Here is a 65017-nt window from a genome sequence, read left to right as displayed (position 1 = left end):
CTCCTTGTAACTGCAGGTCTCAAACCTTCACTGGCAAATGACTGATGTGTTCTTAATATCACACCATTCTTCGGTATATATATGTACTATGGCAAACAATATAATTATCGTTATTCAATATCATGTAAAAACCTATCATCCCAGTACAAAAAATTCTGATATTTTTACTATATACTCGTTTCCAGTTACTCTATTGGGAAATTAAATTAACTCATATGAATTTCTTGACTGCTATGGAGATAGCAACCACTTTCCTCCATCTAGGACTTACAAATCCAGTCAGTTTTTTCAACGAGTGCACACATATCCAGGTCATATTTTACGAGAACTGCCAAAGGCTGCTCTAATTTGGCATCCTAATTAAATGTCACAGTTTCCATAAAGTTGAGCTTACTCTGGATTTAAGCTTTCTTATTCACACCCTTCTCCCACCTAAGGAGTGCAGGGGACTAGGGGGCATTTCTACCATCTGTCCCTCAGGCTTTCTTTAAACCTTTTTGAGATATGTCTTTACGAGTAAAGAACGTAGTGCATATGTATAAATATTTCTATATATATGATATATATAAATGTAAATATTTATATATATAATATATAAACATAAATGTATTTATATATTTATAATATATAAGGTAGGTAGTAGGTTGACCAGGGCATCAGCCACCCGTTGAGATACTACCACTAGAGAGTTATGGGGTCTTTTGACTGGCCAGACAGTACTACATTGGATACTTCCCTCTGGTTACGATTCATTTTCCCATTTGCCTACACACTCACACACCAAATAGTCTGGCCTATTCTCTACATATTTTCCTGTCCTCATACACCTGACAACACTGAGATTACCAAACAGTTCTTCTTACTGCACTGTAATTTTTCAGTGACCACTTTCCTCTTTGTAAGGGTAGAAGAGACTCTTTAGCTATGGTAAGCAGCTTTTCTAGGAGAAGGACACTCCAAAATCAAACCATAGTTCTCTAATCTTGGGTAGTGCCATAGCCTCTGTACCATGGTCTTCCATTGTCTTGGGTTGGAGTTCTCTTGCTTGAGGGTACACTCGGGCATACTGTTCTATCTTACATCTTATTTCTCTTCCTCTTGTTTTGTTGAAGGTTTTATAGTTTATAAAGTGATATTTATTTTAAAATTATTTCTCTTAAAATATTTTATTTTTCCTTGTTCCCTTTCCTCACTGAGCTATTTTCTCTGTTGGAGCCCCTGAGCTTATAGCATCTTGCTTTTCCAACTAGGGTTATAGCTTAGCAAGTAATAATGATAATAATATATATATATACTATATATATATATATATATATATATATATATATATATATATATATATATATATATATATATATATACATACATACATAATGTGTTTTGTTACTTTACTGGTAACAATGCTGAAATTGTCTTGATTAGATTTGGTACATAAGAGAAAAACTAATTAGATTTGGTACATAAGAGAAAAACTAATTAGATTTGGTACATAAGAGAAAAACTAAAGGTAAACCAGCTTTCTTTTTATTTGAAAAACAGAACGAATAACTAAAAAGAAACAAACAGTTCAACTAATAGATTAAAGTAATTATAAAAAAAAAAATTCTGGAGCAAATTAAGACTTATTTTGAGATAGAGATTAAGCCTTTACAGTTACACAGACGGTGAATCTACTCTTAAAACAAATTCCAACTTTAAGATTAACTAAAACTATAACAGTTTAAACGATTAGTAAATTTTCATGAAAATGCATAATGGGAAACAAAAAAAGATGAACGTTAAGAGACTATTTATAGCATCCCTCCCCTTGATAGGGGACAGAACATTGTAGATCCAATTAACAAAATATGTTACACTAGAAATTCTATAAAAAAAAAATATACAAAAATTCGACATCTTCAAAACAAGTCAGCAAAAAAAAAAAAAAAAAAAAAGTTAAAATGATAACTGCACTCCTTTTCAAGTTGGGACATGGTAAATACAGTTATTTATTTCCTTATTTCCTTTCCTCACTGGGCTATTTTTCCCTATTGGAGCCCCTGGGCTTATAGCATCTTGCTTTTCCAATTAGGGTTGTAGCTTGGATAGTAATAATAATAATAATAATAATAATGTACTGCAATATTGGAGAGTTAAAATTTACAAAGTTAAACTTTTATGGTAGGAAGTTTTATCACCTGTAATCTCAGTAGCCATGTTTAACTTTCTGAATTTTCAACAATCTTCCCTATAGAATTTCTTTAGGATATTCACTGCACCATAGGAACTGAGGAGGCTTCAGTTTATTTTAAGAAAAAGAAACTTTATAAATCAAGTCACTAGTCCAAGCCAAACTGCTCCTTCAGCCACATCATTAGCATCTACTTTGTTAACAAACAGCTTGTCAAATTCAGGTTCCTTCAACACTCATGTAAGCTTTGATAGCTTCGAAGCCACGTTGACTGTCTGTTCACTTAGGACAGACCATAGGTGTGATGAGATTAATTAAAAGTTCAGAGGTACATCAACTACATAAATGTTCATACAGAACCTCTGATAAAATCCAGCCTCACCAATAAAACTTTTCCGTCTTGTTTATAGGAGTACGCAGTTTTGATGATTGTAAAGTTAGTATCCTTTGATACAATCATTAAGCTCCCAGCATCCAAGATCCAAGCTACAAGCCTTTTCCAGAGGTAGTTTTTTTATGCCAGATCGACCGTCTGTCTTTTTCTAAGGCTGAAGGAAAAGGTCCTTCAAGATCTTAAAAGTCTACCACAAAGTTTAGTCTTAACGTATTGATCCTTGCTCTAAAAATATCAATGTAGCAATTGTGTTAGCGTAAGCCTATATTCCTTCTTTAATTTCTTTCTTCCACTATCTATATATTGCTAAGCTCACTCTACTTTTTATTTCTTTCTACTTTTCAGTATCCCACTTTCTGGTTTCTGATTTCATTTCTGTCTTGGTCATTCTTCTTATCTTCCTTATGTCTAGACTTTATATATACATATATATATATATATATATATATATATATATATATATATATATATATGTATATATATATATATATATATATATATATATATATATATATATATATATATATCCAGTGTTGAATATTCATTATTGATCAATTACATTCAATTTGAATACCACAAACAGCAGCCTTTTAAATCATGTAGAACTCCATAGATAAGGTTAACCTATTTGGTATACTATGAACAAAATACATTCAAGTTTTCTAGTTTTAAATCCAAAGAGAGTATCAGTAATTGACAAAATTTGTTATAATTATATCATTTTAGGGATAATTTAGGAAATATAGATTTCATAATGTTTTTTTAAAGTTTGAATAATCTTCAGAAAGGCAAAAGTTGCTATAATTATTTCTGAAATATATTTTTACCAATGTATGTCTAAAGAATATACAGTCGTGCATTAGGGCTGTCAATGAAAGTAAATATATTCTTTATTACATACATCTTAGATCAGTTTTACTATATTGGACCCATTTTATGTAATATATAATCATTAAATATAATAGATAAGTCAGTTTTTTTTATATAAAAGATAAATGTAAGGTTAGATAAAACAATTGGGTAATCAATTTTGTAGTCTGCTAACAATATTCGTAACTTATATGGTTTTTTAGGTTAAATATATATATTTACAGTAGTGAATATTCATTAATAATTAATTAAATTCAACTTGATTACTATGAAATGCCTTTTTATAACTTAAAATGTTACAAACAAAGAAATTTGTGGTTATAATCATAAGCAAAGAGTCTTTGAAGCATCAGGAGGCCATTTTATAAGACTTTCGTGCTACGTACTCAACTGAATATAGAAACTATAAATTATAATTTCAGACGAGCTATATAGTTTATCGTATTCGGAAAACAAATCTTTATTAATTTTAAAGTTATTTTATATAATTTATAGGAGTTTATTACGTATCTAAAATAATTTTTAAACATTAATATATCCTTTCACGTATTATTGGAACATCTTCAGAGGGCCGGCAAAGTTTGTTGTTATAGAGTTAAAGGTGAATTCTGTGTTCTATTTTCGGTGTTTTTCTCCTAAATTAACCTGATGTAAGTTATTTCACATGTTGGTGCGTTGTCTACATTCATTTTATGTTAATTAAATTGTACATTTAATAGGGAAATGTGTAATATACTGCATGGAAATAGCGTAATTCTCCAATCCAAATGGCTGCCATACACAGTTCCTATTTCGAATAAACTAGATTGTGTGGACGTGGATTGGGGAGCTTAAGTAGACGTCTTGGTAATTGTTATTTATAGATTCAATTTGGCATCAAAAAACATTTTAGGCCATATTTGATCGAAATTTATAACGTTATCCAATGATTAATGCTCTGATAGTACCCCCATACTACGATCTTTCTTGGCCTCCCACCCTGTGTTATCCAACGCATATATTTTTGTACAATTTATTACTGTAACATAACGTTTCGATATTGAAAACTGCATTATTTTATTGTATTACAGGGCAATGTAACCTTGGAAAGATATTAGTGCAGAATTGGTTTAGCAGGAAATTTTTCAACCCGGGCTGTTATTCCCCAAGGCGGCATTTCAGCCCTAAGATATTTCCCCAACCCCACCCTAGGCCACTTCCCCACCCTCTGTTACAGAGAAACTATTTTGATGAATTAAATAATCAATGGTAAGTTTGACGAAATATTAGGAATAAATATATATATATATATATCACTTTGTACCCTGAAGAAGTGTACGTAATACACGAAAGCGCTTGGTACCTGGTCTTTTCCTTTCCTGTTTCCTGTGGATTTTACCCTTTAATATATGTCATGTGCAGTTTTGTGACTGATAAGTAATATATATATATATATATATATATATATATATATATATATATATACAAATACATATACATATACATATATACAATGTAACGCAGCGTTACGATGCCATTGCTAACGTTAGCAATGCTGCGATAATATGAACGTGTATTTTAAAGCATTTTACTATATACTCTTTACACAAAATATAAAAAGGTACAAAAAGGTACAGAACCTAACAAACCCACCTAACCTTACCTAGAAGTTCCCACGTCACAACCCTTAGCCGGGGCAAGCCACTAGACCCCTTCCCAGGTCACAAACTTGGGTTAATGTCTAGGAGAGGGCGCATGAAGATATCAGTGATATTCAATTTATTTTTACTAGAATGTGTAGAAATGTATGTAAATAGTGGTATATGAGTGAGATAATTTAGTGAATTTCAATGATAGTCGAAATATCGACGATCAAACTCACGCTACTCTTGTCTTCCTCCCAGATTTTTTCCAAGTCTGTTGTTATTGTTGACTGTGTCTTGTTTTTAGCTCAAATGAGCCCTGTAACTACTATAACCCGCAGAAAAACTAGTTCACTATGACGTCTTCACGTTTGGCCAATCACAGCGCGACATTTGACCAATCACAGTACGACAATACATTTTCTTACCCAGCCATTTCATTTCGTTCTTAGACATGGAGGCCGTAGCAAGCACGTCATCTGATATTGCACAAGAAGTTGAAATTCCAGTTTCTTGTGCTGACTGTTTCTTAAGTTACGGTGAATTTGTTTTAGCCTATTTGGGGAATATCGAAAAACTAGTGGATTTGTTCCAGAGAGACAATTTAATTTTACAAAATAAAAATTGCCCACATTGTCACAAAGTGTGTAGGGTTGATTACAAGAAACATAGTTTTAGGTGTGATAAATCTTACATTACGAAAGGACGTAGACGTAAGCGTTGTTCTTATAAAGTGTCTTTGTTTGTGGGTACCTGGTTTTCCAAAGGAAAACTGGACATTGAAACTAATTTAAAATTTATAGTTTTGTGGGTTCAAAACTGGTTTTGCTACGAAGTGGCCATTTCTGAATTAGAATTAAATAAAGGTACTGTATGCGATTGGTCGTCATTTTGCAGGGAAGTTGTAATTAATTGGGTATTTCAGCGCAGCAAGAAAATTGGCGGCAACAATTGTACAGTGGAAATTGACGAGTCAAAATTCGGCAAACGGAAATATAACGTTGGCCGAGTAATAGACGGCCAGTGGGTATTTGGTGGTATTTGCCGCGAATCACGAGTTTTTTCTGGTCCCCGTGGAAACCCGGGATCGTGACACCCAGCTCTCGCTGATTAAGGAGAGGATCGAGCCAGGCACAACCATAATTTCTGACTGTTGGTGAGCATATAACTGTCTGGCAGAGGAAGGTTTGGTAAAATTACAGTTTCAACCATCATGGGGAAACTGGAATAAAAATATATTTGTTGCATCAGAAATAGTGTAGTTTCAACGGATTTAAATGTTTATTTTGACCGCAAACCATCCGATTTAGAGATTTACTATGTAATTGGAGTTAAAACAAGTTTTTCCGTGTTTTTATTGTTTTTGTTTCATATGTTGTAATGCAGAAAGACCCTACTTCATCCCAACAATTATGGGGGACACCAGGTGGGAACCGGGGTTTTGGGTGTGGGGGGGGGTCAAATGATATTTGCAATAAATGAATACTTATCCTTCCACCACCCCTCCCCCTATACCCCTACCTAGACCTACGGGGGGACCTCCGCCCCCCCCCCCCCCCTGCGACCCCCCCTTAAGGCCACAGTGATTTTCAGGGCACTACTGAACCTAATAAACCCACCTAACCTAGCCTAGGGGCCCTGTACCCCTACCTAGGCCTACCGGTGGGGCTCCGCCCCCCCTGCGACCCTCCCTTAAGGCCACAGTGATTTTCGGGACACTACCGAACCTAATACAACCACCTAACCTAGGGACCTGTACCCCTACCTAGGCCTAGCCCCTGCGACCCCCCCCCCCCCTTACGGCCACTACCTAACACATCCATCAAACCAAATCCAAAGTAATGGTACTGCTGTATACATTGTTATACTATCACCATTATAATATACTCTATAAATTAATGAAGCTTACCTTAAACTGTAGTTTCATAAAGATGTGCTGCTGCTTTGAGGAAAACGTGAAGCCGTTGCGAAGGTTCCTTGATATGCAGGACAATTTTTATTTTGTAAAATTAAATTGTCTCTGGCACAAATCCACTAGTTTTTCAACATATTCATTGTAAGTTACGAAACAGTCAGGACAAGAAAATGGAATTTCAACTTCTTGTGCAACATGAGATGACGCCCTTTCTATGGTCTCCATGTCTAAAAACGAAATGAAATGCATGGGAAAGATGTATTGTGGCGCTGTTGTATTGTCGCGCTGTGATTGGCCAAACATGTATGACGTCATAGTGGATAGGCGCTGTGATTGGCCAAACATGTAAGACTTTATAGTGGACTAGTTTGTCTGCGGATTATAGTGGTTACAGGGCTCATTTAAGCAAATACAAGACACAGTCAACAATAACAACAGGCTTAGAAAAAATCTGGGAGTAAGACATGAGTAGCGTGAGTTTGATCGTCAATATATAAAGAACTAGGCATTTGCGACAGATAATATTTTACAGAAATACTACAAAAGACTTGCTTTACTCGGGAAATATATTATAATAGATTTCCCATAATGGATGAAACTGTAAATTTTCCAATTGCGCTAATCAGTATAAAATGGGTTTGTATTATTTTCGGAGCCTTTGTAGTTTGTTGGGACAAGAACATCACCTAACCTTACCTTACTTAACCTAAGGTTCTCCACCTAACCTGACCTAGGAGCCGTAACCTTAGACTGCTCTACTCTTATCTTACCCTGTCCCAACGAACTACATTCACCCCAACTGATCATTAAGGTTTTTGTAAAGATTCACCAGCCAAAAAAATCGATAGTCTCGGGTATCAGACTTAACCTGGCTTAATTTATCGGTAAAGATTTACTGTATTACAGATTCTCATTTCGATCAGAAAATATGTCTTCCTGTAGTATATAACGGGATTTGACCGAATTTCAATCACAAACCAACAACAACCAATTCTACTAACTTTAAGTATCCGAACTGGTTGCTGTTAATACGGATGAAATGAAGGTGGAAACCGGTTTAATCACATTATTTTCTACAGGAAAACATTTTCTGTTGAAATGTTTAAATGTCTTTTATATGTATTTTGTTAAAATTTTTAAATATGACTTGTTCAAAATCCGGTATTATTGTAGTGTATTACAGGGCAATGTAACCTAGTAAAAAAAACTACTTTTTCTTATAGAGAAAATTACGCAGAAAATTACGCTCTCTTGGAAAATGACACGTTCCCGTCGCAAATTAATAGTTTCAGAAATATATATATCTCCTACGGTAATGGAGGACCCCCAGTGGGAGCTCTGGGTTTTGGGTGGGAAAAACATACTGGGGAAACGATGTATAATAGTAAAACAAATACTTTCTTCTCTATACATTACCTTCTTGGATTTATAATAATTGGAGGAAAAGACAAAACAGTATAACTGGATAAACTTTGGAGGCGCCGTTGCAAAGGTTATGCCTCATGAAAAAATACAGTAACCAGTACTGTCAATGTCTGATGTAGATTAAATGTTAGCATTCCATGCTAACATTAGCACGCTCACGCACTTACGTTCGTATATACCAGTTTTCGATCTTTTGCGCAAAAACCCCGCCTCCCTGCGCAGAAACTTTTCCCCCACCAATAGGATTTCTTCTTCCTTAACCGTGAAATGTAACTTCGTCTCTCTACCAGCTCTTCAAGTCTATTACGTGATGACTTATGTAATACCCCCCCTTATACATATTACTTTTGACCCTAGAATTACTCTCTATGATCCTATACCTTATAAAATCAATCATTTTAATTCCCATTCAATATTATTTATCATACATCGCATTTTATCTTCCTATATTGGTTTTATTCCTTTTGTTATTTCTGTCACACCCCGATTTCACATAAATACTCGCTCTATACAAGTTTCTCTATCCAATTCATTCATGTTTACCCTCTAGACTCCGTTGTTTTCCCGTTAACCAATCACGAACCTGTACGTATTCAAAGTTTTCACAAAGGGGGTTGTCAGTTGATATTTCCCTACCCCCTTCCTCTAGCTCTTTAAGTGGTCTATTCATACCCCTTCCGCCGAATCCTATTCCCTGGAAACCTTTGTCCTAGTAAGGTGTCCTTCATTTCAAGTGAGATTTATTTTTTCGTATTTTGCGATGGAGGAAGTTATAGAAACTTGTAATGGCTGCAGTATTCCATACCTAAAGGCATTTGCTAAATTCCATGGTGATTTCTATGATTCTTCATCCAATGTTGATAATTTCCTTAAAGCATACGATGCAATTCCTCAACGTTTACAGTGCCGTTCCCTCCTATCTTACAAGAAAGACATTCACGTGTTTTATTGCCGTTCCCTCCTATCTTACAAGAAAGACATTCACGTGTTTTATTGTAATACCGAAACCAAGATACCTAAAACCAAAAATAAAGGTCGCTGTGGTTATACTGTTACTTCTTATTAAGGTACATTTTTGGGAAAAAGTTGCCTACCCCCATGGTAGATAATATTTAAAGTTAAGCCGTCAGTCTCACCCTCCCGTGTCCCGCAAGTTTCGACGTCCCCTTCATAACCGTAAGTCATTCAACTAAAGTCATTATGTGTGTTTTGTGACCTGTTAACTTCTAGGTTAGGTTAGATGGGTTTGTTAGGTTCTGTACCCTTTTTGTACCTTTTTATATATTTTGTAAAGTATTTGGAACAATTCATTAAAGTACACATGACAATATTACCGTAGCATTGCTACCGTTAGCAATGCCTTTGTAACGTTGTTAACACTGTGTATCATTGGTAACGTTGCTTATTTTAACATTCCTAGTACATACGTGAGGTTTGTGACCTGGGAACCCCTAGGTTAGGTTAGGTGGGTTTGTTAGGTTCTGTACCCTTTTTGAACTTTTTATGTATTGTGTAAAACTTATATGGAAAAATTATTTAAAATACGTATGGAAACATTTAGCATTACTATCTCTAGTAATGTCACCGCACCATTGGTAACGCTGTTTATCATTCGTATCGTGACTAATTTTACCGTTCTCAGTAAATACCTGAGGTTTGTGACCCGTCAACTACTAGGTTAGGTTGGTTTGTTAGGTTCTGTACCCTTTTTGTACTTTTTATATATTGTGTAACCGGTAATATTATCGTAACAATCCCAGACATCATTGGTAACACTGTGTATCATTGGTAACGTTGCTAATGTTATCGTTCGCAGTACATTTGTGAGTGAAGTGACACCGTTGAACAAGTGCTTATATTTGAATATTTTAACATATATATATATGACAACAGTGATTATATTTAGCCATTTTAACAGAAAATATATGTTTTCCTGTAGAAAATAACGTGATTTAACCGGTTTTCACTTTCATTTCATCCTTAACAGCAACCAATTCGCAACATACAGTTAGTCGAATTGGTTGATCTGTTTGCGGTTGACCTAAAGGTCAAATTTGGTTAAATCACGTTATTTACTATAGGAATACATATTTTCTGTTTGAAATCCCACCCTGTAATACAATACAACTTTACCAAAATTTGTTGAACATAGAAATTGTTATAGTATAGTTCAGTGCTAACGAGTAGAAAATGGGTTTATACCGTTTTCTTTGCCAAGGCATTTTTTTTTTGGTTTACTTCAAATGAATGATCGTTTGTTATTGCAAGGAGATTCACCAGCCTAAAAGATCGATAGTCTCGGGTATCAAACATAACCTATCCTAACCTAACCTTTACCATATCTTCAATAGCTGGTTTGGGGGTAGTTTGACGACATGTTTCATCATATAATAGTTTTTAAGATGCAATGCACAGATGTCCATTTTCTGTAAACAAGTGGAATTAATTATAGAAGTGTCATGAAATGTTGAAAAGATAGAATTATGAACTGTAATCGGGTAGTGTAGAGGTGGTTGAGTAATCGGAGGTTTGTCTGCTAAAATACTTGGCTGTTCGGCTTACACGCAGAGCATGATGCTCATCTCTTGTCAGTACAGAGGCGAGCCAGGTGTTGAGTTACTCATGAATGGCAGAGGCAGGGGATGGTGGCATTGCCCTAGCAAGCCGGGCAATGCCCTAGAGACTGACTATAAATACATATGATCAGTACATAGGATCAGGGAGGGCCAGGTAAGGGATGCTGATACCTCAGTAGGTGGACCTATAGGCACCCCCAAATCCCCCCAACCTTAGTTCGCAAGGATGGTGAGGTTGCAGCTACTAAAGGAACTAACGAGTTTGAGCGGGACTCGAACCCCAGTCAGCAACGTTACCAAATAAGGCTAACACAATCCTAAAAAAAGCAAGGTTCTTATATAGTTTAATTGCTAGCGAAAATGAAATTCGCTTTAAGAAATGGACGAGTGCTGGCTAGCTTGTTGTCTTTCTCTGTATATTTAATGTGGGCTGGGTCATAATAACCCTTTTACCCCCAGGCTATTTGGAACTTTCCAACCTTTAACCCCCAGGGGTTATTTTTTTTTAAGCACATTTTGCAGTATATTTTTTTTTGAATTGCTCTAACAGCCTTAATTTTCATCATAGAGAGGTCAGGTTGGTCTCTCTCTCTTGGAAAATGCCTGAAGTATCTCAAAAAAATTATCAAAAATATGAAAAAAAAAATTTTATACCATTTATTTGCTAGGACGTACCGGTACGTCCATGGGGGTAAAGGGATGGCTTTTGTGAAACGTACCAGTACGTCCTTTGGGGGTAAAAGGGATACCTTACGTATCGGTCGATTTAAATGTGAAGTATGTTTTTTACTCTTTAAGTCCATTGTTTTCATTTAAGAGACTGTGGCGGGATATCAAGAGTTACGTTCTCCATGGCGGAATTCAAAAAGAAAATTTTATTCAATATTTATCTCGTGTCTTTATCTGCCAGGTAAAAATTATTATACGTATTTTAATGTTCAGTTTCTTTTTTTCAATATTTAGTAAACTAAAGTGTGCTTATTTTTCCAGCAGCATCAGAGGTCTAATTCCCTGCTTCAAGCCGCCAAACTGTACCCCCACCCATCTACGTTTACGACAGGATCAGTGACAGTTCTTCCTTTGTCAACGGAAGACCCACAGCCTTTGACCTCCCAAACTTAAGGTAAGGATTTATTTGTGAATTGTCATTCCGCTTTAGTTTGTGACCTGGTAAGGGGGTCCGGGGGCTTGACCCCAGCTAGGGGTTGCCAACTGGGAACTACTAAGTTAGGTTAGGTGGGTTTGTTAGGTTCTGTACCCTTTTACAAATCTCAAATGTGTTAAAATAATCATAGTTGGCCTATGTTCAGCCACTTACTTGATCCATGTATTTTTCCAACTGGTTATCTTGTTCTTATTTTGCATTTCTGACTTATTGTTGCTGTAAATCTCTCGTTTGTGACACTCCCCCACCCTTAAAACCCTGGTATCGTACTGGGGCCGCCCATAATTGTCTTTGTGACCTGCCAGAAGATGTGTGGTTTTAGCACACAAACTCCACTATCTGTGCTTGCAAGAAGAGTCTCCTACTCTAGTGGAGGGTTAGAGTAGGAACAAAAGGAGAAAAATATCTCTGGCAGGGATATTTCGATATGACCTTAGTGGGAAGGAAGAGGTTTGCCTTCGTGGAATGCTAGTGTTTTACAAACGCCAACATCATTCCTCAACCACATTTATTCCCCCCATTTTATAGGACCATGTGGTTTGACTCAAGGTGTAACAACTAGCTCTTATGGATGGATTTCAAAATGCATACTACAAACAAGGTCGTCGTTGAAGTTATCGAAGTTGATGTCATCTTCATATTGAAGTCTTAGTATTGCATTCGTCAAAGTCATCGTCATTGAGTTCGTCGAAGTCTTCGTCGTTATTATCAGAGTCGTCTTCATATGTAATTTTTGCATGAAGAATTTATATCTTTTTCAGGAAATCTTATTTTTTATTTTACATTTTTTTTTCAGAACTTAATCCGTAAAAATTGAATCTTAATTGTGTTTTAGCTACCACCACATGTTTTTCTAATTTATTAAACTTTATATAAGAAATATGTGTTACTTCTCATTTCAGACTATGATCTACTGTACATGGTGATCCCAGCATCATTGCATGTTTTATGAAGGTTTTCGCCATCACTCAACTTATTCCATTCGGAACATCGGGAAACGCCTGTAAGCTACTCCCCGTTCCCACTCTTTTTAACCTTGGGATTTAGGTCGAGAATCCTCGGCCTGAAGGACAAGACTCCTGAGGAACCTGAGAAACGAACATAATGGAACCCTGACCTAAGGTTATCATGCAAGGGATTAACCGGTTGCAGACGCACCGTGAGGTATTAGGAGTACCTGCGATAAACTCTCCCAGAAGACATTGCAGAATCTTGCAATTAGTGTTCCAGAGCTCTTGGAAGGTTTTAAGAAAAGGGCTATCTATAAAATAAAGAATAGGGAGTTTTAACCCAAATATTGTGTTGAAGGCTGATTTATATATTAGCCTGTTCTATAATGCTGGTATTTTTTAGTATGATTTCGGAGGACTTTATTCGGAAGAAAATGTTCTTCATAATTGTGTTATACTGTAGTTAATTTACTATTTTTTCTTTCAGAGTATTATCTACAAAATGATAGAAATGAAAGCTTTATTTTGTAAATTATCATTTGTTCCGATATGGTATACTTTAATGCACTGTATACTTAGGAGGTCCTGGAATCTCCTAGTCTTGACTAGAAAAATTCAAACTATCATGTGATCTGCTAGATGTCGTCTTGATTCAAGCACAACAATTGCCGCTATGATGTGACCTGCCAGAAGATGTGTGGTTTTAGCACACAAACTCCACTATCTGTGCTTGCAAGAAGATGAGTCTCCTACTCTAGTGGAGTAGGAACAAAAGGAGAAAAATATCTCCGGGTGGGATGTTTCAATATCACCTAGTGGGAAGGAAGAGGTTTGCCTTCGTGGAATGCTAGTGTTTTACAAACACCAACTTCATTCCTCAACCACATTTATTCCTCCCGTTTTATAGGACCATGTGGTTTGACTCAAGGTGTAACAACTAGCTCTTATGGATGGATTTCAAAATGCATACTACAAACAAGGTCGTTGTTGAAGTTGTCGTCGTTGAAGTTATCGAAGTTGATGTTATCTTCATATTGAAGTCTTAGTATTGCATTCGTCAAAGTCATCGTCATTGAGTTCGTCTAAGTCTTCGTCGTTATCATCAGAGTCGTCTTCATATGTAATTTTTGCATGTAGAATTTTATATCTTTTTCAGGAAATCTTATAATTTTTTTTTTTACATTTTTTTCAGAACTTAATCCGGAAAAAATTCATCTATCTAATTGTTTTAGCTACCACCACTTGTTTTTTTAATTTATTAAACTTTATATAAGAAATATGTGTTACTTCTCATTTCAGAGTACGATCTACTGTACATGGTGATCCCAGCATCATCACATGTTGGAAAGGATATTTTCTAATAGGTTTTCACCATCACTCAACTTATTCCATTCGGAACATCGGGAAACGCCTGTAAGCTACTCCCCGTTCCCACTCTTTTTAACCCTGGGATTTAGGTCGAGAATCCTCGCCAGGAAGGACAAGACTCCTGAGGAACGTGAGAAACGAACGTAATGTGAACCCTGTCACGGTGTGACCTAAGGTCATCATGCAAGTGATTAACCAGTTGCAGACCTACCGTGAGGTATTAGGAGTACCTGCGATAAACTCTCCCAGAAGACATTGCAGAATCTTGCAATTAGTGTTCCAAAGCTCTTAAAAGGTTTTAAGATAAGGGCTATCTATAAAATAAAGAATAGGGAGTTTTAACCCAAATATTTTGCACTGCATTCTTAGGAGGTCCTGGAATCTCCCAGTCATGACTAGAAAAATGTAAACTTATCATGTGATCTGCTAGAAGATGTCTGATTTAGGCGCACAATTGCCGCTATGATGTGATCTGCCAGATGATGTGTGGTTTTAGCACACAAACTCCACTATCTGTGCTTGCAAGAAGATGAGTCTCCTACTCTAGTGGAGGGTTAGAGTAGGAACAAAGGAGAAAAATATCTCCGGGTGGGATATTTCAATATCACCTAGTGGGAAGGAAGAGGTTTGCCTTCGTGGAATGCTAGTGTTTTACAAACACCAACTTCATTCCTCAACCACATTTATTCCTCCCACTTTATAGAACCATGTGGTTTGACTAAAGGTGCATCAAGTTTCTCTTCTGGGTGGAGGAATTTCAAAATGCATACTACAAACAAGATAGTCATTGATGTTGTTATATTCGAAGTCTTAGTTGTCGTTGAAGTCTTCGTTGTTATCATCAGAGTCGTCTTCATATTTGATTTTTGCATTTAGAATTTATATCTTTTTCAGGAAATCTTATTTTTTTTTTACATTTTTTTTTTTTTTCAGAACTTAACCCTTAAAAATTGAATCTTAATTGTGTTTTAGCTACCATCACTTGTATTTTTAATTTATTAAACTTTATATAAGAAATATGTGTTACTTCTCATTTCAGAATAGGATCTACTGTACATGGTGATCCCAGCATCATTGCATGTTGGAAAGGATATTTTATGAAGGTTTTCGCCATCACTCAACTTATTCCATTCGGAACATCTGGAAACGCCTGTAAGCTACTCCCCGTTCCCACTCTTTTTAACCTTGGGATTTAGGTCGTGAATCCTCGCCAGGAAGGACAAGACTCCTGAGGAACGTGAGAAACGAACGTAATGGAACCCTGACCTAAGGTTATCATGCAAGGGATTAACCGGTTGCAGAAGTACCGTGAGGTATTAGGAGTACCTGCGATAAACTCTCCCAGAAGACATTGCAGAATCTTGCAATTAGTGTTCCAGAGCTCTTGGAAGGTTTTAAGAAAAGGGCTATCTATAAAATAAAGAATAGGGAGTTTTAACCCAAATATTGTGTTGAAAGCTGATTTATATATTAGCCTGTTCTATAATGCTGGTATTTTTTAGTATGATTTCGGAGGACTTTATTCGGAAGAAAATGTTCTTCATAATTGTGTTATACTGTAGTTAATTTACTATTTTTTCTTTCAGAGTATTATCTACAAAATGATAGAAATGAAAGCATAATTTTGTAAATGATCATTTGTTCCGATATGGTATACTTTAATGCACTGTATACTTAGGAGGTCCTGGAATCTCCTAGTCTTGACTAGAAAAATGTAAACTTATCATGTGATCTGCTAGATGATGTCTGATTTAAGCAAACAATTGCCGCTATGATGTGACCTGCCAGAAGATGTGTGGTTTTAGCACACAAACTCCACTATCTGTGCTTGCAAGAAGAGTCTCCTACTCTAGTGGAGGGTTAGAGTAGGAACAAAAGGAGAAAAATATCTCCGGGTGGGATATTTCAATATCACCTAGTGGGAAGGAAGAGGTTTGCCTTCGTGGAATGCTAGTGTTTTACAAACACCAACTTCATTCCTCAACCACATTTAATCCTCCCACTTTATAGAACCATGTGGTTTGACTCAAGGTGTAACAACTAGTTCTTATGGATGGATTTCAAAATGCATACTACAAACAAGGTCGTTGTTGAAGTTGTCGTCGTTGAAGTTATCGAAGTTGATGTTATCTTCATATTGAAGTCTTAGTATTGCATTCGTCAAAGTCATCGTCATTGAGTTCGTCTAAGTCTTCGTCGTTATTATCAGAGTCGTCTTCATATGTAATTTTTGCATGAAGAATTTATATCTTTTTCAGGAAATCTTATAAATTTTTTTTTTACCTTTTTTTTCAGAACTTAATCCGGAAACGTTAATCTTCCTAATTGTTTTAGCTACCACCACATGTTTTTCTAATTTATTAAACTTTATATAAGAAATATGTGTTACTTCTCATTTCAGAATAGGATCTACTGTACATGGTGATCCCAGCATCATCGCATGTTGGAAAGGATATTTTATGAAGGTATTCCCCATCACTCAACTTATTCCATTCGGAACATCGGGAAACGCCTGTAAGCTACTCCCTGTTCCCACTCTTTTTAACCTTGGGATTTAGGTCGGGAATCCTCGGCCTGAAGGACAAGACTCCTGAGGAACGTGAGAAACGAACGTAATGGAACCCTGACCTAAGATTATCATACAAGGGATTAACCGGTTGCAGACCTACCGTGAGGTATTAGGAGTACCTGCGATAAACTCTCCCAGAAGACATTGCAGAATCTTGCAATTTAGTGTTCCAAAGGTCTTAAAAGGTTTTAAGATAGGGCTATCTGTAATATAAAGAATAGGGAGTTTTAACCCAAATATTTTGCACTGCATACTTAGGAGGTCCTGGAATCTCCCAGTCATGACTAGAAAAATGTAAACTTATCATGTGATCTGCTAGATGATGTCTGATTCAAGCACAATTGCCGCTATGATGTGATCTGCCAGAAGATGTGTGGTTTTAGCACACAAACTCCACTATCTGTGCTTGCAAGAAGATGAGTCTCCTACTCTAGTGGAGGGTTAGAGTAGGAACAAAAGGAGAAAAATATCTCCGGGTGGGATATTTCAATATCACCTAGTGGGAAGGAAGAGGTTTGCCTTCGTGGAATGCTAGTGTTTCACAAACACCAACTTCATTCCTCAACCACATTTATTCCTCCCATTTTATAAGACCATGTGGTTTGACTCAAGGTGTAACATCTAGCTCTTATGGATGGATTTCAAAATGCATACTACGAACAAGGTCGTCGTTGAAGTTATCAGAGTTAATGTTATCTTCATATTGAAGCATTCGTCAAAGTCTTCGTCATTGAGTTCGTCTGAGTCTTCGTCGTCATCAGAGTCGTCTTCATATGTAATTTTTGCATTTAGAATTTATATCTTTTTCAGGAAATCTTATATTTTTTTTTTTACATTTTTTTTCAGAACTTAATCCGGAAAAATTGAATCTTCCTAATTTTTTTAGCTACCACCACTTGTTTTTTTAATTTATTAAACTCTATACTTTATATAAGAAATATGTGTTACTTCTCATTTCAGACTACGATCTACTGTACATGATCACCCCAGCATCATCGCATGTTGGAAAGGATATTTTCTAAAAGTTTTTCGCCATCACTCGACTTATTCCATTCGGAACATCGGGAAACGCCTGTAAGCTACTCCCCGTTCCCACTCTTTTTAACCCTGGGATTTAGGTCGTGAATCCTCGCCAGGAAGGACAAGACTCCTGAGGAACGTGAGAAACGAACGTTAAGGGTGTGACCTAAGGTTATCATGCAAGGGATTAACCGGTTGCAGACGTACCGTGAGGTATTAGGAGTACCAGCGATAAACTCTCCCAGAAGACATTGCAGAATCTTGCAATTAGTGTTCCAAAGCTCTTAAAAGGTTTTAATATAAGGGCTATCTATAAAATAAAGAATAGGGAGTTTTAACCCAAATATTGTGTTGAAGGCTGATTTATATATTAGCCTGTTCTATAATGCTGGTATTTTTTAGTATGATTTCGGAGGACTTTATTCGGAAGAAAATGTTCTTCATAATTGTGTTATACTGTAGTTAATTTACTATTTTTTCTTTCAGAGTATTATCTACAAAATGATAGAAATGAAAGCATTATTTTGTAAATGATCATTTGTTCCGATATGGTATACTTGAATGCACTGCATACTTAGGAGGTCCTGGAATCTCAGTCATGACTAGAAAAGTGTAAACTATAATGTGATCTGCTAGAAGATGTCTGATTCAAGCGCATAAATGCCGCTATGATGTGACCTGCCAGAAGATGTGTGGTTTTAGCACACAAACTCCACTATCTGTGCTTGCAAGAAGATGAGTCTCCTACTCTAGTGGAGGGTTAGAGTAGGAACAAAAGGAGAAAAATATCTCCGGGTGGGATGTTTCAATATCACCTAGTGGGAAGGAAGAGGTTTGCCTTCGTGGAATGCTAGTGTTTTACAAACACCAACTTCATTCCTCAACCACATTTATTCCTCCCATTTTATAGGACCATGTGGTTTGACTCAAGGTGTAACAACTAGCTCTTATGGATGGATTTCAAAATGCATACTACAAACAAGGTCGTCGTTGAAGTTATCGAAGTTGATGTTATCTTCATATTGAAGTCTTAGTATTGCATTCGTCAAAGTCATCGTCATTGAGTTCGTCTAAGTCTTCGTCGTTATTATCAGAGTCGTCTTCATATGTAATTTTTGCATGAAGAATTTATATCTTTTTCAGGAAATCTTATAATTTTTTTTTTACATTTTTTTTTCAGAACTTAATCCGGAAAAATTGAATCTTCCTAATTTTTTTAGCTACCACCACTTGTTTTTTTTAATTTATTAAACTTTATATAAGAAATATGTGATACTTCTCATTTCAGAGTACGATCTACTGTACATGGTGATCCCAGCATCATCGCATGTTGGAAAGGATATTTTATGAAGGTTTTCGCCATCACTCAACTTACTCCATTCAGAACATCGGGAAACGCCTGTAAGCTACTCCCTGTTCCCACTCTTTTTAACCTTGGGATTTAGGTCGGGAATCCTCGCCAGGAAGGACAAGACTCCTGAGGAACGTGAGAAACGAACGTAATGGAACCCTGACCTAAGGTTATCATGCAAGGGATTAACCGGTTGCAGATCTACCGTGAGGTATTAGGAGTACCTGCGATAAACTCTCCCAGAAGACATTGCAGAATCTTGCAATTAGTGTTCCAGAGCTCTTGGAAGGTTTTAAGAAAAGGGCTATCTATAAAATAAAGAATAGGGAGTTTTAACCCAAATATTGTGTTGAAGGCTGATTTATATATTAGCCTGTTCTATAATGCTGGTATTTTTTAGTATGATTTCGGAGGACTTTATTCGGAAGAAAATGTTCTTCATAATTGTGTTATACTGTAGTTAATTTACTATTTTTTCTTTCAGAGTATTATCTACAAAATGATAGAAATGAAAGCATTATTTTGTAAATGATCATTTGTTCCGATATGGTATACTTTAATGCACTGCATACTTAGGAGGTCCTGGAATCTCCTAGTCTTGACTAGAAAAATTCAAACTATCATGTGATCTGCTAGAAGATGTCTTGATTCAAGCACAACAATTGCCGCTATGATGTGACCTGCCAGAAGATGTGTGGTTTTAGCACACAAACTCCACTATCTGTGCTTGCAAGAAGATGAGTCTCCTACTCTAGTGGAGGGTTAGAGTAGGAACAAAAGGAGAAAAATATCTCCGGGTGGGATGTTTCAATATCACCTAGTGGGAAGGAAGAGGTTTGCCTTCGTGGAATGCTAGTGTTTCACAAACACTAACTTCATTCCTCAACCACATTTATTCCTCCCACTTTATAGGACCATGTGGTTCGACTCAAGGTGTAACAACTAGCTCTTATGGATGGATTTCCAAATGCATACTACAAACAAGGTCGTCGTTGAAGTTATCAGAGTTGATGTTATCTTCATATAGAAGTCATAGTTGTCAAAGTCATCGTCATTGAGTTCGTCTAAGTCTTTGTCGTCATCAGAGTCATCTTTATATGTAATTTTTGCTTGTAGAATTTTTTATCTTTTTCAGGAAACCTTATAATTATTTTTTTTTACATTTTCTTTTCAGAACTTAATCCAGAAAAATTTAATTTCCTAATTGTATTCTAGCTACCACCATTTTGTTTTTTAATTTATTAAAGTTATTTTAAAGAAATATTTATTATTTTTCATTTCAGAGTACGATCTACGGTACATGGTGATCCCTACGTCATTGCTTGTTAACCTAAACTGACTGGAACAAATTTCTTTTCTCTTTTTCTGTTTCAGGTGAGTCTGCCTGTGAGGTCCAACCACGCCACTTTGTCCAGGGCGTGACGGGCGCCGTTGCGGCACGTTCATGTCCTCGGAGGAGACCGATCCTCACACACACTGCATACACTGTCCTTTGTACCGAAGTCGCTCGTGTTCGAAGGAATCCCCTTGTAGTGTGTCGGGAGTGGTTGCCCTCCCAGTGGGTGAGGTTTGGTATGCGTAAGTAGTAGTTTAAAAGGGATTCTTCCCCTTCGGGGTCAGCCTGGAAGGGGAAGAAGTTGAGTATGAGTGGCGCCCTGGTAACGCTGGGATAACCTCGTTTGGTGTCTCCTCATATTGTCGACCCTAGAGAGGCAGTGAGGGAGCCCTCCACGGGGGAGTCCCTCTCATATGACGCTGTTCGTTTGCTGTGGCCCTCCTTAGGGTTGACGGGTTCCCCATCAAAGGAGAAGCTACAGGAGGTCTTGCGTCTTGGTCCTCTTCCGCTCTCTCTTAATAGGCACGCTAACGTACCTATTAGTCCGGACCTTTCTTCATGTCTGAAGGAACGTGTTCCTTTACCCCAGAGGTTCTCATCTATGTCAACTGGAGTTTCTGTAGTTCCCCCCAGCCACCCTCGAGTGGGTAAGCAGGTTTGCCACCTCGCAGTTGAAATCTAATGGCTACCTTCCAGCTATGCTGAAAGATAATCCATATAAATAACTCCAGGTCTGTATTAGTTAGGGAAAAATACAAATTATCTATGAATTTGTCATTTTCAGTGACTTGTTTTTAGCTGTAGATGTTTTTCTAGGAAGTTTTTTTTAATATGAACATAAGTTGTCCCGACACAAGATACAAACTTTCCGCTCTTCAACCTAGCATTGTTATATCGGTGGAGCTGAAAACTAGGCGAAACTGAAGTTGACTAGGGTTTTAGTAAACCGGTAGTTAGCAGGGGTGTGTTCACCCACTCCTCCCACCAGCACTGGTGACTCGGTCACTTTTTATTTTGGCTCAGTAGAGTGTAGATGTGTCTCACTCTCCCGTTAACCTAAGCTAGCTGGAACTAATTTCTTTTCTCTCTTTCTTTTTCAGGTGTTCCTGCCCGTGAGGTCCAACTATGCCACTTTGTGCAGGCCGTGAAGGGCGCCGTTACGGCACTTTCATATCCTCGAAGTAGTTAGATCGGGTACAAATAATGACACAATTACAGCAATTGATGGTGTAAAACGTAATTGTAAGAAAGGAAGTTAAACCGAGTGGTTCTTGGAGGTGTAAACATTGTCATAATTCAGTCGTGTTCTGAAATTTCTGCCTTCAGTCGACACAAACCCATTTTCTCATAACCTAACCTAGTCTGTCATTTTGTGTTTTCATGTTGGTTATTAATGGATTTACTAAATGCCAATTGCTGAACATGTGAATTTTCATCAGGTTTGGACAAAGCAAAGTGTGGCTAAAGGTACTCAGACTGTATAGTACTGTAACCTTTACTGCAGTGCATAGGTAACAAACAGTACTGAAGTACTGCAAGTTTTGACAGCATTGTTTAGTACTGAAGTACAGTACTGCAAGTGTTGACAGCATTGTTTTGAAGTGACTATTTGAGGCATCATCCATTTGCTACTTCTGTGCACAATACGTACATGGCTGGATAAGAACTTGGAGATAATTCAACAAGCCCAATGAAATTTCATTGGTGGTTTAGTGAGAAGTATTTTATGATACTGCACTGGGCATCTTCCAGCAGCCAGTATATAGTCACAGATAATAGAATGAGAGATGATTTGCTTAACCCTTTTACCCCCAAAGGATGTACTGGTATGTTTCACAAAAGCCATACCTTTACCCCCATGGACGTACCGGTACGTCCTTGCAAAAAAATGCTATAAAAATATTTTTTTCCTATTTTTGAAAATTTTTTGAGAAAATTCTGGCATTTTCCAAGAGAATGAAACCAACCTGACCTCTCTATGACAAAAATTAAGGCTGTTAGAGCCATTTAAAAAAATATATACTGCAAAATGTGCTGGGAAAAAAATAACCCCTTGGGGGTTAAGGGTTGGAAATTTCCAAATAGCCTGGGGGTAAAAGGGTGAACTGTAGTTTTATTAATAAATTTCAGCATCAACTATCGAGTCCCTTCATTTTACTTCCTTTTGAAAGCTGCTGTGCCCTAATTTAGTTTGTCTTTTTTTTGCCGTCGGACTCTAGGCTCTTCTACTTCAGCTTTCTTTCTCCCACCCTGCTGTCTTGCCTCTCTGTACTTCATATGGGCTAGATTCTATATATCCAATTGCAATCCTGTCGAGGTGTTTTGTTGAAAGTCGTCAAGTATTGAATGGGGTAGTTTGTAGCGCTACGGCCAAGCGTCCTAATTTGCTTATCGCTCCGACTGTTATCTTGTATAGAATAAAAACGTTTGGAAATGGTCTACGGATCTTAAATATGTGCTTAAACGCACACTTTTATGTTTTTTGCCGAAAACCCTAAATTACCTGAAAATTTGTGGCACGAGTTCTTACTCCGGCCACGAATCTTCTCGCTCCCGTAGTAGGTAAAGGGGGGTCCGGGGGGGCGAAGCCCCCCTGGGTAAGGATACGGCTTTTAGCATAGGTTAGGTGGGTTTTTTAAGTTAGCTTCTCCCGCCAAAATCGTTTTTAGAACGACGGCCACAGTTCAGAATATTCCAGTTTTCGAACTCTATTTTAGAATGACGGCCACAGTCCACCCCACTTTATAATATTCCCATTTTCTATGAATGAAAACGGATCTGGCCGTCATCCTACAAAGGCTCCATTGAATGTATTTTTTTTTTTTTCCAATTTGGCCTTTTTCGTCTTTCAGTTTAATGAAATTGTAACTGCCATTGTTTTTCAATTTTTAATTACTAATTATTCATTGTGTGGGAGGGTGGGCTGTGCCACCCTAGCAGTACCAGCCAAACTCGATTGAGTCCCATGTCAGGCTGGGAGGAGCATAGAGAGGAGATGTCCCCTTTTATGTTTCATTTGTTTGATGTCGGCTACCCCCCAAGATGGGAGGAAGTGCCTTAGTGTATGTATGTATGTAATTATTCATTTGTAGATATATTTAGATTTTTTTAGTATTTATTCTCATGTCTTTAAATGTTGTAGTAAAATCTGGTTTTTTTGCTTAGCTTAGTAATAAGTGAATTTGATGTTGAATGAACAAAAAAGGTCAATGTTTTTAATACTTCATTTATTTCTACAGATAATTCTTCACGGTCAGCAATACAGTACGTCTTATTCAAGTTGATCCGACTCTCAAGATTTGAAGTGAATTTGAAAATTTCAAGATTATGCTGACATTTGCATCAGGAAGAATTTAAGCATCTTTACCCAGTTAACAAATATGGTAGAAATTTTCTTATCACCCTATGTGGAATTTTAAATAGACATTGGCTTGATAATTTTTTTTTTTCTTAAGCACCGCATTTAGAGTTCAGTTGTCTTTTAATTTATGTAAACTCATTGCCTTCATTCAATTTAAAGTTATGGGTTATCTAGTGTGGTCTTAAGACCGGCAAGTATGAAGTTATGCTACTTCACACTCATTACAAAAGATTGTTCCAAATCTATGATTTGTCTAAATGTGAAGCATTTATAATTGGTCTGTTCACAAACTTCTATGTATTGGTTACCCTTGGGTGTCTTCACCCTTATTACTGGAAAGGGATACTAATTGTCAAAATTTATTGTTACCATTTTATTTGTAAGAAAATTGGGTATTTGTCTTTAAAAATCTTCTGATTTTGAATGTGCTATTATTTTATTGAAACTTCCTGGAATTCATTTGCTATTTAATCTAAAACCAGGAGCCCTCTTAATGAGAGCATGCCCTGATGAAGTCATTGAGCTTCAGCACGGCACACTTGATGGGCAAGAGGGCTCTTGAACTTGGGGAAATTGCTCCCCCAGTTCGAATCTAAATTTCCCAATCATCTTTTTCTTTCAATATTAATTCGACCTTCTCCTAATTTTATAAACTTTAATTTTGCTTTACCAACTCCACGATAAAAATTTCCCTTATATATATATGTATATATGTATTTATTGATTTTTCTTTTTCTTTTGGCTTGGATGTTTCTACATCCATTATAGCTGCTGGCACGGATGGTTATATATTTGCTATTGCTGCCCTGCTTTGATGAAGTGGAGAAGGTGTAGTGGTTGGGAGGTATTTACATTCAGAGCTATATGTGAGAGTATTGGATGATCTCAGCCATCCCGAAGATGGTTTGGACCTTTTTGGCGGAACTATTCTCAAGTGTTGGGTCTTCGCAATCCAGGGGGATCCAATGCTTGGCGTAGGACTCTCGGCTTTTGGCCGGAAGCCCGTCATTGCAGTTATGGGGAGGATGATTCCATGATTTCTTAGTCTCAGTCCTAACAGGCGAGTTCAGTATACACGTGTGCCTCTATATCTGTTTTGATGCTATCCTTCGGGTAGGGTATGGAGTGGACCATATGGGAAGTATAATCTCATTGTGCCGATAGTGGAGAGTGCAAATTTCCTTTCTGACGTGTGGTGGCCTAATATTCTCGAGCAGGTACATCAAACTTACCCTTTTCTCTCTCTCTCTCGTCTAATGGATTCTTTAAGTAACGAACCCCCATCCCCTGGATACGCTGACTTTCCCCGGGCACTGTTGACGACCTCTGCTAATTCAATTGAGGAAAATTCTGTTGACGACCTAGGAACAAAAAAGGACCCCTCTACCAATGTTTTAAAACCAATTTAATTGGGTAATAAAGGGAAACTTTGAATCCTTCATGTTACCCAAATTCCAATAAATACTGATTATGATATGATATATAAAGCATTTAGATGCTATGGAGTGATAAAAGAAATTAGAATGAAACTTGAAAATGAAAAATGGCATTCATGGATAACTTGTAATAATCATGAAGAAGCATTCAATGCAATATGTAACATCAATAATATCAAAATTAATAATTTAAATGTCATGGGTGCCCTATGTCATAAGATACCAAACAATTTAGATATATATAGACCTGCTGACTGTTTTGAGAAAGATATCGATTTAACTATGCTCCCCCAGAGAAAGCCAAAACCACCAGTGTGGCTTGTTGCCGATCTTAAAGGGAGTAATGGGAATTATTTTAAAATTAACAAACTCAGAAAAAGGCAGGAACCATTGCACCAGGTGATATATCTCGCTTTGGGAAAAATAGCTTCCTAATCCATGCAAAATCATACACGCAATCAGTAATACTGTCTAACCTTAAGACAAGCAGTGATGAGCATATGTTAGATGTCAAACCCCACCTAAACTTTAGTTACGGAAGGGAAGTAGTCTTCAATAATGATCTGTCAGAATTTATAGAAGAAATACTAGCCATGTACCCGTTAACAGTGTGGAAAGTGCACAAGATTCCCGGGACGTCAATAATTATCCTTACTTTCCAGGATGCTGATGTGCCTTTTCACATCGATATTGTAAATGAAAGAATTAAAGTTAGACCTTTCAAACAAAAGCCCTTACAATGTAGGTGTGTCTGGGAATGAGAAGGCAGATTCACTGGCTAAGAAGGCTGCATCCGAGTTGCTGCCAAGAAGGTATCCCATTCCCTGTAATGATTTCTTACCTGACATCAAGAAATTGGTTTACAATAAATGGCAACAGCAATGGGATAGACTAGATGGGAATAAAATGAGAGGTGTAACAAATGTCATATCTCCTTCGAGGTATAATATGATTCATGAAAATGGGAGACGTCTCTTTGTCGTCTACGTATTGGTCACACACTGTTGACACACGAGTTTCTGCTGAAGGGCCAACACCAACCGTATTGTGACGACTGTTTAGTACCTCTAACAGTGAGGCATTTGTTGACCGAATGCCCCAATTATAACAACTTAAGGAATAGATATTTGTTTGAGGCTCGAGGTGAGGGTGGCAGGTTCATCCTTGCCAAGATTCTTGGAAATGTTTCCTACTATAATACACTCCTATTATAATACTCAGGTTTGTAAAGAAAAAAGCAAATTACTTGAAAATGTGCGAGTTTTCCTAATTGTTTTCGTAATCATTATAAACGTGTAAAGTGTTTTGTAATATTTTCTAACCTGTGTAGTGTCTATTTACTGGACTCGTTTTGTATTATTATTTTTTTACCTTATTTGATTTTGGACTTTACTTTATACATGAGCATAGATTTATGTATTCCTTTTTATCCACAGAACTTTGGCTAGATTTGAGGAGAGCCAAATTATATGGCCTTGAATATGGACAGCTTTGAATTTGAGTGCTGTAACAGTTTGCAGTTCATCAGAATTTCAATATCTCCTGGTAAGTAGTGTAAATGTGTTTTATTTTTTATATAAGTAAAGGCAGTGTTCCATTTATTTTTGGGGCAGACCGCAATAATATTTTGAAATTATACGAGGCGCTATTTTGAAATTATACAAGTCCTTGATTTTTTCCAAAATTAGTTATAGATGTGAAATATATTCTTCAGCCACCCCAAGCCGGTTTAAAATATTAGACTCGATACATCATGCAGGTATTAGATTGTCTACAGGAGCTTTTAAAACCTCCCCTATCCCAAGTCTCTTTGTTGATGCTGGAGAGTTACCTCTAGACCTTTACCGAATGTCTTCCATTCTTCGGTATTGGTTTAGATTGCAAAGACTCCCTAACTCTCTAGCCTTTCAGACTGCAAGCCTTGTAAGACACGCATCATACTTTGAGTTGCACCCAAAATCTCCTCAACCTTATGGCTTTTGGGTGAAACGATTATTAAACAGTTTGGATATAATTAGAAGTAAGGTACTTCCATTTAAGGTATCATCAATGCCTCCATGGAAATTACCAGAGGTATCTTTTTGTAAATACTTTATTGGAGTTAAGAAGAATATGAGTGACTTAGAATCCAGGTCTCTATTTATGGAACATGTTGCAGAACATAGAGGATTAACTTTTATCTATACTGATGGCTCCAAATCTGGTGCTGGCGTTGGATTTGGAGTACATAGTAATGGTTTTAATTGTAGAGGTGCACTTCCTCTAACAGCTTCCATATTTACTGCCGAACTGTATGGCATATTAACTGCTATTGAGAAAATAGCGTTGGAGAAGGAGGGTAATTTTACCATTTTTAGTGATGCAAGGAGTGTCCTTCAAGCTATAGAAGTTTTTAATTTTAATAACCCTCTAGTTTTATAGAATTTAGAATGGCTTTTTATTATTGGACGGAGAGGTATAACAGTTCAATTTTGTTGGGTTCCAGCACATGTAGGTGTGTGTGGGAATGAGAAGGCAGATTTGCTGGCTAAGAAGGCTGCATCCGAGTTGCTGCCAAGAAGGTATCCCATTCCCTGTAATGATTTCTTACCTGACATCAAGAAATTGGTTTGTAATAAATGGCAACAGCACTGGGATAGTCTAGATGGGAATAAAATGAGAGAAGTAACAAATGTCATATCTCCTTGGAGGTATGACATGATGCCCCGAAAATGGGAGACGTCTCTTTGTCGTCTCCGTATTGGTCACACTCTGTTGACACGAGTTTCTGCTGAAGGGCCAACACCAACCATATTGTGACGACTGTTTGGTACCTCTAACAGTGAGGCATTTGTTGACCGAATGCCCCAATTTTAATAACCTAAGGAATATATATTTGTTTGAGACTCGAGGTGAGGGTGGCAGGTTCATCCTTACCAAGATTCTTGGACATGTCCTACTATGCAAGTGGCATTTTTAGATTTATTTCAGAAGCAGGTCTTCGGAAAACTATTTAACTTTTATAATGACATTAAACTTATATGGTTTTAATTGAATATTCTTTTATTTTTTTTATATATATAAACCAAATGATATCGGTGTCAATGACCTTAGATGTCAGGATACCTGAAAACTTTGAATCAATCAATCAATCCTAGATCAACTTCTAAGAGAAACGGAAATGTCCCAGTTCCTACGAACATGGAATGTGGCTGTCTCGGTTGCATGTGGATAGAAGGGATGTCCTGAAACTTTCTCTCCATTTCCTAAGGTGATTCCCCAGGTTATCCTTTGGCGCCCATTAGATCTCATACTCCCTTGATTCCATCTGCTTATAATGCAAGTTTTCTAGTTCCTTTTGTTACGACATCTAAGAGTGAGTGACTTAAAGAGGAGTTCCATTTGGTCCCTATTATTCTTAACTCTACCTCAAATGAGGATGATGTTAAGCCACCACTTCCTCTTGCTAAATGATATCCTGACCCTGCTTCGCCTGCGGAGTTGTTCCCGCATGATCAGACTTTCCCCCATTCCTGCACTAGAGTTGGGAAGACAGTGGAAAGACATTCTTCAATGGTGTAAGAATTGTCGTCCAGAGATTGTAAACTTTAGAACGGCTTCCATAATACGCCTTGTAGGCATTCTCATGGTTGGATCACTTGTACAAAAACAGCACAAAGAACTTGTGCAATCAGGCTAAAGCACTAGAATTCCTCTTGGTAAGGGTAGAAGAGAGACTAGGTATGATAAGCAGTTATTCTAGGAGGACGACACTCCAAAATCAAACCATTGTTCTCTAGTCTTGGGTAGTGCCATAGCCTCTGTACCATGGTCTTCCACTGTCTTGGGTTAGAGTTTTCTTGCTTGAAGGTACACTTGGGCACACTATCTAATTTCCCTTCCACTGGTTTTGTTAAAGTTTGTATAGTTTATATTTTTTTCCTTGTTTCCATTCCTCACTGGGCTATTTTCCCTGTTGGAGCCCCTGGGCTTATAGCATCCTGCTTTTCCAACTAGGGTTGTAGCTTAGCAAGTAATAATAATAATATAGAGCCTAAGATATTTCAAATACTCATGTACATTATGGCCTAAATGGAAGAAGCATCCTTTCAACATGACTAATGGCAAAAAAGCAGTTTGTTCATGATCCCAGTATAATCCTTAAGGCTGTAAATCTGATGATAATTCATTTATCATCCAGAACATTCTAAAGTATGTCCTGTGCTTATTCGATAATAGGGCATACAACACAGGAAAAACACCACCATGTCGTCTTGCTATAATAACATACACCTGGTATGACAATGAAGACATCTTAATCCCATCTGCATACCACACATTGGATTTGTGTAAAAAAGCTAACCAGCTTCATCTTCCAAAAATTACTCTTTCATTTTCTTGACCATGTTATATGCTTTTACAAATTCTGTGGTGGAAATGTGGGAGGTTGGGCTTGTGGCACCCTAGCAGTACCAGCTGAACTCGGTTGAGTCCCTGATTAGGCTGAAGGAACATAGAGAGTAGAGGTCCCCTTTTTGTTTTGTTTCATTGTTGGTGTCGGCTACCCCCCAAAATTGGGGGAAGTGCCTTGGTATATGGATGGATGGACAAATTCTGCAATAGCATGATTAGGTTTCTATGTTGCATCACATTGAAATCCATCCCATTTAGAAAAAAAGATACAGCATTTCATTTCATCTCAAGTGCCAAAATAGCCTGGCCTCAGGAAGGATGTCGCTATCTCAAAAAGGACGTTGTTACCTCGAAAAGGACGTCGGCAAACCAGTTCGGTGCCAAATAGCTGTCTCCAAACAGCCAAAAGAAGGCTCCATAGAAGTCCCATTCCGTAGTATATGACCCCAGATTCGAGACCTTCTCCATCCCATTGTCCTGCAGTGGACTAGAAACTGCGGCTGTTGTTGTAGATTTTTACAGGTATTAACATTTCTTGTTTTAAGGATTGTAGTTTTAACCCTTTTACCCCCAAAGGACGTACTGGTACGTTTCACAAAAGCCATCCCTTTACCCCCATGGATGTACCGGTACGTCCTCGCAAAAAAATGCTATAAAAATTTTTTTTTCATATTTTTGATAATTTTTTTAAAAACTTCAGGCATTTTCCAAGAGAATGAGACCAACCTGACCTCTCTATGACAAAAATTAAGGCTGTTAGAGCAATTTAAAAAAAATATACTGCAAAATGTGCTGGGAAAATAATAACCCCCTGGGGGTCAAGGGTTGGGAATTTCCAAATAGCCTTGGGGGTAAAAGGGTTAATATCCTTGTCTGAAAGTCCCGGTACTGATAAAGTAACGGGTAAGTTTTTTCTGTTGGACTATCGTCGGTAGGATTAATAAATGGTGTGGGTTTTTACATCCTGCCATACTGCTTTCAAGTTACATATCAGTGCTCCATTCTTTTATCTTTAAAGAGGTATCATCCACCTAATTCCTAAACGAGGGATGGTGGAATCTATGCAAACCCATAATCATCATACAGGTAAATTATTAAAAACTGACATCTCCCATTTAAAGGTTTTTTCATTTGGCCAATACATGTTTCTGTGTAAAAGACAGGTTCTATCAGTCATTTCATCCCTACGAAAGACAAATAGGAGCTTCCTGGAATCACTGTTTTGCTCCCATATGGGACCAGGGGGTTGGACACTTCCAGGAAAGAAGAACCAACCAGTTCAGTTCTAGGGGGACTGCCAACCCACCAACCAGCGAGAGTCCCTATTGACAGAAATTATTCATAGCTATACAAACCTAAGTCTTATAACCTAACTTCCCTCCCCAGTCCTGGACCGAAAGGTCATAAGTAAAGCTTTCAGACTGGTGAGAGGGCTTGGCTTCTTATCCGCGCCCTATCAATAGTTTAAGCACTCGTTAAATCGTTCTCACAACAGTATATCGTGGGCTGAAACTCTTTACGAGGGGAAGTGTGGAGAAAATTTATGCATACTCGTTAATCATATAATGCTACTACATTCCTGTAGGCCCTGCTGCTTCCTCCGGTGCCTTGGATGAATGCGAAGGTAGCAGCAGTAGGGGAATCAAGTGTTATGAAGCTTCATCTGTGGTGGATAACGGGGGAGGGTGGGCTGTGGCACCCCTAGCAGTACCAGCCGAACTCTGTCGAGTCCCTTGTCAGGCTGGGAGGAACGTAGAGAGGAGAGGTCCCCTTTTCTGTTTCATTTGTTTGATGTCGGCTTCCCCCCAAAATTGGGGGAAGGGCCTTTGTATATGTATGTATGTACATTCAGTCACTCAGTCCTATAGGACTGAAATCGGTGGTTCCCAAACTTTTTCAGGGTGGTGTCCCCCTGGTTTCCAGATGAACTCCTAGCGACACCTCCCCCTTGATATACTTTAAACTATGCAACAGAGCAATGCATTTTATAAATCTAATGACAATTGTATTCTGTAAACGTACATGTTTTGACATAAGATTATGCAAAAACAAAGGAAAAAGTAAACTAGTTATTTCTTGAATGCTCTCATTGCGACCCTATCGTTCTCAGACACAGCTTATGTCTCACTGCTCACTATGTCAATCCACTGCCCACTTTGGGAAAAACCAATTTAGATTCTCGTAAGGCTATCCACTATTACACAGTATTCTAGAAGTTTTATTCCAGCTTTGGAATGATATTCCTAATCAGGTAGTTGAATTGGTGGAACTTCAAAAGTTCAAACTAGCAGCGTTTTTATGTTGAACAGGCTGACTTGAGTTTCTTTTTATAGTTTATGTAAGAAAGATTTATTTTAATGCTGTTCCTGTTTTTAATACAGTATATCTTATTTCAATTGTTCCTTACTTATTTTAGTTGATTTATCTCCTTATTTCTTTTCCTTACTTGGGTATTTTTCCATGTTTGAGCCCTTGGTCTTATAGCATCTTGCTTTTTCTAACTAGGGTCGTATCATGGTCTTCCACTGTCTTGGGTTAAGTGTTCTCTTGCTTGAGGGTACACTCAGGCATACTATTCTATCTCATTTCACTTCCACTTGTTCTGTTAAAGTTTTTATAGTATATATAGGAAACATTTATTCTAATGTTACTGTTCTTAAAATATTTTATTTCCTTGTTTCATTTTCTTACTGGGCTATTTTTCCATGTTTGAGCCCGTGGGCTTATAGCATCTTGCTTTTCCAACTAGGGTTGTAGCTTAGCAGGTAATAATAGTAATAATAATAATAATAATGATAATCCCTAAGGGAGGCCTAGCCTAACATCTTTAGTTAGGTTGTTGAATAGGAATCATGACTTTCGCTTCTCTTTAGGACCAAAGTACATTGACATTTCCTGGGTCAGTAAAGCAGTCAGATTGGTCATGCAGGGATTTCCACTCCCCTAAGGATAAGTCTCCTTTAACGGGCATGTTCTTTCTATGTGGTTTCTCTTCCTCTTGTTTTTATGAAGTTTTTATAGTTTATATAAGGTAGATCTAATTTAATGTTAATTATCCTAAAATGTTGTATTTTGATTGATATTTCTTCTCTTGGAGTTCATTTCCTTTTCCCTTTCTGTACTGGGCTATTTTTCCCTGTTGGAGCCCTTGGGCTTATAGCATCATGCTTTTCCAACTAGGGTTGTAGCTTGGCTAGTAATAATAATAATAACTTCTTTTATTCTTTTGGCATTATATATTGCATAAACTTGTGGAAACTTCAATGATTTTTATACATACATACATCTACCAAGGCACTTCCCCCCAATTTTGGGGGGTAGCCAACAACAAATGAAACAAAATGAAAAGGGGACCTCTACTCTCTACGTTCCTCCCAGCCTTATGTATTTATTCCACTCTTTAAGTCCCAGGTCAAAGGTCCAAGTGAAAGTAGTTCTACTATCAGGTGGGCAGGTGACCTGACAGCCTGGCGTGTTTATCTCATTGAATGCTTAACGGCCATTTCCAGCTGTGCCAAAGTCATGCTCTTATTAAAGGTCTCCGGTTTGTATGGTTGAAATATTTCCTATGAAACTTTACTATTTTTTGAGTTTTGTATCAGGAAATTTTAGGCCTGTAAGTCAGGTTAAGCCTACCTTAGTCCAAAATTTAACAAGAGGACCTGTAATTCCTTTTATTTGTTGCATTGTTTAATTAACCTTAGTTTGCAGTCATTATGCATTTGTTGACCTGATATGGTATGTGTTAGTGGGATGTTACAGTAACTCCCTTTATATTTGGTATTTATAAGATGTCTTAAAATAAAACTCATAGCCTTACCTTTGGAATGGAAAATAGAAATATTGATGAAATTGATTCTCTCTCTCTCTCTCTCTCTCTCTCTCTCTCTCTCTCTCTCTCTCTCTCTCTCTCTCTCTCTCTCTCTCTCTCACGGTGCAGGATCCCTCAAGGTATCACAAAACAAGAGGCCGTCCCGGGACAGATGCCAGCCAGTTGGTTTTTGTCTTCCACCCACCTAGAGGTGAGCCTCCACAGCAAAGACTTCCAGGTTTGTATTGCTAGAAAAAATTCAAATTACTTCCAATTTTGTCATTTGAACTATAAATGTACACTCCCTTTAGCATCCTCTATCTTAACCCTTTTACCCCCAAAGGACGTACTGGTACGTTTCACAAAAGCCATCCATTTACCCCCATGGACGTACCGGTACGTCCTTGCAAAAAAAATGCTATAAAAATTTTTTTTCATATTGATAGTTTTTTGAGAAAATTCAGGTATTTTCCAAGAAAATGAGACCAACCTGACCTCTCTATGACAAAAATTAAGGATTTTAGAGCAATTTAAAAATAATTACTGCAAAATGTTTTGGGAAAAAAATAACCCCCTGGGGGTTAGGGTTTGGAAATTTCTAAATAGCCTGGGGGGTAAAAGGGTTAACAGCAGAGATGTATGGTATCCTGACTGTTCTTGGAAAAAGTTGCATTAATGAAAGAGGGAAATTTGACCATTTTTAGTGAAGCAAGTAGTGTGTTGCAGGCATTGACAGTTTTTAAATCCTATGAACCCTTTAGTTTTAAACTTTTTAGAGTGGCTGTATATTTATCGTTCTGCAGGCAAGGAAGTTTTAAGTTTTACTGAAAAAAGTAGCTTTAATGAAAGAGGAAAATTTTACCATTTTTAGTGATGCAAGTAGTGTGTTGCAGGCATTGACAGTTTTTAAATCCTACGAAGCCTTTAGATTTAAACTTTTTAAGAGTGGCTGTATATTTGTCGTTCTGCAGGCAAGGAAGTTTTAAGTTTTACTGAAAAAAGTAGCATTAATGAAAGAGGAAAATTTTACCATTTTTAGTGATGCAAGTAGTGTGTTGCAGGCATTGACAGTTTTTAAATCCTACGAAGCCTTTAGATTTAAACTTTTTAAGAGTGGCTGTATATTTGTCGTTCTGCAGGCAAGGAAGTTTTAAGTTTTACTGAAAAAAGTAGCATTAATGAAAGAGGAAAATTTTACCATTTTTAGTGATGCAAGTAGTGTGTTGCAGGCATTGACAGTTTTTAAATCCTACGAACCCTTTAATTTTAAACTTTTTAGAGTGGCTGTATATTTGTCGTTCTGCAGGCAAGGAAGTTATAAGTTTTACTGGGTTCCAGGTCATGTGGGTGTGTCCAGAAATGAAGAAGTGGATAAATAAGCAGAAGAGGCATCAGGAAAACTACCAGCTCCTGTATCCCACGGAAAGAAGCGGTTTTACATACGTCATGGAAAAAAATTGTTCTTATACAGGTATATTTTATTTTAGTCAGTTGATGAATCAGTAGAACTTCAAAAGATCAAAGTTGGAGCAAATGCCTTTTTGTTGACCAGGCGGACATGAGTCTTTTTATAGTTTATATATGACATTTATTTTTGACGTTGTTAATAGTTTATATATGACATATCTCTTTTGACATTACTTTTTCTAGAATGATTTATTGTTAGTTTGTTCTCTTCAGTTATTTATTTCCTTATTTCCTTTCCTCAAAGGGCTATTTTTCCCTATTGGAACCCCTGGGCTTATAGCATCTTGCTTTTCCAATTGGGGTTGTAGCTTGGATAGTAATAATAATAATGATAATAGTAATAGAAAGGCTAGAGCATGAATCCTAGGTAATTCTTATATAAGATTATTTTTTCAGTGCCTAAATTTCTCATTATGTTTTCAGCTGGCCTTGACTTATATTTTGTTCGTGTAACTTTCCTGAACCCAACACTATAGGTTGAATTTTATATTTTCAGATGTTAAATATACTATGCAATGGCTTTAATACTACTCCCTGATAATGCCATGAGAAATTAATAAGCCAACGGGAACTGGTTCGCTGTTGTGATGTCATTCTTCGTGTAGCAGGACTTCAGTTTGAAGCCCACCGATGTGGTTTAGCAGCCTGCTCTCCATATTTTGACTCAATTTTCAAAGGTACAGGAGTCTCTCTCTCTCTCTCTCTCTCTCTCTCTCTCTCTCTCTCTCTCTCTCTCTCTCTCTCTCTCTCTCTCTCTCTCTCTCTCACATTATAGTTGCATGTAAATTATTTTCATTTTCAAATGGGTATCCAACATTCACTGCATTTATGGCTAACAAATTTGGCTTAAAAATATCCACCCAAAATTTTCCTAACTCTAAGCTGGTATTTCATAACCATGACCTGCATACTGTCTTTTATTGACAGGAAATTGGAGCATGCTTGTTAGCTATTATATTCATGAAGTATTTTGATTGTCAAAATTGTAGAGTATTCTATAGCACAGTAGTAAGACCAGTGTTAATGTATGGATTTGAAATGTGGGCTGTAAGATAAAAATAGCAAGCAAAAGCTTGAGAGTAAGAGATGAGAATGCAGAGGTGGATAATGGAAATATCACTGCTTGATAGATTGTAAAATGATGAAGTAAAAATGGCAGGTGTAGTGAAGATCACCGAGGTGATCAGTGTGTCCCAACCGAGATGTTGTAGAGATGTTGTAGACAGGTGTTGAAGATGGACGGTGGGGAGAGAGGAGGCCTTAGGAGGAACCTTTTAGGGTGAGGAGATCGAGCGGGAGGTAGAAAATTAGACGGCGAGAGATCAGGTTGAGGGTGATATGGAAAGGAAAAGGTTTGGTGGAAAAGGATGCTTTCGGTAGAAGGCATTGGAGAGGGCGTAGAACCAACCCCTTAATGTCGGGATAGAAGTGGGAAAGAAAAAGAATAGAGTAGAAGTGTGTATCCAGGAAAGAGATACTGCTGTACTAGAAAATATTTCAATCCAGGGATTTCTTGAGGCTACCGAATGCAGGTTGCAGTACAATCCTCTCTTGCATCTTTGAACTTTGATGTTTTTGTGCCCAGCTGTTTATTCCTATGGTGTCCACCTTACGTTCAAGTAAATTCTTAATAGCCTAGAGATGTGATTGCTTGGTTTTTCGAAGACTGTGTCAAGGAGGTCATTTCCGTTTCATATTGTTTAAAATTTTCAATATCACTAAAATTTTATATGGTACATTTTAAGGTAATTAATGTGAACCTTATCATTAGACATCTTTGTACCCAGCTGTTTGCTTTTTTAACTTTATATTTCTCTGGCGTCCACCTTTCCTCAACGAAAAATATCTCTATAGCATAAAGATATGATTGTTTGGTCTTTTGAAGACTTACGTCAAGGAAGTTAGGTTAGGTTAGGTTTACCATTCATGATGTGTAAGTTCTTCAATATCACCAGAACTTTTTTATCGTAGCTTTTCTGTGGTAGTTCATGTGTACATCAACTTTATAATACAGTGATCTAATTATCTTCTCATATCTTTCAGGTATGCTTGCTCCCCTGTTTCGTATTTTGAAGGGGCCACGTTCCAGTAGTCGACATTCTCCTGTGGAGCAGCTGCACCTACTAGCTCGGCCTCATCCCTCGGCCTTGGACATAATCTAAACGTTAACTTATGTAAATAAAATCTTGGTGTTATCTTTATAACCTTTGCAGTGAAGGATTTTGTTATTTTTACATTTTTACTGCCAAAATCATGAAACTTAGTGGTTTTTATTATCTATTTTGACTCTGTTAGAGTGAAACAATTGTGGTTTTTATCTATTTTGACTTATGAGATTTGGTTCTGGTATACAGTATATGTTTGCTTTGATCTGAAAAAATTTTCAGGTTGAGGAGTATGTGGACAGTAATTTCAAACATTATGTAACTAGTCTTCTAAATCATTGGGAAGACACAATGAATTGGAGGTATGGGGCCAGAACCATTATAGGTTTATTCATGAATTATATCTTGGGTCAATGTTGAAAGCTGTGAATTGAGTTACTCTGTAGAGGAGTAATATATTTCAATAGGATAGCCCCTGTAGAGGAGTTGAAATAGGATTGCTTTAAATATGAGTAATATATTGTATTAGAATTGTCTTAAGTGGAGTAAATAGATATTTTTTTTGTATTGAATATTTCTGCTAAAATCCCATTTTAGATTTTTTTAATTTGTGAAATGGAGACTAGATTCCAAACCTTTATGTTAAATTTAACTGGTGTGACAGGAGTTAAGTCACTGAAGGAAGTCAAAAATTCTTGGATTATTGATAACTTAGATGTTTAGTAAAGTTTTGTCCAATGTTCTGTCAAACTAAAGAGAAAATTATTCATTTTGTCTGGTGGTAATAGTTTCTGTCTCTGACAAGCCATTGAACTCTTCTCTTTGTTTTCCTGGCATTCTTTCACCTGAATACTTCTACAAATTTAACATTATCATTGTTAACTTTTATAGACGCATTCGTTCTCAACTGTTTTGATCATTTATGACATTTCCATGCAGCCTTACAGTACTTACGGAAGTGCCATGTCCTGGACGGTGAGGTCAGTTGCCTCCACCTATCCCTCTCCCTGACTCTAGCCATTTGTATCACTTCATTTGTTTGTATAATTACCCTCTAAGACCACCACAATACTGTCCATGTACTTTATTCTCTGCTTTCCCTTCTATCCTCCCAGTGAGACATTGGTGCTCAATTTTCTCTCCTCATGAATAGCCCAACAAAACACTGTTTTGTCTCTCTTATTTCCTTTGCCATTGCTCTCTGCACTCTAAAACTTGCCATTATCTTTTCATTTGTTACTTTGTCCATCCAAGATATTCTGACCTTACTCTTGTAAAATATCATCTCTGCTGTATTTAGCTTGTTTCTCAACTCATTATTGTCCAGCTTTCCGACCCATCCAGAAGGGTGGACCACACATATGTTCTTAAAGCCCTAATTCTTGTTTGTACACCAACTCTATTATATGTCGGCAGATTTTTTATATTTTGAAATGCATTTTTGGCTATCAGGATTCTCTATTTCTCATTTTTTCTCTTCCATCTTGAGTCACCATACTACCCAGGTAAACAAAGTTGTTTGATTGTTGTAACTTTTTGGTAGTGTCAGCAATGATCACGGTCATATACATAGTTATTTATATTGACTCCTCCAATACTGATTCCGTACCTATTGTGTTTCTCAAGGTATTTTCCCCATATATTGCAAATAGGTTTGGAGACAAACCCCATCCCTGCTGCATTCTTCTATTTCTCTCCTCATTGCAAATAGGTCTTGGGAGAAAACACATCCCTGGTGCACTCCTCTCTCTCTTTCTATCATTGCAAATAGGTCTGGGGACAAAACATATCCCTGGTGTATTCCTCTCTATTTCTATCCTCATTGCAAATAGGTTTGGGGACAAAAAAACATCCTTGGTGCATTCCTCTCTCTATTTCTGTCTTCATTGCAAATAGGTTTGGAGACAAGACATCCCTGGTGCATTCCTCTCTATTTCTGTCCTTATTGCAAATAGGTCTGGAGACAAAACACATCCCTGGTGCACTCCTCTCTTTATTTCTATTCATGATGTCAGATTGTTGTGGATGTTGACTCCAGTATGTTGGAAACGAGTCTGTCTTTTCCATCTAGGTTTAATCTTAGCAAGATTAGCATTAGGTGTGTTCCTCACTGTTCTATTTTGTTTACTTTTTGCCTTCATTTCCATTTTTTACTGTACTGTGATTGTTTGGAACTCGTAACTTATTAAAATGGGTCTTGTTACTTTTACTTTTTACTTTTACGGGTTTATTTCTCGTCCTTCATCAGACACTAAAGTCTGTTCAGGCGGGCCTTGGTGTCTGAAAAAATAATTTCTTTCCAGTTAATATTTTGCTCTGTATCTTATCAGTTATTTCGCTCGCATTTGTATTCAGGCTTGATAGTTTTCAGGTCACTATTATAACACTTTCTAAAAAGATAAGTCTTCAGGTTTTTCTTGAAAGCTGCCACATATTTGCTATTCTTGACATCAAGTGGAAGGTCGTCAACTTTGTTCAAGAATTTATTTTTTATCTTGGGTCGACATATTCATCAGTAATTTCTGTAGTCTGGCCTTCCTGTTTATGAACATGTTGTATAATCATATTTTCAAACTTTTTCATTAGCTATAATTCTTCACTATAGTTAAAAGCATTTCTACTTTGGCTACAAATTCTTGTGGAGTTCCTCTTCATATGATAGTTGTCCACTGTCTTATTTTTTTGCCCTGTAATTCATACCTGAATTCCTTTTATGTCTTATGTCCCTAATTTCCTGGGCCTTCTTACAGGTCTTATAGTTATTTCCATATCTACTGGTTTTCTATAAATTCTAAGTATTTCTGGAGTACTGTATAGTCCTAATTTATTGTTGAATGGGATGGTGCAGACTTTATTTAAATTACTAACTCCCTTCTTTTTTAGCTCTTGCTTGAAGGTGCACTCAGCCACAGTATTCTATATTTCTCATTTTATTTTTCATAATTTATATATGAAATATCCATTATAATGTTAGGTTTTGAAAATATTTTAACTGTTCATTACTTGTAGTTTGTTTATTTCCTTGTTTTCTTAACTTTCTGTGCTATATTTCCTTGTTGGAACCCTTGGGCTTACAGCGTATTGCTTTTCCTACTAGGGTTGTAGCTTAGCTAGTAATGATGTAGGACTTTTTTTTATCCTGTGTTTAATCCAATTTTCAAGTCAACTTTTAAGAATTTCTTTTTCTTGGGTGGACATATTCATTGGGAATATATGTAATCGATTCTTCCTGTCATGTTCTATATATGAACATCTTGTATAACATTTCAAACTTTGTCGCTAGACAACTCTTCACTACATATATAAACGTTTCTATGTTGACTATAACTTAGGGGTTTCTATGTTGACTATAACTTAGGGGTTTCTATGTTGACTATAACTTGGGGGTTTCTATGTTGACTATAACTTGGGGGTTTCTATGTTGACTATAACTTAGGGGTTTCTATGTTGACTATAACTTGGGGGTTTCTATGTTGACTATAACTTAGGGGTTTCTATGTTGACTATAACTTAGGGGTTTCTACTGTATGTTGACTATAACTTAGGGGTTTCTATGTTGACTATAATTTAGGGATTTACACTTCAATATGATGGCTGTCCCCTGTCTTCTCTCTGTCTTGTAATTCATACCCGAATTCCTGGTGTAATTCAAACCTGAATTCCTGGTGTAATTCAAACCTGAATTCCTGGTGTAATTCAAACCTGAATTCCTGGTGTAATTCAAACCTGAATTCCTGGTGTAATTCAAACCTGAATTCCTGGTGTAATTCAAACCTGAATTCCTGGTGTAATTCATACCTGAATTCCTGGTGTAATTCATACCTGAATTCCTGGTGTAATTCATACCTGAATTCCTGGTGTAATTCAAACCTGAATTCCTTGTGCAATTCAAACCTGAATTCCTTGTGCAATTCAAACCTGAATTCCTTGTGTAATTCAAACCTGAATTCCTGGTATGATTCAAACCTGAATTCCTTGTATGTTCCCCCCCTTATATCGTACAATTCTGCACCCTGTTATTCCCATATCTGATTGGTTTTATACAAATTTATAGAATTTTTCTGGAATACTCTACTGTTAAGTCATGATTTTATCTTTCACCAAATTAGATGTTGTTGACCTTTTTTAGATTGATGACTTTTCTCTCTTAGCTCGACAGAACATTGGTCAGAATAGTGCTTACAGTGAGGGAAGTAAAATCAAAATGTGCAGTTATAGGTTCGATAACGTCAAAGCATAGGTAGATTCATTGACAGTTTTATAGCAATTAGAATTTCTTTGTTTTTGTGTTAGAAAACTGGTCCAAAGTAAATTTATTTATTAGGCTTATATTGGCTGTCGGAGAGTTGGGTAATTTATAATTTGTGTAGAGCCTCAGTGAATTTTTTAACCATTGGCTCAAAGTGTTTATCATTTGTCCTGTTGAATAGAGTTTCATGATGAGTAAAATCAAATGGCAGAAGAAAGTATTTTAAGGTAAATCACATTTTTGGTGTTTTATAATTCATAAGTATTGTATTATAAATTGTATCTGGAGACAATTAGTCACGGGAATTTGTTCCTATGCAAATTCAAACCATCGTTCAGATAAGGGGTATGTTTTCAGCCTGATGCTGGACAGCCGTTGAATAGATTAACGAGCAGTTCAGCGACAGGTTGGAGTGAGGGGGAAGGAGTGTCGCCCCCTTGCTTGTCAAGGTTTCTTCACTTTTGGTTTCTGGCCACATCAAACTTTTTTCTTTCTTTTTGTTTCAGGAAGTGAAGGCTGTCTACAGATTATGTGAAGTGAGACACTCAATTGTGGGAAGATGGACTTTACATCCAGGTTATTTTTATCACACACCTGCTGTAGATCCACACCCTGTGCTCTAGGGGCATCATAGTTTCCAGTCAATCCCATATGTCGAGTGTTAGTTGTGACCTCTTTGTGGTGGCAGACGTATGCTTTGAGGGGGAAGGAAGAGCCATGCTTTTTCCTTCTACTTATCAAGTGCGTCTGCTTTTGCTGCTGCTTTGCTTACTCCTCTGGCTCAATCCCCAGGGAATGGTATAGGAGCAAGGAGCCCTCTGATATACATCTGTGAGCTCTCAAGTTCTGGTGGCATATGCGGTTCCTCCTGCAATCGCCCCAACCCGTTAGAGGTTGGAGGCTCTTCTACATTTGCTTACCACTGAGGATGAGTGTAACCTAAGGAGGTTTTGGTCCACTAAGTCTCAGGTACAGTAGGCTAACTATTGTCAGTGTTACCAATGGTGTCTGCAGTGGTTTCCCTCCCTCGGGCAGGGAGGACAATTTTGCAGGTGGCATGGGGTTACCTGTGCATCTCCTTCACCAAGTCACCCATTCCCACCTTTCCCTTGTGCTTCACCTCTACTTCTGCTTGGGAGTTCTCTGGCTTCGCTCCCCTGTAAATGTGACTATCCCTCCACAAGATATTATTCCCCAGTGTTGTGGTCCCTGTTGGAGAAACCCCTGTGGTTTCTTCTTTAGGTGAGGAGTCATCGTGGGGTTCTCTGACTTGAACTCCTGTGCTTTTAGTGCCTTATGGAGGGTGGGAACTATGCACGTTCTTCCTCGTCGTCCTCTTTGGTTTCCAACTATTAACTCCTTAGATGAAGTAGAGAAAGTCTTGGTAGCTGTATGAAGGGCTCCTTATTGACACTTCAGTTCCCAAGGGGCAATGCAAAGGTCGAGGGTCACGACCTCTATCATCTGCCCCATTAGAGCCAGGCTTGGGTCCCTTGCTACCAGAATGGTTCTATGGCTCTGTTTTTTTAGGCCCACAGAGCTGATGTATATGGTCTGGGTTGTGATCTTTGGTCGCAGCTTCGATCCTCGGTCCCACTGTGACTGTCCTTAGGTTCTGGACTGCCTCTATAGCTAAGTGGTACTGATGCTTTTGCGGCACTGTGTGTTGCTGCTTACTACCCTCTTCTTCCCAATGTTCCCTTCCTTTTTCTCTTTTGCCAAGAGTATACGCATCCATTCTTCCAAGAGCCCTTGCCTTGCAGGCATAGGTAAGAGGGAGTTTTGAGTGGATCCGCAAAAGAATCCCATAGGGTGACTACTTTATGCTTTCAGTGAATCTGAAAGATCCATACTTTACCTGTGCATTAGATCATTATTAGTGCTTCCCTTCTGTAATGGTTTCATATGCTATTTTCATGTCTCTGGGCTTCAATCTGGGTACTGCTCCTCAGGAGTTCGTTCAGATGACATTCTGGGTAGTGATTTACGGACCCCTTTATGGAATACAGTACATTCAAATGTGGATGTATTCCTCAAGTCGGTGATCCTGGTCTAATTCATGTGTCAGTAGTGACATGATTAAGGTTAACTCTGCTTTCGTCATATTGTAATTGTGATAAATGAGGCAAAGTTGAATTCCTTACCCAAGCTGAGGTTAAAACACTTGGCGATCCTGGTAACAGTTATATTTGATCATTTACACAGTAATCTTGGCTACTGTTCTGCACTTGAGAAGCTGGTACGGTATCTCAAAAGCAAGTGTCTTTGCATGAGATCTTTTCAGGTACTTTTTGAAGTATCTGCTTCGTCACCAGGGATTGCCATCCCTCATGCTGATGGGAATAGGACACTTGGGTAGATCTTGCCTCTTTGCTAAAGAGGAACCCTTGTATGAGAGTCCCACTACTTTGTGTCTTGACATGCAATGGTACGCAGATGTGTCACGGGTTGCCGCACACCTTAACAACAGGGTTGTCATATTTGTGTTCAGATGAAGCAACTACTTTGAAGTCCTGGGACTAGCAGCCGTTGTAGTGCTACAAGCCTTTCAATAACGTTAAGGAGACATCCAGTTAGTTGCTGACACACCACCACCATATGTGTAGCTCTACAAGCTGAGAAAGCAAATGCATTTCAGGACAGCATTACATGCCAGGGAGTTGTCAGTTGGGAACATTCCTGGCAAGGAGAATGGGCTGGCAGAATCAATTTAGTTGCCAATGGTCATAGTGGTCCCTACATCCAGATGTATCAGATAGGCTTCTGGTTGTAGGACTCTACGGGAAATCGACACTGGTTCACCTTTCGGCTAGATAATAAGTGCCCTAGGTTTCCCCTCCTTATCAACCCCATGATCTGTGTCAAAGTTGCCTTCCAACATCCATGGGATAACTAGAATGGTTACACCCAGTCAACATTCAATCCTGTTCCTTTTGTTAATCTGTTGTGGGGTATTAGACCAGTACACGTTGATTCGAGTGGCTCCCAGATGGTCTCATGGGAATGGTTTCCTGCTCTGCTTTGCCGAGATCCCAAACGAACTCTCTTGGCCTTCACTCCCAGGGAAGTGGGGCATTTTCTATGATGGATATCACAAAAGATTCTTCTAGTGTTGGATCATTTGTATCAGATCGCAGAGTTTCAGTTCTTCCTGGCTGCGAGAAGCTCCTCTCGGTTGCATAAGTCAAGGCTACCCTCAGACTTGAGCTTGGTATTTCTGATGGTAGGAGATAGAACTCTCCTCAGTCTAGCTGTTTTTCAATACCTTGTCCGAGCCTTTTTAGAGAAGACCTCGGTTAAGAGTCTGACTCGCAAGACCGTCTTTGTTGCCTTATGATCGGTGAAAAGGTTAGGAGAGTGACTTGATATCTCTGCCTTAGTCTCCTATTCTAAGAGTTGTAGGAATTCCTTAGTCTAGTACCAAAGCACATGGAAAAACTCTTTCGCTGATGGGGACATAATTCCAAGTTTGAGTCCTCTATCCCGTCTCTGTGTAGAGCTTTAAGTGGTAGGGAGAGAAGAGGCTTTTGTGGCTTTTTAGGGTTCTGCAGTGGTGTCTGAAGAAGCCCGGTGGGTCTGTAACTTCTATAGCACGGGCAGAATAGAGAGAGGTGTCTAATACCATCTCTTTCAGACTTCAGGAGTCTATTAGTAAAGCATATACTGTACCTCGACTGCAAAGAGATTCTAGGTTGGACTGGAACTCTCGAGGTCATGACTTTAGCCCCAACCTTATCTTCTGGGAATCTTGGAGGGCAATTAGGGATAGGGTGTGTTTGCGGTTGACCATGTTCAAGGTGTTTATTCTGCATGAGTACCCGCAAGTCTTGACACATTTGTTTGGTCTTGTGGTTGCTGCTCGATTAGTGGTGTACCTAGCCCAGATCCCTTACAGGACAGTAAGCATCTTGTCTGTAGTAACATATAGATGTAAGTTGGGTATGAAGGCTGAATGACTGGCACTTCTCCATTCTTTCTGCTCCTATCTTAAGGTCAGTGTTTCTATCTAGATCTGACTTTGTTAATGAACTAACTTTCGAGTTCCATTTTTTAGATCGTGAAGAACTTCTATCCTCCCTAGATGAGGGTGAGGATTGTGGAATATATACTAACTCTTAGGTCTTCACATGCCTTTTAAGTAATTTGTATTTTTCCTAGCTATTGCAATTTCTTTCAATATTTTTTCTTGACTTATCAACAAGATCTATTCTACTGGTCATAAATTGGTTAATGAATCAGTCACTCATTCAAAATAAGGGAATTCTTTGTTAGATATCTTTCAATGTATGGTTATATCTTTACCTTGGTTTTATTTTTCTGCACATGGCTGCTTTACTATGTTCCCAAGGCCTGTAGGAAACTGCCTCTTTGAATACTGCTAATAATGGTTGCTTTTTCTAATTCTGAAGAAGTTTTATCAAAGGTTCCTGGACTTGGTAGCCTTTTGCTACTGTGCTGTTTGCCACCTTGCAACTGCACTTTTTATAATTGTTCTTCCTGCTTGGTTTTCAACTTTTGGACCTTTATTCTCTAGTCCAATTGTACTGGGTTTGCCACCTTTCTTACAGCTGGGCTTCCAATCTTTGCAATAGTGCAACTGCACTGTTCTCACTAGCTTCCAGCTGGGTTTCTAACCTGATGTGTGGTTCAACTGTGCATATTGCTACTGTACTTGCAGCTAGGGTTCCAATCTGGACTTTTGACCCGTAGTGCACTTTATGGCCACCTTTCTAACTAGGTTTTCCAACCTGTGGACCTTTACTCTAGAGTAATTGTTCTACCAGTTCGGTTTCCAATCTCTGGACCTTTACTCTTGCGACAGCCAATTTATACCCCATAGTTTTAACACTACTAAATTTCCTACCAAATGAACACCGTTGGAAGAGACTTGTGATAAATCTCTTCTTACACCCTAGCCAGGTTTTGTACCACCCGTGACTTGTTCTCCCTAATGTTTTATTACTGATAGCTTTTATGCTTTAGCCCCAGTGACTAACTGACCAGATATAATCTTGTATACTTTCAGCCATTGTGTGTAAAGTAGAAAATTTTCAATTTAAGACTGCCAGTTCAAGGTATGAATTAATAAAGATCAAAAATAAAAAACTAAAAAATGATCTTTGATTAAAGGTACTGCCTTTAGTGCAAGCTGTTTGTTGCTAAATTAAGTATAAACAACAGTTCAAATTAAATTTGCCTGATATAGTATAGGCTATATTGAACAAGCTAGCTTTGCAACAAACATCTTGCACTAAAGGCATTTTTTTTCAAGGGAGAGGCTTGAATGTATACTGATCAATATGTAAAAAAAATAAATTAAAATGTATAAGAGGATACAATAAAAATCAAAGAAATAAACATGGTAATTTTATTAACATCTCAAATTCCTTACATAAGTTAAAATGCCTATAAGCACCTCTTGGGTTGCACAGGGCAGGGAGTGCAGTGTGGCCACCCACCTGAAGAGGAGGAAAAAGTAAAGAGGAAGAGTTGATGGAGAGGAATGGGATCCCAGACACTTCTTTTTCATAACCCCCTTCTCTCTCCCTCCCTCCCTACCCCCTTTTCTTATTGACTTATGTGTATGATTCTTTCCCTCAGTGTCTCTCCTCTCTCTCTCTCTCTCTTTCTCTCACCCAGGTCTCTTTCCAACCAGTTTTATCCAGACATTCAGTTCTGTATCTTTGGTCTGGAATACGTCATTTAATATTGCCATGTTAGGTAGTAGAATTGGCTTGCTGGAATATGATGTTTTAGAGTGACCCTTAAATAGTTCAAATCAGTAAGTTTCAAGTGTCCATCTAAAAGGGCTTAGTCATGTTCCTCATAAAAAATGTGGGTGAAATAAGTATTGCATTTAAGAATCATAAACTTTCTCAGAGTGAGGTTACTTTGATCCAATTATTTTTGGTACAGAAGTTTTCTAATGAATAAATATCAGAATTTAACCTGTGATATTATTTCTGTAGATTATTCAAATGCAAATCTAGAAATTGTGGTCAAGAGAAAACACAAGTACATGATTTGATGTGTATATTTACATGAGAAAATAACAGACTTTACATGGATAAGGAATTATTTAAAATCCTTCATGTTTCCCAAAGGAACAGGAAAGCACTGTCTCTAAGACTTGGCAAGATTGTTTTTCTTTATAAAAAGAGAAAATGAAAACCCAACCAAGGCCCACCCCAGGTCCCACCTAGTAACAAATGATTAAAGCAGTTTTCATTCTTAAAATAAAGGCGTTACTAGGTCCTTGAATGTTTTCATTTTCTTTTCTTTTTTTTTTTTTTAGCAATTTATTTTCATACACAGATTCACATAGCATAATTATAAACTGCTTATTTTACTGCTTACATTCTAACCTTCAATATCACTGGTTGAACAACCTTATAATAAACTCAAACAAAACTTCAAATTACATTTTAAAAACTTTAAATTTGCTACTTTGTTTCAAAATTTCTTTGGTTGCTAAAAAGGCCACATTATATTCAGAAGAGATAAGATACAAAATTTTTATCTAAAATATCATCCTCGGTCAAATGCAAGTAAAAGTCACTTCAATAAAATGGTATCAAAAGACCTTAAAGCATTTCTCGCATTAGCAGTAATTGCGGATATATTTCTATTCAATTTCCATTAAAAATTGCCCGAAATCCGTAAACACCAAAATGTACAGACAGAGACACAGAACATTTCATGGGTCACACGCATCCATCTCTTGAGCCATGAGAATTTTCCAAAGAGAACCATAGCCAATATTTGACCGAATCCTATGCGAACCTCTTACACTCGACTTGTAACAAATCCTGAATAGAAGAACCATGGTATCGCCAAGTGCTTATCAGACCTATGCAAGGAAAACATCATCAGCTGAATACAGTATGAAACACTTGTGTAGGCTTGCCATTGTTAATCGGCATTTCAACTCCCTTTCAGTTTTTTAATATGGAATGCTGATGCCCAGGGTATACGAGTCAACTCTGTTCAACAAATAACCAAATGAAGTTTCAAAACCAACTTAAGAAACACACTCCCAAGTATTATGAAGTAAATGAAATCATGACAAATCAATTAGATTGGTTTTGGTTCAGCATATAAATACAATAATTTTGTAACTTTATCTATGTTACAAGGAAGAAAAATTAAGTACAGCACTGCAAGATACAAGAAAACACAGTAATTTCATAAGGGTCCAGACACCTACTGTAACTTCTCAAATCTTTGATCACAAAATTGAAGATCTGCTTCCAATAATTCACTACATAAGTAGTTTCATTGGAAAGTACCAAACTGTATATTAATGCCCTTCAGTTACATCTACTGAAGTTTGGCCAAACAATCTATATTTCAAGATAGTTAAGTCCAAAATAAAGAAGTGAACTATACAAAAACCCTGACTACGAAACACGGTCATCGAGTTACCAAAATCCAGAAAATGCTGATACAAGAATATCTATTAAAAGAAGTAAAGAATCACTTATTGCATATGTTCTGCAAAGAAAGGGCTATTCATCAAACCTATCCGAGATATGAACTTGCTGTTAGATTAGATATAATCTTTACATTATTACATTGAAGGAAAGTTGATGAAATCACATGCAAGAGAGTACAATATCCTACATGGAAAAATTTCTTTGGCATCTCAATGCAATAAAATCTGAAGCTATCATAAAGAAAAGAGAACCCAGCTAGAATAAAGGTGGCAAGAACATACTGCATATATGCAGTGTAACATGAAAAAGGTGCCATCCTCCAAAATAAGTTAATGTAAGTCATCGTGAACATAGATCAGATCTTTAGGGAAATTCCTAAACCACGGAAAGAATTCTTTAACTGCGAAAGGATTATGTAACATTTCCCAGATCTAAAACCTATAGGCCTTCTATGTAAGAAAAGATCATGATGGTATGACAACCTTAGAGGATTTTTTTAAGTACATAAGGCATAACGTGGAGCAACCTCATCTTAGAAATCAAAATTCAGAAGCTTTTAAGAGAGACCTTAGAAGACTTGAGAAGCCAGTATAAGAAACTATCTAAGTAAGGTCACAAGTAGTCTATGTACTTGAGTACCAAGAATACTTAAAATTTCATTTCCAAAAATGAATTTAGATTACAGACTGCATATATGAAATACCAATGAGGTTTTATGAGTCAATCCCACAAGGATACGAGGCTAAGGATGCACGAGGGCAATACCTGTACTAGGAAATCAAGAAATGCTACTTTTCCAGTGCTGTAGTTCCCTCCTAAACCTCTATTAGGAAGATGCAATAAGAGGAAATACAAAGAGAAGCAATTCAATACTCAAACATCACTGCAAATTACAAACCTTCACATTGCCAACAGTAAACCAAACTACGAAAAAGACCCAACCTCTCATCACTATACCTGGCAAATGTGGTGTACATGGATAAATACTACAAACGGAAAAATTGATTCTATACGACTCAAGTTACCTCAAAGCATGAAATGACCTTCAACTTTCCACTAATAGGACTCCACCAACGTAAAAGAATAAAAGTCCTGTCTATCGGCTTCTCTCTATGTACTTTTATAACCTAACAGTTCAACCACGGAGCATTTGGCATCCTTAATGTTGCAGATGCTAAACAAAGGATCAGATGACCATAAAAAATTTCTATAGGATGTGGATCACTTCATCAAGACTGGAGATCTGAGTACAGAACTAAGACAGATGTCAACCAACAATATCTGGTTTCTCATTGCCACTATCAATGTAGTTTTATTTATGGAATGGAAATAGGGGCTTGTTCATTAGATTAACTTTGATATAAAAATATCTACAAATGCACTTCTACCGTCAATATTTCCTTTCCAAGTATCCGTGTGTATGACCAATTCAAAATGGGAAACCAGACTCAAAACTTATTTCCAAAGAAACAAGGGAAAAAATGAATATGGCAATTAACTTATTGTCAGAATTCATCAAAAAAGGCTATCTGCCACTATAATTATTTAAGAAAAGTAACAAGAGAGGCAATTCCTTCACAGAACACTGAGACAAACAGCATTCAAAGATAATGCCCTCAATAATACAATTCAAACGGGATTTCATTTTCTTTTGCTCTTTCTACACCTGGCTATCTGATAACCAGACTTTTCTTGCCACAATTTTCATCTCTCAATAAAGATCTTCCGATGCCTTAGATGATCGCGGAGGTAGCAGCAGTAGGGGATTCAGCGTTATGAAGCTTCATCTGTGGTGGATAACGGGGGAGGGTGGGCTGTGGCACCCTAATAGTACCAGCTGAACTCAGTTGAGTCCCTTGTGAGGCTGGGAGGAACGTTGAGTAGAGGTCCCCTTTTTTGTTTTTGTTTCATTTGTTGATGTCGGCTACCCCACAAAATTGGGAGAAGTGCCTTGGTATATGTATGTAATAAAGAACAAATGATCCGCTAGTCAAAAGAAAGTAGGAAGTTGTCTTGGTAGTCAGGTGGTAAAACTACTAAAACATTATTTAATCAGAAAACCTTTTTAATCAGCTTCAATTAAACAACAAAAGGCAGAGGATCCCCACCAACCTTCAGAATAAAATAGTCACTAAATAAGACTTAAAAGACTGATTCCATTTCAAATTAGCATCAATGGAGGCAGAAAATCACCACTGATATACTATTCATGCAGTTTTAACCTTCCTTTAAAGAATGAACATGACATTGGTTTATACTTGCAGCCATCCTGATTGGAAATGGTAATTAAAGTCATCATGGACATACAGTAGATGAGAAGTTCTTTTGGGAAATTCCAAAACAGAGAAAAGATCTCTTTAACCAAGAAAGCTCTTGTGAGACTGACAGGCACAAGTCTAGTTCAAAGAACTATATAACATTTCCTAAACCTAAAACCTATAGGCTTAATATGAAAGAGAAAAATATGATGGTATGACAAATCTAGAGGATTTATTTGAGTACATAAGCCAGTGAAGCATCCTCAACCGCAAAAAGAAAATTGCTGGAAAATCTTGGTTTGTTGGAAACCAGGAAAGGCAAAAATTAAGAGCTTTGCTGCAAACAACCTTTTTTTTCCTAATTTAAAAGGTTAATGGAAGTTATAACCTTTTTATAGCTCAAACACAAAAGAAAACAAGAAAAATTACAAAGAGCGAAAGGTTAAGGGAACTTAACCATTAAAGACAAAAAAGTCTTTCGTACCTCTTGAAGGAAGGAAGACTAGACTAAATCAATTTCATTTCATAAATGTAGACCAATGGTTGCCAAATCCCTTAATAGAAATTTTGCAATTAGTGCATGGTACAAACTATGGAGCATAAAGTTGAACCTTAATAAAACTCAAAGTATAATTGCAAGTAGGTTGAGGATAGTGGCTCCTTAACATCCAGATCTCTATATTGGCAAGGTCTGTTAACGTTAAATGGATTATTTTCCCCGTTGGAGCCCTTGGGATTGTATCATCCTATTTTTCCAACTAGGGCTGCTGCTTAGTTGGAAATCACAGTGATATCAATGTGGCAAGGAGGGATTGCAAATTCACTTTTGAGAAACACATTTAGTCTGTTTCTTAAATTGCACAGAAAAATTGGCTTGTTGAGAATATCTTTTATGATTTCCAGTGATTAGTCTATCGACAGGGAAAGATTTAATTCTTTCATTCTACCATGATACAGTACTGTTGTCCTGTCTGGTCTTAAGGTGCTGACTTTCATATCAATTTGTTGGACAATAACTTGGTATATTGAATTCATTATTCCTGCTCTGGATAATCCCTGGGAACTTTGTTGAATTACACTTTATGCATATTACATGAGATTCTTCTTTATTCAGATTTTCCCAGTCTGTACCATCTTGTATGTAGAACTAGGCGATAAATTTTGCACATTTAGACATGTTTTTAATATTCAAATAAGCCATATATTATCCTCCTCCTAATATCTGGATTATCTCTAAACCTCAGGATCAGAGACCCAAGGGGGAATCGACTTAAAGATAATAGCTTCTGGTTGGCCCGGGAATCAAGCCCGGGTCCGAGAAACTGAGGTGACAGTGACATACCATCTAGCCGTTAATTCTAAGTTTTGCCTTCTCCATCAAAAGGCTCAACACTACACAGTATTCTAGAAATTTTATTCCACCTGTGACCAGATTGTAGAATGACCTTCCCAATCGAGCAGTTGAATCAGTGGAACTTCCGAAGTTTGAACTTTTTACAAATGGTTTTCTGTTGGACTCTGTTGGACAGATTGACTTAAGTCTTAACATTATTACTGATCCATGCTGGAGCATTTAGGCTTGTAGCATCCTGCTTTTCCAACTAGGATTGTAGCTTGGTAGTAATAACAATATGTCAGGAAAAACAATGAAGAGAATTCCACATCTTGTATCTGGGTCTTGAAATAATAAAAGTCACAGGAACATGAGAAAGATTATCCAGGGAAACTACCTTATGTAAAACTAATTTTCAGGAAGATTTCAAAGAGTCTATTGGCACCCTGAACAAAAAAGTTAAGGATATTGTCCCTTAACTTGTGAAAATTTTAAAAATTGAACCCTCCTAAGAATCAGAGAAGCAGTAATGCTATACTGTACTTTAAAGTGAAGTACCATATAGCTTTTGAAGTTTTACCCATTTTTATCAACTGGGTATGAGAATATTCCTTTCTTTTTTCAAAATTAGGACATTCTACTCTGCAGAGGACTATCCGTCCATATGGAAAATGAGATAATTATCTTCTTTGGTACAAAATTAACTACTTTGTATGCATATAAAAAAGCACTTTACTACCGAGCATATTTCTTGAGAAGACAGACTGGACGTGAACTGTAAAAGAAGAAAGCTCCAAGTCTATGTGAGAAGAAACAAACACATGTTCATCTTTGGTTCAAAATGAACTGCTGCGTAAGCATATAAAAAAAGCATGCTTACCACCGAACATATTCTTTGAGACAACAGACTGAACATGAAACGGTACAAAAAAAGGGATTTTGACGAAGGAAAAAATCTATTTCTGGGCGAGGGATCTGTGTCACCCAGTGAAATGCTCCTTAAAGCACCATTTCAAAGGTATAAATACTGCTAAATATACCAGAGAAAAAAAGTTGCATGGAACGCTAGGAATATATCCAGCTCGCTCACCCCTAAAAGGGTGTCGGAATTAAAACTGGGCCGAGTGATACCACTACCAGAGATCCCTTTCCAATTAGACTTCTCCCTCCTCAAAATCCCCCGTTACTACGAGGTGTCGTTCAAAAGCTTTAATGTACAGTATATGTGAGCTTATGGAATGTGGAAGATAAAACTAGAGACCTTCACTTATTTTCTCTAATTCTATTTTTTCTATCCTGAACCATCAAATTTTCAAGATTCAATTTAATAAAGACTTCAAGAAGTCTCTGTTATAACTATTGCAGTTGTCATCTTCATCAATTTTTGCTTATCCCTTTCTTAGAAGATTTCAAAAACAATGTTTTTTCAAGTCCATTAGATTATGACTTGAATCTGATAAGCAATGACAAATTGAAACCAGTCATAATTTGATCTTCCAGAAAGGAGAGATGACCCTTGAATGGGTAGCACATAATGTTTGCTCTTTCTTTTCCCACAAGATGACCCTTGAATGGGTAGCACATAATGTTTGCTCTTTCTTTTCCCACAGCCCTGGGTACATTAGGCTCTTTGAGGCGTCAATTTGAACCCTCGGTTTTGAACGGTCGTCTGCTCTCTTAATACTATCTGATTGCAATTTGGTAACTTCAACTCTGCATTGTTCCAGCACTCACTTATTTCAAAGGACCAAGCCTATAGAATCTTATGAACCAACTAAGTGTTCTGTTCTACTACAATGGAACACTGTAATAACAGCCTCAAATCAATAAAAACAATGGAAGAATGGGGGAAGACCTTAATAAAAGTTATAGACGTCCCCGTGTAATGAAATGGATTGTACTGGTATGATAAGATTTAGGCAACAGGCCAGGAACTTTTTACTCTGTCCATTATCTCTCTCCACATTTGTTTAAAACATGGGAAAAGTAAAGTAAAGGAACTTTCCCAATACACTAAATTTGTCTCAAAACTTGAGCCAAATGTGTTCTGCATACAAGATATGTATGTTTATTTATCATTTCCATCAGTAGTTTAACTATAATCTTTTGTCTTTATTTTGTCTCAAGACATAAGGGGTGGAAAGATACAGGACTTTGAGCCAGTTTCTTTGAGAATAATAATAACAACTATCTCCCAAAAACATGGTAATAGTACCAAGCGTTCTTCGAATGCAACAAATAAACCGGGCATAAGAATGCATAAAAAGTTGTCAGCACAGCGACTAGATGAGACTGAAGGCCAAACATCCACAGCTTGAAATGTTCCTGGAACAAAAACAGGAAACAAAAGACACAAGCCTTTTCTGGGATACATAGAACAAATACAGTGATCCCTATGATTCCTCCAAAGGTCCATCATATTCAACCGACAATGTTTCCTAGATTCCCAGACATCTGAAAACCCACCAGTTCAGCGACATAGCTAAGACAAGAACGAGACGGCAACATGACACCCCTATTCAGAATTTCCTACAGGGCCGCTAAAGGTCTAAACGGCAATACTAACTATGGCCCCCAGTGTCCGACGCCCTGTGGACCAAGAGATCTCAACGCACCCGCAATATCGGCGAGTCTGTCTGTACAATTGGTGAAAACAGTTGACGAGTATTCCTAATGACAATTTAACAGTTTTCAATTCAATTACTGCAGCTAAAGAATACGATACACTCTTTTAAAATCATTATACATAAGTGAGTTTTACATATCATGTGACTCTTTTAAATGATAATTTACAATTCATTTTACATCTCAGTTCAACTGAAAATAAGTGACATTTATATCAACCAAAGAAAATGAAAAAACTTTCAATACTATTTAATTACAATGAAATGCCATTATCCTTTTTTACTTTAAACACTAAGACTTAAAAATATTATCAACCAGATCACATTGGTTAGATTGTAAGATGTAATTACAATCTTGCTATCCATTTATATGAGACAGTACATTTCTGTGTTCCTTAATGAGAACAAGAAGTATTTAAAATCATTACATGTAAAGTCATATTTTCTCTTGCAATACACATCAAATCATGTACATAATCATTTCTAAATTTTCTTAAAGAACAGAAATAGCACACAGGATAAAAATTAGATATACATTCATTAGAAAAATTCAGTACTAAAATAATTGGATCAAAATAGCAGCACACAATGAAAGTAATAAGCAAATGATTTTAACAAATGCAATACTAATTTCAGTAAACACATTTTTATAAAGAACATTATAGGTCCTTTTACTAAAGAACAAACTTACTGACAAGAACATTTAAGAATCACTCTACATACAATAAATATTCCATCAAGTCAATTTAACTAACAAGGCAATTAAAGACGTATTTCAGACCAAAATTAAAGAACTGAACATCTGGAGAAAACAGGTTGGAAAGAGACCTGGGTGAGAGAAAGAGAAAGAGAGAGAGAGAGGAGAGACACTGAGGGAAAGAATCATACACACAAGTCAATAAGAAAAGGGGGTAGGGAGGGAGAGAGAGAGAAGGGGGTTATGAAAAAGAAGTGTCTGGGATCCCACACCTCTCCATCAACTCATCCTCTTCTTTCCTTTTCCCTCCTCTTCAGGTGGGTGGCCACACTGCACTCCCTGCCCCATGCAACCCAAGAGGTGCCAGAAGGCAAATAGTTAAATCTTTTGGAAAGCTGTTTGGAAAAAATGGTCACAGTTAAAATTATGTACTTCAGCTATCACAACATAACTAAAATCCTAAATTTCTAAAAGTAATTTGTATTTTTCCTAGCTATACAAACCTGAGTCCTTTAGGTAGGGAGTGTGTTTTCAGCTTAAAGCTGGACGGCCGCTGAATCGCTGAACAAGCAGTTAAGCAAACTTTGGGAGCAAAGGCGAGAGCCCACCCCCTTACCTGTCATAGTCTCTTCAATTATGACCTTTTGGCTCAAAACTGAGAGGAGTGGTTGACGGGATAAGTATAATCTAAAGAAAGCAGGTTTGTATTGCTAGGAAAAATACAAATTACTTTAAAAATTTGTGATTTGTTCCTACTCAAATACAAAACATCGTCTTTTAGGTAGGGAGACTCACTGCCTGGAGTGTCGGAAGTGGTACGTAAGTGGTACGTTCTTTTTCTTCCCTGGAAATGTTCAAGAACATTAGTACTTGGTCAAAGGCGTGATCCCTTTCCTGCCAAAGGGGTTTGCAGTCAGGAATGATATACCTGGCTTATGATGACCAAGTGCTGGTATATATTCTACCATCTTCATCCTTGTCTATGGAGGATGGGTGAGAACTTCCATAGGGTTTAAAGATGGAGCTCAGAAGTGTAGTTCACATCATCAAGCCAGATCAAGCGAGTAACACTTTGACCACTTTGTCCCTAAGATAGAGGCAGAAAGAATGGAGGAGGGGCCAGTCATTCTTCCTCCTTTACAGAGTTAAATTTATATGTTACCAGAGAGGATATGCTTACTGTCTCCTAAGGGATCTGGGCTAGCTACACCACTAATTGAGCAACCATCACAAGACCAAGCGCAAGTGTGTCAAAAGCTTGAGTACTCCTCTGGAATAAAGGCCATGAAAATGCTCTGGTACATAAACTAACCCCTTTCCTGCTGCTTCCTCCGGTGCCTTAGATGACCGCGAAGGTAGCAGCAGTAGGGAATTCAGCATTATGAAGCTTCATCTGTGGTGGATAATGTGGGAGGGTGGGCTGTGACACCCTAGCAGTACCAGCTGAACTCGATTGAGTCCCTTGTTAGGCTGGGAGGAACGTAGAGTAGAGGTCCCCTTTTTGTTTTTGTTTCTTTGTTGATGTCGGCTAACCCCCAAAACTGGGGGAAGTGCCTTGGTATATGTATGTACGTATAATATACCCACTTCTTCCGGTTGGGATCGGAGGAGCTTGATTTTCCTTTTGCCTCCAGCCTCTAATACTGCGCGACAAATGTGCTCGAGTGGGCAGCAACGCCAATGCATTTGAATCTAAACTAGATGCAACCTCTGCAATTATGGACCGTGCAGAGGCTTGTGAATTGGTGGCTATTGATTTCATTTTTGTTTTTGCTTCGTAAACTTTACGCTTAGATGGATGAGAGGGATGGCAATGCTCGCCGACTGTTTTGCCTATGGATACACTATCATCTTCCAACTCTCTGACGTACATCTGCTTCCACTCCACCATTTGCTGCAACAACAGGCCCCAAGTACTTAAACTGATCCACCTCTTCAAGTAACTCTCCATTCAATTGCACTTTTGCTTTACACTCGATATAATCACATTTCCAATATGTTTTCTCACCGTATTTTCGATCTAATCAGTAAATATAGTTAACCCTTTTACCCCCAGGCTCTTTGGAAATTTCCAACCCTTAACCCCCAGGGGGTTATTTTTTCCCAGCACATTTTGCAGTATATTTTTTTTTAAATTGCTCTAACAGCCTTAATTTTTGTCATAGAGGTGTCAGATTGGTCTCATTCTCTTGGAAAATGCCTGAATTTTCTTAATAAATTATCAAAAATATGAAAAAAAACAAATTTTTATAGCATTTTTTTGCAAGGACGTACCGGTACGTCCATGGGGGTAAAGGGATGAGTTTTGTGAAACGTACCAGTACGTCCTTTGGGGGTAAAAGGGTTAAGATCGTCAACTAATTTCAGTCCTCCTCTACTAGTATACATTTGATACACCATCGTCTTGGGTTGGCTGCCTACAAAAAACTAGTCAAATGTATAAAAAACTTTTAGAAAGATAAAATTAAAGATAAAAAAAATTACTTGATTTCCTTATTGGTTGTTTACTTATCGAAACTTTGAAAGCCGAACTTGGTTGTTTGAAAGAGATAAAATGGTACTTCAGAAACCAAAGTGTTTTTATCACAAATACTTGTTTTACGGCAAAATTATCTTGCGTTGATTTTTCCTATTGGGCGAAATTTCCCGAGGCGAAAATTCCTGAGGCGAATTTCCCTACGGCAAACTTGTTTACGGCGACTTTTCCTGACACGGGAGTGAAGAAAGATCTGGGTGATAGGATAGATGTGAGAGAGGCAAGAGAGCGTGCTAGAAATAGGAATGAATGGCGAGCGATTGTGACGCAGTTCCGGTAGGCCCTGCTGCTTCCTCCGGTGCCTTGGATGACCGTGGAGGTAGCAGCAGTAGGGGATTCAGCGTTATGAAGCTTCATCTGTGGTGGATAACGGGGGAGGGTGGGCTGTGGCACCCTAGCAGTACCAGCCAAATTCGGTTGAGTCCCTTGTCAGGCTGGGAGGAACGTAGAGAGGAGAGGTCCCCCTTTTTGTTTTTGTTTGTTTGATGTCGGCTAACCCACAAAATTGGGGGAAGTGCCTTAGTATAAGTATGTGATGTACTAGCTAACACCAAGGGCTTAAATGGAAAAATAGCCCAGTGAGAAAGGCAATAAGGAAAAAAATATACTATAAGAGAAGTAACGAACAATTAAAACAAAACATTTTAAAAACAGTAACATCATTAAAATAGATCTTTCATATATAAACTATAAAAATAGATTAATGTCAGCCTATTCATCATAAAAACATTTACTGCAAGTTTAATATTTTGAAGTAGTGGGAGATGAGTCACTAAGAAGGGACTGATACTTAGGTAATAAAAGTACACATCCTTCAGATCTACTGAAAGCAAGAAGTCTTCCTCTGATGGAATCCTTTGAGCGTGATCCACTCCAACATTCCTCTTCCCTTTATCTGAAAGGTGAGGGTCCTCGATGTTTAAAAAATGGATAAGTACTCTATAACCAAGATGGAGGGGGAGCAAAGGCCTGGAAATGTTGGTAAGTAACTATCCTGAAGGAATAACACAACCAAAGGTTCAGCCCTATGCTTCTGCTGGATTGCCCAAGGCACGACAAGGAATTCCCCTACTCTCGGATGTAAGATGGGGGAGAATGCTGCAAAGCGTAACCCTCTTCTTCAGGCTCCCCACTGCCTGGAAAAAACAGGTAGGGTAACACGAAGAGCTGCATGCCCCAGTTCCTTCCAAGAAGTTGCGGGCAGTCCCACCAGTCTGGTACCTAGGCCCCCGGGGAGGGTCAATCACTGCAGACATCATCGGGGACACACTGACTACGTCCTTCCCTACTATCGTCGCCAATGGAGACAATGACAGACCTAAGGACGCCAATACTTTCCTTCAGTCACACTTGTCATCAGCAGTAGCACAAATGGAGAAGAGCCTCCAACTCCAATGGGGTGTGACAAAAACAAGAGGAACCCGACATGCCACCGGGAAAGATCGCCGACTTAGGACAGAGGGCGACTTGCTCCTGACACATACTCCCAGGGGATTGAGCAAGAAAAGTAAGCACGGGAGCAGCAGTAGCATTGCACCCAACGAACTTAAGGAAGAAGCAAAGCTCTCTTTCTCCCCCTTAAAGCATACGCCTGACACTACAAAGGAGGCCATGACCTATAGTCGGCAACCAGAGACGATTGCAAACAATCATCCCCCTAGCAGGAGCAGTGAGAATGTTTATATATAGCCGGTTAAGTTCATCCTCTCATGATTGAGTGTCTTGCTTCACCTTCTGAGGATCAACAGCCAGAATGCACTTTCTGAAAAAGAAAATGAAAAGTTCTTTTACGGGTACACTGGTAATACTGTACTTGATGTGGCCAAAAACATAAGTGAAGAAACTTTGATAGGTAAGGAGGCAGGGCTCCTCATCCTCGCTTTCAACCGTGGCTTAACTGCTTGTTAAATGATTCAACGGCCGTCAAGCTTTGCGCTGAAAACATACTCCCTACCTGTAGGACTCAAGTCTGTATTCGCATAAGAACAAACACTCCCGATGAGTAGCTATGATCCAAGATTAAAACTTGCAAATTCCTAACTAAAGAATTTTACAATGGTTGCAAAGGAGTTTGGAAATAGCAGGAGAATTTGAGAGACTTTGACTTCTTAAACTTAATAACTATCAAAATGACATTGTAATTTCAACAAATGTTCAACTAACTTTTTTGTTAATACATGCAATTATGCTACGGTATTTCAATGGTCGAAATTTTCCAAATGGAAACTCCCACCCATAAATAGTAAAGTTAATTCTTTAAAATTCTACAAAATTAAGCGTAAAGAAAAACAGAAATGTATACCCAAGTTCTCTATAGATGTATCTCAAAAAATGCTTAATGTTCCCAACATCATATCTTTTTTAGCATCTTTTTGAAAGATAAGAGAATTTTACACTAATTAAGAATAAAATACGTTTTCCTTAGTTAACAAAAAAACAATATCTATGCAGGAGCAATGATGAGAATGTGCAAGAACTCTAGTTACTGCAAGGAACATTAAAAACTACCTAAATTTCAAGCATCGAGCAAAAGCACAAAAAACATTTAGTTAATGAAATATGAAATGATTCACTGAAATAAGAGGAGTTGGAACTAGGGGACAAATCTAACTGCAGATGAACTAAAAATATTTAAGCATTGTAAACCTTGAACAGTCAATTACCGCAGTTACAACTAACCAACTCAGAGATCTCGCTACATAAAAAGTAAGAAGCCCAATAAGAACTATCAAACAGCACTTTGGCAACCATACCAAAAACTAACTTATCCCAAGAGATTAAATATATATGGCATTATCATTCAGATTATGATACAATAATCTATTTTTGTACTCTAAACTATTAGCCCTTTTACCCCCAGGCTATTTGGAACTTTCCAACCCTTAACCCCCAAGGGGTTATTTTTTTCCCAGCACATTTTGCAGTATATTTTTTTCAAATTGCTCTAACAGCCTTAATTTTTGTCATAGAGAGGTCAGGTTGGTCTCATTCTCTTGGAAAATGCCTGAATTTTCTAAAAAAAATTATCAAAAATATAAAAAAAAATTTTTTATAGCATTTTTTGCAAGGACGTACCGGTATGTCCATGGGGGTAAAGGGATGGCTTTTGTGAAACGTACCAGTACATCCTTTGGGGGTAAAAGGGTTATATACATATAGCATTACCATTAAGATTATGATACAATAATCTATTTTTGTACTCTAAACTATTAGTGACAAACAATTGATTTAAATTTAAGTGATTCTATTACTGAAGCAGTAATAAAAAGAAATACAAAACGTAATATAGATTGAAGTAATTTCTGCGACCATGAAAATCTGTTTGGAAAATTGAAGGGTTCTCAACTACACATAGTAAAGGAGGAAGCATCCATGTTGATAATCCTTGCACTGATAACCATAAAGGGAAGCCTTTCTGACTTACAGGGCCCGGGCGATACCTGTACCTACATGGAAACTATTATGATTAAACGTATTATCAATCGCAATCCTGAATTCTTAAAAACTGTATCATCTATAACTGTCATGAATTCTTAAACTATTCAATTCTCCATCAAATAATAAGGGGCCGTGTTGTCTTCTACCTGTTTTCTCCATAAACTAAAACTATTCAATTCTCCATCAAATAATAAGGGGCAGTATTGTCTTCTACCTGTTTTCTCCATAAACTAAAACTATTGAATTCTCCATCAAATAATAATGGGCCGTGTTTTCTTCTACCTGTTTTCTCCATAAACTAAAACTATTCGATTCTCCATCAAATAATAAGGGGCCGTGTTGTCTTCTACCTGTTTTCTCCATAAACTAAACAAGAAAAACATAACATAACAAACATCATGAGCCGACTTATAAAGAATATTGTGGAGAAAAAACCACAACGCATGATTTATCTTAATCCTGTTTAAAATAAAATTGAAGGACTCAGCCCATAACTACTGTATTTCCTTGAATTGTTTACAGAAATAACCTGTCAAATACGATATTGGAAACAGACGGCAATTCTAATATCAAAATCATTGAATACTGAAGGGCAAAAATTGGACCTACTTTTCTTTTAACCCTTTTACTCCCAAAGGACGTACTGGTACGTTTCACAAAACTCATCCCTTTACCCCCATGGACGTACCGGTACGTCCTTGCAAAAAACTGTTATTTACATTTTTTTTTCATATTTTTGATAATATTTTGAGAAACTTCAGGCATTTTCCAAGAGAATGAGACCAACCTGGTCTCTCTATGATGAAAATTAAGGCTGTTAGAGCAATTTAAAAGAAATGTACTGCAAAATGTGCTTGAAAAAAATAACCCGTGGGGGTTAAGGGTTGGAAAGTTCCAAATAGCCTGGGGTTAAAAGGGTTAAATAACAAAGTGATGATGATATGTGTCATATGAAACCAATTCTACTTGTTTTACATTAAGGAACATCCTGTACTGTACATCATATAATTAACCTTGCACTGATATCTAAAATTAGAATTTTAATAAAATCTCTTATTTCTATGCTCATCTGATGTTCATATTACATCTTCTACAGAAGCCAGGGTTTATCAACACTTAACTGTAAATTTTTTAAATATTAAAATTTTTCCTTCTTTTTCAAACAATACATGCCCTTAACAAAGGAACAGAGCCCCCTAATATAAGTGGTAGAAAGCACAGGCTGTCGCCTCAGGATAGGGTAGGATTAGAACATTTTGGCCTCAAGCCAAGCACTGGGGTATCAAAGGCCATTCAGCGGTATACGAGACGAATTAATCAACCGTATCCGTACACTCACACTTTTTGGTATTATTTCAAACTATAAAACCAATCACATCACTTTTGTATAATGTCTAAAAGTGAAATAAGTAAGGATTCAAAATATTAAATAAATAAATTAAAAAAACTGAAGCTTGTGATAAACCCCAATAATCTGTGTACCTTCTATCAAGTTCAGGGTATTACAATTTTCCACCAATATATTTCTTAAAGGTTTGTCCCCCTCTCAGGATTAAAAACAGGAAAATCAACTAAAATATTTCTAAAATCAATGAATGGAAGTACCTTATTTCTAATTATATCCAGACTATTTAATAATCGTTTCACCCGAAAGCCATAAGGTTGAGGAGATTTGGGGTGCAACTCAAAGTATGATGTGTCTTACAAGGCATGCAGTCTGAAAGGCTAGAGAGCTAGGGAGTCTTTGCAATCTAAACCAATACCGAATAATGGAAGACATTCGGTAAAGGTCTAGAGGTAACTCTCCAGCATCAACAAGGAGACTTGGGATAGGCGAGGTTTTAAAAGCTCCTGTAGACAATCTAATACCTGCATGATGTATCGAGTCTAATATTTTTAACCGGCTTGAGAGCTATTACAAAGGGGGACCACCTAACTCCTATCCCCTATTCATTACATAACTGTGGGTCGCATGTGTACGGCCAATACGCAGCCTGGTTAAAATGATGTTATCCCTCCTACTTTTAGAATTACAAGATGACCATTAATCCACTGAAGGGTGGATTTTAAAAACTAGCTTTTCATTACCTTACTAGATAAAGTATTCTTACCTTCTACTGTAAAACTTAAAACAGGTGGATTACACCAAAGGGGACACTTAGGACATCTTTCCTCTCCTATCTGTGCTGTTAACAAACCTACTCCTCAGGCATCATTTTTCAGTTGTACTTCCAAAAGCTTGGACACTCTAGATCTGTTAGGAACTTGATTTAAAGGAGGCTTAACATACTGTTAGGATTGGTTTCATACTGAGAGACCTAGATAAAAACCTCAAACTCAATTCCTCTCTTCAGATAGAAAGGGGAGGCATTCCAGAATCTCTTAACGAGAGAATGCCTTGATGAAGTCATTGGCCTTCAGCATGGCATATCATTCCAATGCTGAAGCCTTGTGGCAGGTAAGAGGGCTCTCGAACTGGGGAATTTCTTTTCCTCAGTTTGACTCTAAATTTCTCTCATTCTATTTCTATCTCCTCGTACTTTAATAGAACGGTTTGATAAAAATTCTTCAATAGATTTCAGTCTTGAAACCAACATCACCCTTCCTCTAAATACTATTAGTCAGTATGGAGAGTGGGCAAGTATATGAACATCAAGTGATTATAGAAATAAGAAATTATATTACCGAAATTCTAATTACTTCTATGAATCTCCCACGATGTTCATATTGCTGACTCTCAAAACATTATCTTAAAAAGCCAATCTACAGAACAGCACTGTATTTTCAATTACGTAAGATAAAGCATTTGATAGTACTTCCTGTAGTATATTATAAAAAGATTCTGAGGCACTATTGGATACCAGAAAAGATTGTAAACATTATAATGGAAACGCATAGTCAAGACTGGAGTACTTTAAGGTGGAATACTATCCCCGATACTGTTTATTTTGGTGATTGATTATATGAACAAGGTAATGCAAGGAATGAATGGCGTCATTCAATGGAAAGGGGACCAGAGATTATGTGATCTTGAATACGCAAACAATATAGTTCTAATTGCCTCTACAATGGCTGAAATGTAAAAAATGATTGATAGGTTAGTACTGGAGGGGAGAAAGGTTGGATTGGCAATCAACCAGAGA

At 37.4% G+C, this 65017-nt stretch overlaps 1 long non-coding RNA gene across 2 annotated transcripts; it reads left to right on the top strand.

The window, feature by feature from the left end:
• Positions 1-11854: 11854 nt before the first annotated feature.
• On the top strand, positions 11855-35197 carry LOC137636464 (uncharacterized). Of its 2 annotated transcripts, none has more exons than XR_011043109.1 (4): positions 11855-12095; positions 26965-27073; positions 33861-33969; positions 35070-35197. It is a non-coding gene; the product is annotated as an uncharacterized lncRNA (long non-coding RNA). The 2 variants fall into 2 exon arrangements; XR_011043108.1 differs by lacking the exon at positions 11855-12095 and adding an exon at positions 23978-24114.
• The last annotated feature ends 29820 nt before the right edge of the window (positions 35198-65017 follow it).

This window comes from Palaemon carinicauda, unplaced genomic scaffold, assembly GCF_036898095.1.
Source record: "Palaemon carinicauda isolate YSFRI2023 unplaced genomic scaffold, ASM3689809v2 scaffold305, whole genome shotgun sequence".
NCBI classification, from domain to species: Eukaryota; Metazoa; Arthropoda; class Malacostraca; order Decapoda; family Palaemonidae; genus Palaemon; species Palaemon carinicauda.
The sequence above is the reverse complement of the archived record's forward strand: the minus strand, read 5'-3'. Positions and strand labels throughout refer to the sequence as shown.